General features: G+C 43.4%; 2 protein-coding genes and 4 non-coding genes across 6 annotated transcripts; 5 read left to right on the top strand and 1 right to left on the bottom strand.

Annotated features, from left to right (window-relative positions):
- The first annotated feature begins 19,362 nt into the window (after positions 1–19,362).
- On the top strand, positions 19,363–20,421 carry rps4 (ribosomal protein S4). The gene is given in 1 exon segment: positions 19,363–20,421. A coding segment is annotated over 1 exon segment (1,059 nt).
- A 648-nt stretch (positions 20,422–21,069) lies between these two features.
- On the top strand, positions 21,070–21,687 carry nad6 (NADH dehydrogenase subunit 6). Its single transcript has one exon. It carries the CDS (start codon positions 21,070–21,072, stop codon positions 21,685–21,687), a length of 618 nt encoding a protein of 205 aa, YP_009709941.1.
- A 29,328-nt stretch (positions 21,688–51,015) lies between these two features.
- Positions 51,016–51,102, top strand: trnS. The gene has a single exon. It is a non-coding gene; the product is annotated as a tRNA-Ser (tRNA).
- Positions 51,103–60,004: 8,902 nt separating this feature from the next.
- On the bottom strand, positions 60,005–60,078 carry trnD. The gene has a single exon. It is a non-coding gene; the product is annotated as a tRNA-Asp (tRNA).
- Positions 60,079–61,060: 982 nt separating this feature from the next.
- trnI lies at positions 61,061–61,141 on the top strand. The gene has a single exon. It is a non-coding gene; the product is annotated as a tRNA-Ile (tRNA).
- Positions 61,142–63,480: 2,339 nt separating this feature from the next.
- On the top strand, positions 63,481–63,553 carry trnM. Its single transcript has one exon. It is a non-coding gene; the product is annotated as a tRNA-Met (tRNA).
- The last annotated feature ends 6,447 nt before the right edge of the window (positions 63,554–70,000 follow it).

The following is a 70,000-nucleotide window of genomic DNA, read 5'->3' on the forward strand; positions in this document are numbered from 1 at the left end:
GGGCGAAGACGACGTAGGATTGAGTCTCAGGAAGCTTTAGGCCGGGAAAAAGCATTCTTCAAAGACAGGTACAGTAGCAACTTCAATCTCAGGGGAAAAAATGGATAAAAAAAACGGCTAAGGTGAGTTTACTCTCCCTCTTTGTCTGCTGCTAAGGGTGAATACCTTCTTCGTTGATACTGTGGAGACTCCTAAACCGCACCAATAACTTCTTTCTCTCTCTTCGTTACTTAGTTTTGAGGGGTGAGAATCCGAATAAAATAAGGTAAGCATTCGATTTCGTCTAGCCCGGTAGCTTTGCCTAAGTCCCTCCGGATTAAAGGCAGGATTGATTAGACTAAGTTGGGTAGTCGTCCTAGCTTTAGATTCCGTCCAGGCATTCTTCGATTTAGAATATGGGGTGAAAGGAAAAGTCTTTATTGGACTAGTTTTTATTGAAGGCATGGGTGTCCCAACCCTCTTTATTGTCGACACTTGATGCGGGGGTTTAACTTCGAGTACGATCCAGCTCCATCAGTTGAAAGCGGGACAGAGTCCTTATCGCTTGCTAGGCTAGGGAGACGGTTCTTCATCATGAATTAGGTCGGGTTTTCTCCTTACTTAAGTCCTTCCTTTCGTGAAAAAGATTCTTTCCCATCCGAATGGCTAGCGACTTTAGGCGCACGTGGTGGATTGATCATCAAAGAGGTGGGCGAGTAATTATAAGCTTTCTGTCTTTTTACACTCCCATCACGCCCTGCTAGGTTGGTTTCCAAAGAGAATGCTAACTGGCGGAGGTGGAAATGTCTTAGATCTGAAGAGTCCAGTTTCACCCTTTCGTTCATTAACTATGGCATTCAGGAGAGCCTTTCACTGGCTTTTCCTCCATTGTAAAGAAAGGGGGTTCACCACCACAACCAGCTTCAAGTCAAGTCCTATTATTTACGCAACCTCGATTCGAAGCTTTCAGTCCTCTTCGTCGCGGGGGAAGGAAGAAGGGAGCGGCACCACACACATATAATGATGCTTGCCATCGATTCGCTTGAGCGAGCCAATAAGCTTTCGGGTTAAATGCCTATGCTTGGGTAGTCTACCCCAAAAGCATGCTATGCTCAAAGGGAGGCTTTATTGAGCTATGTCGGGCAAAGATTTCTGGCTAAAGGCGTGGGCTGGGAAACTCTCTCTTCTTCGGCCAACATTCCGGCAGTTTGCTTGATTGACGCCTGGACCCATTGGAAAACTTCCTGTTCATGGCATCGATTATAGATTCCACGTCGGACAGAGAAACCTGCAAAATATCACACCACACTCTGTAAGCAAGCAAACCCCCACTTTAAAGGTTTTATCCCATGCAATAGGCAGAAAGTCCTCCATGGCCAATGGTTGTTAAAGGCGCTAAAGTGCCAAAGTCTGAGCATTGTCTGTTTTGGGCTGGAGACTCTCAGGTTGGCGGCATTGTCTAATCTCTTTCCCTGAGTCTGAGTTAAGTCCCTTTCAAGCCGAGCTAGTTCTAAAAGGCTCTTTCAGTAGTGTTGGTAAATATCCTTTCTGCCTTCCTTCCCTTGGTGATGGATGCAGACACCAACCAACCGCTTGAACTGCCAATAGTAATAATTCTTTCAAGTCTGGTCTTGGACGACCTCGAAACAGCTGAGCAAGGAAGCCTTTATCTAGCTCCTCCTCCAGAAGCCCATCAAAGGTGGGTCTGTAGGTAGTGATGTTCCTGCTCCTTCTATTCCCGCCTATTGAGGCACCGGGAAGAATGGACCACCAATGAATCCTGCTTCCTTATCTTCTTATTCCCCATTCCGTGGATTGGTTCCAACATCAAGACCGGTGGAGGAGAACTCAAGTCAATGCGCTTACCAACTCCTTATAGACCTTCAAATCTCTTATCTAGACAGGATAAGAGCAAATGAACCCACCCTTCCTATTGTCTATTCCTACTCCAGGCGGTGGGCATTAACTAGACCTGTTCTCATAGCTATCTATTGGTGCTCTCGGCATAGGAAGTCTCGCCGGTTGATCCAGCACCTTGCTAAGTATCCATTTAAGTTCCGGCCTCCAGCCTCCTTGTGTAGTTCCAGCTGATCCAGTCGATTTATAAGTTTCAAGCCCCTTACTAGATAGGGCGATATCCACCAAGCCAGCAGCATACCTTTCAGTGACCCCCGGCAAATCAACCAACGTCAGGGATGGTAACTAAAGATCGGAATAGAGATCCAGTGCGAGCTAACCGAATTTACCCTGCAGCTAAGGCAGTCGCAGGAGAAGCGTTGAAGAAGCAGTAGTTTAAGGCATTGATCCTGCAGCTTATCCAAATAAGCACCGATGGACAGAGGTAGATAGAGGGACAGAGGTAGATAGAGAGCCATAGGCAGACCTTCAGATAGCCTGATGAATACGACCCTAAAGAATTAGGATTAGCCCTAGAACCAGCTATCCTCTTGCTTTATGTCTATCCTGATTCCCTTTACCCTACTGATGTAAAGAAAATGTAAAGTCAACGCTTTCAAAAGAAAAGACTGGAGCTGGAAAGATTCCTGCTTTTGCCTGCTTTGATTAGGCTTCCTTCGCTTGCACCCTACGACCGAAGACAAGGAAGTGGTTCGCACTCTCCCTTGGCTCTTTCAAATTCCATACATAGGAAGAGAGCTTCCCGAAACCATTGCTCAGCAAGCATCCCTATGTCTCGCACTCAAGCTAAGGGCTGGAGGGTGGGCTTAGTACGGTTTACCGATCCATCAGTTCATAGAAAGAAGTTCCAGGACATGGTCCTGGTCGAGGATGCTTTTCAGCTGAGACTACTCATGATCCGGGGCCATAAGAAATGAGGCGAGGTCTCTCGCCACTATATCGACCGAAGCCTATTTCAGGGAATCCCTCTCTCGACTTATGAAATACCAGCTCATGGGCAGGCTGCCTCCGAGCGATGTGCATCGACTTCTTCGGTAATAAGAACCCGGGTTTGCCATAGATATGAATGAATTCCCCAGTGTTTATGTTGGCCGGGAATTCCTATTCAGAGAAGGAAGTTCCGTATTGAGATTGGAGGCTACCATAGCGTTCTGAGACTCAGCGTTGTACCCTGGAGTTCGGAACGTAAAACGCAATTCCGACTAATGCCGTACAGGAAGATGCTCCGATCCCCCCTTCATAGCTCTCGAGTTATTCCGAAGCTGGGGCCGGCTATTCATTGCCCGGTACTACAGATATAGATGATTTGGTTCAAGCATTTATACCATAAGGTTGCTCCGCCTGCCTTAAATAAAGAGGGGTTTTCGCTGCTCAATTTAGATGGCATATCGAAATTCTGATTAGACCATGGAAATATTCCACTACTGAAAGACCAGATTATGAAACCAGGCTTCCAGCCGTGGTTTACACAGACACAACTAAATGAAATAAGAAAGGGCTTCTTGTCTGTCCGTTTAGAGATTCCCTCGGCACAAAGAAAACGAGAGCTAGAGCTTAAATCACACAGTCCAATGGCAAAAATTCCTATTCTTGTCCACCGCGCTCCTTCTTTGAACCTGAACGTATCGAGAAAAAGCCCTTTCGTACTAGCCCATTTTTGACTAGGGCTTATATAAAGAAAGAAGGGAATTTCTCCGCTTCTCTCCGCCGCACTCTGTTTCTGGTCCATCTCTACCAACTCTTTTCATTTCAAGTGTGGAATGATGGGTCCAACCATTCTTGATGTAGCAGCCCTTACTGGGTTCAGACCATACGGAGAGGTAGTGAGCGCTGTCACTATGGGGCCTGCTAAGACTGAGGACGGCCAGACTCTTGATTGCAGTTTCAAAGGTTGGGCCAAATTCATGTCTCACTACCATAAGAAGAAAGGTCCAGTGACGGACTAGCCTTCCTTGTCTTTTGGTTGAGTAGAAAGATCTTCTGTACTCCTTCTGAGGCTCCAGTAAGAGAGTACTTTAGTATTGCTGAAGCACTTGTAGCTGGACGCCAACCCTATATAGGACCTTTCGTCTTGGCTTACATATACAGAGGTTGCTGCCAAATGATGCATAATCGCTTAAATACAATGGTCGTTGGGCCACTCTGGGTTGTGCAATTATGGCTTTCTTTTCCGGAATTAGCACCAAGACTTGAAGACCTGGCTGATGCTAACTGCACTTCATATGGCCATGCTCTCTTCACTCTCACCATCAAAAGTAAACCCCGATTGAAAAGGGGCGATTAGTACACCAAAGGTAGTAACTATAAGGTAGAAGTTTGGCACCACATGGTGCGGATCGTTGAGAACTACACATGGAACGGTTGAAGTCGTAAAAAGCCTGTCGAAGGAACTAATGTGGCGAAGTTCTTCCAAAGTCTTAAGTATATGAATCCGCAGAATAAAAGGGAGCTCTTGATACTAGATAAGTAAGCAGATATGCCTATGGCTGGAACGATAGCGAGCGCTATTCTCAGAGTCTCTCAGAAGCCAGCTCGTCGTAACCCTAAAACACGATGTTAGCGGGGTTGAGCTCCTCCTGCAGAAGTACAACAAACATAGGACAGCCGGGAACGATGACCCTTCTCAAGCCTGACGCCTAAGTTGGACTTTCTCTTTCTGCTGCTTGCCACTCTGAAGTTAAGTTTAGGATTTAGTTTCCTCCGATTGATTGAGTCGGTGGGGAAGTGAGCTGATCTCGCCTTTGTTGATCCGGTTGAAGAGAGTTATCACGATGTAGCAGGGTCTGTCTGCTCCAGTCTATGACCTACCGTTTGCTTTGCTAAGCAGTACGCCTAAGATAAAAAAGACAGGTGGCATAGCGATCCCTACCAATACGACTGGACACCGCATCTCGTCCTCAACTCATTCCGACACTGTGAGATCCTATGGTCACGCCTTAGTCCGGGGAAGGAAGCTTCTTTTGTTACTGAGCTGCTACAGACTTCGGTAAAGGAAAGGTTCAAGCAATCGGTTCGTCAGCAAGCTACTGAAAGAAACCGTATTGATGTTTCTGAGTTCTTCCTTTTCGCTTTGCTTGGAAGCTTTCCCAAAAGGGTATTTAGGCCATCCCGAGATCAAATGGCACATTTTTAGATAAATAGTAGATAAATATCCCCAATAATGGCAAAACGGAAAGCTACTCTTGCTTGTCAGGACCTTTCTTACCGAGAAAGAGTGTCTGCTGTTCTGTTTTCAATCTCATCCGCAGTTCTCTTTGCTCATAGGGTGGAATAATAGGCGAAGGAATCCGCAGCTATTGAATAAGAATCCCTTGATGCTAGAATGGAAGAATCCCCTGGGACGGAAGAATTACTCCGATGCTCTAGAGTCCGATCAATAGTAGAATAGACCAAGATGGCATCGAAGAGAGAATACGTGGCACAGAAGAAGCAGTTAGGTGAATAACTGCTCTTGTGCACATTCATTAATATTTTATAAATTGGACTTATTTTATATTTCCCCCAGGCCGATTCAACTAAGTGTAGAGTTTTGCTTTAATCTCAGCCTCTCTGAAACTCCCGAGAGGCCTATCTTTCTGATGCGCTAGTACTAAACTTACCTGCCGAGCGGAGTCCCTTTTCCCTATCTAAGCTATATCAATATAGCCAACTAGAAAACTCATCTGCTTGTCAATTCTTGGTGTAATACTCACTCGTAAATGATTGGTGTCAGAATTTTGAAAAACTTCGAAAAACCAAATCCAATAGTCTAGTCTAGTCGCAACTTATGTATATCCACTCCCCAGTGCTTCCATTGGAGGGTCCCTTATCCCCGTTGAAAATTCCTTCCTTCCGCGAAAGCTGGTGCTATTCATTGGCCTTATCCTTCGAATAATCGTTGGGTCTACCCCCTCCTTTTCCATGTTGGATTTTCCCTTCATGTTCTTTAATTTCATTGAAAGTGCAATTTGTCACCGGGGAAGGTTCGTTTTTAGCCTTAACCTCTTTTTCCAGTTGTTTGATTAATTCAAATTCTTCCCCCTTGCTTTGTATGTTTAAGTCGTGTTCCACTCTTTGACGTACTTCGGAGACTTCTTGTTCATCTCCGAGAGCGCCCTTTCTTTTCTGCAAATTATCTTGAATTAGCTCTTCCTTTCGTTCGTCCAAGGCGGAAGGCGCAGTGCGTCGCGGAAACCCAGTCTTCATGGTTTCGTCACGGGAGGAATTCCCACTCCCTTTTTTTCTTTCTTGAAACATTTATTGGTTAGGGGGCTGGGTTGTTATCACAACGATGGATTACAACAAGGTAACTAATGTCGCGGACTGGATGGGTATCCAGAAAGATTTTTGACTATGCTAGGTGGGTTTTTCCGCAGTCAACGAATTACAGTTACGAACGATAGGGAAGGGATACACTTTTTGAGGGTATGCACCGATGGTCTCTAGAATTGACGACTGTGTCTTGTCTTGCTTTAGATCTTTGTTTGCAGCGTTCACACCAACGGTAGATAGGAACCAAACAGTTTCTCCCGTGCCCACTTCTGATGATGCTCAAAGCCGCCCGCCGGTGAACTAAAACGACACTGGGGCTGATCCTTTCCTGCTAAGAGATGGGAGACCTAGCGAGCAATCCAGAAAGTCTATTTATTAGTATAGTTTCGGTTCGACAAGGACCGCTCAAGCAGAAACGGGAGGAGTTTCGACCCAATACACGATTAGCAAGTTGACGTTAAGTACTGGCGCCAGCCAAGGGGGGAGGAAGGCCCGGCGAGAGCTTGAAGCAGCTTTCGTTCTTTCTACTTGACTTGAGCCTTCCTTAAAGCCTTTTCCATCTCTTTTTTTCATAATAGACCGAGGCTAAGCCAAGAGCTATATCTGTATAGCCAAAATTCCCCTAGACATTCTCCCTTAATAAGGGCATCTCATACCACACATGCTCCAACAGAAAGAAAGGCCAATGCCGCTACGGCTGCTGTGGGACCCAATCATAGTGCTACTACTACTACTGTGATATAGGCGCTTCAACCTCCCACTCTTCCTCTCCTGGATCCAATGAGCTAGCATCAACCTGAGTTGCTTCTGCTGGTCTATCATCTGCTTCCCTGGCTGCATGCCCATTTATGTGCTATCTAGTCCCAGGGAATGGAAGGTGAGAAGCATTTCAACTACAACTTCTACTATATCTCACACTGCATAGCTTGCTCTCTAGCCTTTACTCGTATTTTATAACTCCTTCCTTTCGAGAGAGAAAGAAGAGGTATATTTTTACCTGCTTGCCTAAGCTTTTTTTTCTAGCCCTACGTAAGGCACGTGCCTAAAAAACTATCTTAATTTTGCTTTTTAACTGCCACTGTTTTTTCATTTTGAAACTCACCTGCTTACTATACTAACTTTTTTCAGATAATTAGATTAACTCATATAAAGGAACTTTCTTTCCTCCTTAAATAAGAAAAGGAAATGAAAGGAGATAACTAAAAGACTAGCCTGAATCAGACAATCAGATAAGTCCAGCCTCAGTCAAGGTAGCTTAGCCCTTTACGAAGATATAGCTTGCTTGAGCCTAAGAAAGGGAGCTGCTAGTTCTAGGGCCCTAGCGCGAAAGCCAGCCCTTGCGAGGTAGGCTAAGCTAGAGAAGTAGGGAAGTCCTTTCTTCACGCGCATGCCTTTGAGTGCTTACCTCGACCCCTAAAGAGAGAGACCCGAAAGTCAGCTTTTCACATTTAGAAAAGACATTCCGGACGAATCAATCATTAGCAGAAGGAAAGAGCGGAAAGGCCTTTTTCGATAGAAGAGAGGCTTACCTATCTTCTTCCCTTATCAGAGGGCTTTTACCCTTCCCTTTATAGTTCTTAGTTAGAGATAAAGCATCTTAGCCTGAATCAAAGAATGTCTTTGTAGACAGAATGGAAGGATTAGGACTCTTTTCCGTAAGAGCGGGCAGGAGCAAGCAGAGACCTATTCCATATGAGCTAGCTAACCATTGAGTGAAAGCCATGTCCCTATCCTATGTTCCCAGCCCCTACCTTTCTTTCAGTATTTCAGATGGGTCCTTCCTTGCCTACTATACAAGATTTTTCCAGTTTCAATAAAGGGAAGAGCCAAGGCACCTTATAGAAAGAAAGGCAAACAACTATCACTGGTGAAGAAGAGAAGAGCACAAGGCAGAAGCGAACTTGTCAAAGCTAAGAAACAAATAGAGTATAGTATATATAGAGAGAATGCATTTGATCCAGTAGGAAATTCGGCACAGATAGCACTCACTATTCGAAAATCGAACTCTTAGAGTCGGAGCGTGGTAATCGACAGATTTCCCGAGCGGCTTGAAACTCTTCTCGTAGGGGTTCGCCTATCGGCTCAGAATTTACATCACGTGTGATTTTAGCTTGTAACTGGCAAGTACCGATGCTCAGAACTTTGTTACGTCGCCTTCCAGACTTCGTCCCCCTTTTCTGGGTCCACTATGAATGAATTGTCTCACACGACGCTAGCGCCCGAGCTATCTTTTATCTCACATCGGGTTGCAAGGACTTATTAGCCGACTGTGTTAAGCACACGCACATTTGTTTTGTGAACAAGCAATATTTTTCTTTCTTTCTGTGATCAACTATTTCATTTCTAGGAAGGAGCGTGTAGCTGAGTGAAAGGATCGGGATGAAGGATCTTTTACTTTACGTTACGATTGTTCTTCTATCTAAGAGATTTCAAAACAGGAGTCTATCAACTAACTCCTTATCCTATCCGTCCATCGATAGATCAAAGCAGTATCCTTAGAACATAGCAAGCAAAAGCATATTGTAGGAGACGGGGTGGCATCTGGGGCTAGGGCTCCTTCCTTTCTTTGATTGATTCTTCTTACTTCTGGAACAAAAACTTCACGGAAAGGAAAAGTAAACCTTCCCTTAAGCCGAAAGCGGCTAGAGCAAGATCGACTGAGTACCAGTACTGCCTTGCCCAAAGCTACCAAAGAAACTGGAACCCTTGAAAGAGAGACGTAAGCCCGAAAGCAAAAGAGAGAAGGTTTCCTTTACCACTGGAACTGGAGTAGCGGAACTAGCACGACGAACAATGCTCGGCACTCTGTCAAGTGAGCCCCTCTTATTCTATATAAGCCCTATAGTTGCCCTGTATAAGCATTCGTAGCTCAATACCCTTTCACTGCCTGGATGTTCATTCAACACCTGGTTTCGTAGGAACGCGCTTTACCCTTTACCCTAATGAACGTCGATCGGAGAGTACAGGAAAACCCAACTTCTTTGAATCGCATCGATTCGTCGGATTGTCGATTTCAATACTTATTGTTCGTTCATCTCCCACATACCTTCTTTCTAACTGAAATTATGTACCCCTACCTTTTGTTCGGGAACCGGCTGCCATCTTTCCCCGTTGACTTGCCCATTTCACCCCCACTATCCGTTCCGTTGGTATACGCCAACGGTTATACAGAAGCCATGTTCCGGCTTCTTATCAGCAAAGAAAGAAAGACAAACCCAAGGACGTAAAGACCTAAGCTCCAGCTACAACAGCTACATTTCTTCTACAATACAACAACTGCTATCATCCATGTACCAGACTTCTCACACGGCTATATGACCAAAGATCAGGTCTCCGACCAAACTTCCCTTAGATACTTTGAAACAACACATTTCAGATTTAAAAGGGCTTAACGATGCCATAGTCTGTACACGCCTGACTTCTCCCTTATTCAGGATTGCTTATTTTCTCATACCGAAACGAACTTAGTTTATCTAATTCCAACCTGAGCGATGTTGGGAACTTGCACTCCTGATAACAAAAGCTGGATTCTATCTCTTCCTTCTGTGAAGCCTACCTATTTGTTGGTTGATTGGCTTGTGGTGCTGCTCTAACCACGCTGTGGAGTTGAACCACAGTTCTTCCTTACCTTTCGTGGTCCCTTTTTCATAGCTATAATGGAGGAACCGCTGCCCTCACTCAATTCTTTTCTCGAAATCTTTACCCGATCTAGAAATGCTTACCTTATATGGCACCATCTAACGTTTTGGTATTGGATCTTTTGGGGGCGGTACAAAGCAATCCAGGACGAGCGCACCGATTGATTTAGCACCTTCTAACATCTCCACTATCGAATTCTCCTCACGCTTCAAGGGCGGCCACTTCGCGATATTGTGCCAATTCCAGTTTTGAACTACCGCAGACTTGTTTCATAACTTTCAACTGAGCGGCCTAGTCTATGTCGGGTCTTTGGTGTTTTTCGAGAAGCTGCCAAGCCTTGGCATAGACTGAGGTTCTATCCGCTTTTTCGAAATCGGGCCACGGCAGTTTTCTCAATTTTTCACATATGGTTTCTGCTTCCTTCTTCGAAAGTAAGGAAGTTATGTTCAAAGAGGCGAGGATTTCATTATCCTGAATAGTGGCAATTTTTCCCCTTCGATCATGGAAATCTAACGCATCACGGAAAGCCCGAATAATTTCATTTTTCCAGAAGGTGTGCTCTCCTGGGGGTAGAAATTCCACGCTCTCTTTCTGGGGAGAATCCTCACTAGAGGAAGTAGAAGAAGCAGACGAGACTGATTCCTTAGGAGTCAGGAACCCCTCCTTTTCCGAATCAGTCTCGGAGGAGGCATGAGCGAGAAGAGAGTCGTTTTCCGAAGACGAAGTGGACAGGCGAGTTTGCGCCAGAAGTTTCTGACGGCAGCATCATGTTACACCAGCTCCCGCTATCCCCAAGCATCAAAAGAGCCGCCACTAGGAGACCAAAGCACCCGAAGCGACTAAAGAGGAAGTAGATAGACTTGCTGAAAAGGGTACATTTGACTTTAACCAAAAAATATTGAAATCGAGGTGGATTAGCCGAAACAAAGAATAGCACACACCGATTCTTAAAGAAAATGAGAAATTACTGGTATCAACTGCATATTTTTTGCCTAAATTTCTCTCAAACCTTTCATTAGTCAATGCAGAAAAAATTCTTTTTAGCTGCTATTTAGAGCATAAAAATTTGCACGCAAAAAAAATAAAGTATGAAACTATAGTGTCTACTCTTGAAAAAGACATTCAGCGTGCTCGTTATGAGCAATTTGTATTGAAACTAGCCTCTGCCTATGATGGATACAAGTTCTACCTTCCTGCATTTCTAGACTTCCGCGGTCGAATATACCGCAACGGGCTTCTTCAGTTTCATGAAAGAGATCTTACTAGAAGTCTGCTCCTCTTTGCTGATTCGGGTTCTAAGTCTGAAAAGACTGATGATGAGATCAATTATATTGTAAGTGTAGCTTGCGCATTTCATGTGAAATCCTTCAATAAGATTGAAGATGCATATAATTTTCTTAATTCTTTTCTCAAAGATTATTCATCTAATTGGGCTATATGTTCTCGAGTTTCTAAAAATCCTTATCAATTTATGTCAAAAATGCATGCAATAATAAATAAAGATTATAATCTTATGAGAAGAATGCCTATAACGCAAGACGCTTCCGCTAGTGCATATCAAATTATGAGTTATTTTTTAACTGATTTGGATTTTGCGAAGAAAACTAATCTTCTTTATGATACAAATGATACCATCCATGATGTATATGAAGGCTTCCTAGAAGAACTCTTATCTTACATAAATAGTGCTGAAATACCTGCTTCTATAAAGAAAATCATGTTACGCAATAATTTCCTCGATCGTAAGACTGTTAAATCCATATATATGCCTATTATATATGGTAAAACAGTACATAGTACATGTACGTCCTTATTAAAAGGTAAATTCAAATTAGATTTTGATAAACCGTATAAATGCTTCCCATTTGCCTCTGTCTTTTATAACTTCTTTAAGACCAGGTATTCAGGTATGGATTGCCTGATCAGCCTGATTCGGAGTATAGGTTGGCTTGTGTCCGCTAGTGATCGCTCCGTAAAATATGGTGTCCATTTCTTTAGCACAGTTCAGAATTATACTCAGACGAATGACGTTCCGATATGGGTTTATAACCGATTATCTAGAAAAAGACATCGGGTTTCAATGCGTATCACCAGCGATACGAGGGATCGACGGAAGAGTGAAATATCCACGTTTGTAAACTTCATTCATCAGAGAGATGCAAATATTGCAATGAGAGTTGTTCAAAAGTTTCAAGATAAAGAACCTAATGCTCCTATATATACCGTCCACGATAACTTTATAACAACAGCTGAATATAGCTCAATGCTCCCCCATATATATGGTAATGTCTTTCTGGAGTTGGGAGCGCCCCTACACATAATTCATGCATTTATATATGATAATATCATAAAACCTCTTATAAGTATAAGTATTGACCCTATTAAATATAGTAATATTAAGTTTGATATAAAGAAAATTATACCTGAGAAGGAACTCAGAGAGTACTTAGAGGCTCACAAGCCCGCAAAGTTAGACAAACGTAATGAGGCAATGTGGCGCAATAAAATCAAATTGATTCTTAAATCATATAAGGATTACTGGTATTATGTCGGTATTATGTCAGTGGGGATACTAATGAAAGGACAGCTTATGAAAATCATATAAAAAGAAAATGGGATAAATTCCAATACTATGTAGGTGATAGGAGTAAACCCGTCATGGAAGGTATGTCTAGACACTGTCCTCCCTACTATTGTTTACATTATTAAAATGCGGATTAATACCCCTGCGGTTAGTCCCCCCTTGAGTTTGTCTTACGGCAAAGAGAATAAGACAAAAAACGCATTGAATAAGCATCTATCCCGATATAATATATTCTATAGGAATGTAACATATACAAGAAGAAATCAACATAGATACACAAGAGCCAATTTTAATAAATTATATAATTTATTGTGTTCTAGTACTGATGAAATCTCACACCACTCTCCACATCCGCACAAAATACTTGCGTATAATAATTTTAGGGACCCTTACCCTCTATATGAGGATATAGACTTACTATCACTTGCATGCATGGATCTCTTAATACAGTTTGCCTACCCCAGAATATCTGGGTATGCTAAGTTCACAATTGTCTTTACCTTATTAAAGCCGCATGATGTAAGGATCGAATTTACGATAGGCTGTGCTATCCCATTGACTTATCAAGATGATAGTTTTATACCTAAGACAATTGTCTATTCTCATATAGAAGCCCTAATACGTAGAGTATCAGAAATCTACGATGGTGTTAATATTGATCGTATCACGATCCGGGTCTTTGTTGAAAGGAATATCCTTGATTGGAAGCCTATATCAGAAGAGGAAAGAGAAAAGACTCTTTTATCTATATTTTTAGATATGCATCCTAAAGAGAATAAGAATAATGAGAATGTTCTCATCGCGAGAAGGTTAAAAACAGGTAAGCTTAAGCGTAGTTATCCAACTCATATCACTAGCCTTAAGGAAGTTTCCACTCCGCCTAGACCCTTCATAGTTGCCGATATCGAGACCTTATTAATAGATAATATTCATATGCCATATGCTGCTGGTCTCATGGAGGTTTCTCCCGGTGAAAATATTAGTAATAAAATTATTACCACTTACTTCAGCGAGGAATACTCTCTCATCTTAGATTCTTTTGAAGATAGGAGTCAAAAAGTGCTTTTTGACTTTGTCAAGATGTGCGAAATTCTTTCTAGAAAGTCGAGATTCCCTCTAACAGTTTATTTTCATAACTTCTCAAGATTCGATGGTATTATCTTGCTTAAGCACCTTGTTTGTCATCACAACTATCAGCTAAAACCGTTAATGAGGAATAGTAGGCTTTATGAAGTCTCAGTCTATTCAAATAAGAGGAAATTATTCAGATTTAGAGATTCCTTGAATCTACTGCCGGGGAAGCTTGTATCACTAGCCCAAAATTTGTGCCCAAACCTTGGAACTAAAGGATCTATCGACCATAGTAATATTAAATTGTCGAATCTACTGGATCAACAAGAGCAATTGTTGGATTACATGAAGCAAGACATCCGTCTTCTTGGAGGTGTAATGGTAAAAGCTCAGGAGATATATATGAAGTTGTACAATATTGATATTGAGCGGGAGCTAACACATTCCTCCCTTGCTCTCAAACTATTTAGAACTAAATATTTAGATAGTAATATCTTTCATATCCACATACCAAATAGGAATGAAGATAGCTTTATCAGGCGTGGTTATTACGGAGGCCATGTTGACGCATACTTACCTTATGGTGAAAATCTTAAATATTATGATGTGAACTCCCTTTATCCCTTTGTGATGAAGGAGTTTCCAATGCCTGATGGTCCTCCAGTCTGGCATAGAAATTTGGAAGGACAGGACTTAAATAATCTCTTTGGCTTTATTGAGGCATACGTTGAATGCCCGAAGACTATAAAAAAGCCCTTTCTGCCCTACCGAGGGGATGACAGACTCATTTTTCCAACCGGTAGGTTTGTTGGAGTCTACTTTAGCGAAGAACTCAAATATGCAAGACAAATTGGCTATACTGTTATTCCCATCTCAGGATACCTTTTTAAGAAAAAGGAGAGCCCCTTCAAAGAGTTTGTGAGCTCACTCTATGAGAGTAGGTTAGAGGCAAAGAAAGATGGAAATGAAGCCCTGTCCTATGTTTACAAGATAATTATGAATTCTCTATATGGGAGATTCGGTATTAACCCTAAAAGTACAACAACCGAGCTCTGTGATGAAAATAGGTATAAAGAATTGATCAGACATAGCGATTTGATATTTTGTGATATGATATCTAATAAGAAATACATCGTGGCCTATCATAGTAATACCGATAAAGGATATGATTATTGGAACCCACCGAAGAATTCAGCTGTCCAAATAGCAGCCGCTATCACAGCCTATGCTAGGATCTATATGTATCCCTTTATATCAAGAGATGACTGCTTCTACACAGACACTGACTCAGTTGTACTAGGAGGTACACTACCTGCTGATTGGATTGATTCTTCCATAGGAAAGTTTAAGCTAGAAAACAGCTGCAGTGAAGGGGTTTTCTTGGGACCAAAGGTCTATTGTATCGTAGATGATGATGGAAACGAAATAATAAAGTACAAGGGGCAAGGTAAAGCAAAGGTATATAAAAAATGGTTTTTTGAACAGTACAATGACCCTACTCGTACAGAGAAGGTTGAAGTAGTTAATAACTTTAGGGTTAATTACCAACATCTAAATATATTTCAGTATAAAAACTATATAGAGCTCAAACTTCCGGACGATCCAAAGAGGAAGTCTGTATATCGCGAGGGAAAATGGATTGATTCTGAACCTATTGAGATAAATGACTTATCTTGCCTAGATCAAAGAGGACAAAAAATAGTTAAGTCCTTAAGTAATCAAATAAGGAAACTTAAGGATGAAAATAGCAGTCTTAATGAAAGATTATCTCAGAAGGAAAGAGAGAGAAAGGAAGATAAAGGAAAATTAAAAACAGAAGATAATCATAAAAGAATAGAAGGTACGATGGGGGACCAGAAGATAGAAGATAGTCCTAAGAAGGCTTCGACACCACTGAGTAAGAAAAAGAAGAGTAAGAAAAAGAAAGAAGAAAGTAGTCCTCAGAAAAAAGAAAGGATAAAAAAGAAACCTCCACCAGGCTAAGAAGAGGACCGTTAAGAAAGAGATACTATGGTAGTTTGGCCTTACTTGTCTGAAATCGTCCTTACCTGGGAAAAAAAGCCAGGAGTCTATCTCCGATCTTTCATTCAGTATGCCCGAGACTTACAGCAGTCAGTAAGCTCTATGACTTGAAGCGAGCAAGCAATGAATAAAGAGGGGAACTTGCTTTGCAAGACACATCAGGATTGAACTTCCTAGTTTTGAGAGAACTTGCTATCGAAGAAGCTTTTAGTTAACTTCCCGGGATAGTTGTCTCCTAGATCTGTAGATCCTAAAAACTAGATCTGTTTACCGGCTTGTCTAGCTGTAGGAAAGCACTAATGTTAGCGAAGCTAGCTTTAGGATAATGAGTCGATAGACTTGTTTAGCTGTAGGATAGAGTGTTCTGTCTATAAGCATTCCACTCTTCTATAAGCTGGATTGACATCGGAAAGCTCTAGATAATGATAAACGAGACAGGTGCTTGTTTATGAAAGATTAACCAGGCAGAAGTCCAATCAGCTTATCTTTTTAAATAATTACCTAACAGTTACATAATTGGAAGGTTATAAAGATAAAGTAAGATCTTCTCAGGAATTAGGAAGAGTCAAGTCAATAGGAAGGCTTTCCGGGTTCTATCAAACCAGCTTGTAAACCCCTTGTGATGAGCTTGAAACTAGCCTTGAAGCATAGGCTAGGCAAGGAAGCTCTCCAACAACTCTCAAATACTCGACGCCATAGAAGCCCTTTTCACGCTTAACATGGGAAAGAGATAGGGAAGGAAGCATAAGAAAGACTTTTGTCAAGCTGAGGAAGGGCTACTACTTAGGCCGCGGGCTAACGAAATAGATGCACAGAGCCTTCAAAAGAAAAGAAGGAACAATCCAACTTTCTTTTGGGCACTGGCTTCCCAAAAAAGAGAAATGAGGAGTGATTTTGACTTTTTGGCCTATTAAAAAATAAGTGAAAGGTCAGCCAATCCAATAGGGCAGACTGATCCTTCCTCGAATGGAGACTCTTAGGGCCAGCTATGCTCCCGAGAGTAATCACTAATTCGATCTCCTATAGAACTAACCATTTCCTTGACTCAATCTAACTTCGAAAGGACATAGAATTGAGTAGAGTCCTAGATTCCTATATTAAGTCTATTTAACGGAACATAGGCGAATTTCAATCCAATCTGCCTATGCCAGTTCAAATCTGGCGAGTCGCTCCTTTCTTCGTGTGGCCAGTCTCTCTCGATTTGCTTTTCTCAGGATTTCTTTATATCAGTTGATTCGATGCCATCTTCGTCTACTATTGATTCAATTCCTGAAAAGATGCCAACAGCGCCCCAAGGAGAGCCAGGGCAAGCGCAACCCTGACGTTACTAATGAGCTCCTTGTGGTGATCTATCTTACGTACGGCATTCACGTGTCATTTTTTAACTTCAGGTACACACGCTACGCCCCTGGTCTGTAACCATTTCTTCAAGAATTTCTTGACTCGAGTTCAGAGTCTCCCCTCAACGAAGAAAAAGCTTCTTATCACAACCTCCTTCCCCACCCGAACCTTTCCTCGAAGAACCCCTTCCTTAAAGCAACCGAACCACCTAACCGTCAGCCTGAGCTCTCTGGATCAATCAGCCTATTCTAGTTCGCTTTGTGTCATCCGATTTGAGGGAATTCATTCGATCGTGAACTCTTTCAGACCCTTACTTTTTTCGCTAGGAGCGAGGTTGTCCTTAGCAAGAATGGTTGAAACCGAGCCGACCTATGAGACTACTCGAATGGAGGCTTTTCATTAAGGGAAAGCGGTGTCGCTTTAGACACCTTTTATACTAACAATTTTGTGTACAAATTGACTCTGGTGATGGATTGGGGCAATTCATACGTAGGAAATTCTCCACCCAAAGGGTTGTTTTCAAGCTGAGGGAAGGTTTGATGGAGGAATGCCAGGAATGAGGAGAGGAAAAATGGTGGGGCAAGGTTCCTTTGCGAATCTACCTATCTACGTCAAAATGCTCGATTGTTGGAAAGATCTTCTAAGAATAGGGGCGTTCCCCTATCAGACGATGACTTTTCAGCCAGTTGTATAAAAAAAAAAGGGCCCGTTCGCACTCGGAAGAAAGTGTACCGACAGTCCTTAGTGACGGGAGTACTGGACCCATATTATTCCCCACTGGTGATCCACCTGTCACTATGCTATTCGGGTAAGGGTTGCCTGGTAGTGTGGCTGACTTAATAGCTTGCATTGCATACTGAGGCCACATTGCCTTGCAAGGTGTTTTTAACTCCAGCAGATGTACCGGAGTAGTGTCTCCGGGAGTGGATTAAGGCTTTCCGTAGAACTGCATAAAGAACGGGTCTCGCGGTGATCTGTGTGTTCTGTGCTCCGACCCAAGTAGGGATGGCTAATCGAACACTGAGCAAAGTTGGCATCCTGACCTGGAGTACAGGTGTGGGATGTACCCACCCTAGGCTTCGTTATGGCGGGTTCGATCACATATAGCCAATACTCATCAGTCATATTTTTTTTAACTATTACTTTATTTCTTACTTTGTCAGCGTTCAGCTATTAATATACTCTTCTGTCTTGTAAGCTACTAAGGGAAGTAGTAATCCACTCCTAACATACACTCACTTTCCTTACGAGTCTATGTTCTTCTAAGTGCTTTCTTTCTAGCTTGCACGCTATTGGATGGTTGGTTGAATTATCCTTTTTCCATCTATCTACTGCCATTTACTGATCGCCTTGAGCTGCGTTGTTCGCTCCTTTCTCCTTAATGAAAGACGAAAGCAGCAAACTCAACTGATGCAAGACAAGAACAGCAATTCCAGCTTCTGAAAAAAAGATTTTTTGACAGCTGACCCCCTAGCCAAACGAGCTATACCACAACCACAATCAAAAAGTCTCTTTATCCCTGGTTTGAGATAGAATTTCCTACTGAAAAAAAGGAAAGGGCTATGAGACTGCTATTTCAGTTAAGGAAATCCTATTTTCATTTGAATGAAAGACCTGCCTGAGATAGATTTCATCCTAGCCTAGATCTTTCTATATATATAAATATAAATAAAAAGAACAGGAATCGCCTTAACAGAATCTGCCCTTACCTTGCTAGGACCTGTGACTGTCTGCCTCAATGCCCGGGTACTTTTCTGACACACAATCAAGGGAGAGAATCATGCCAAGTCAACCGGGGCCTATCCTATACCATCTTCCTAGGAAGGAAAAGGAAGATTATTTTTAGCCCCATCGATTAAGGTAGGCAAGTAGTTCATTCTCTTGCTTTTTACCGCTCCAAAGTCATGTATATCCATTTCTTATGTTATGCGGGGTTTCCTCAAAAATGCAATACAAAATCGCCCAAGGAAATCTGATTTAGCGAGGTTGGGTGCGATTGTTGAATCGACTCTGAACTATGTTTTTTCCCTATTAGGATCCCTAGTCAAGCCAAGACCTTAGGCTATCTAAAAGCTAGAAAGGAATTCTTTTCTAGCTTCTCTGAGTTTTCCTCAAGCGCTAGTTCTGCTTTCACATCCGGGGATGTTCTTGGGAACAACTCCGCTCTTTCCTGTGTGTGCCTTATAATAAGGAATAGCAGGCAAAGTGCTTAACCAGGCGAAAGAGAGTTCGACTTCTTCACCCGTTGAATAAAATAACTGTGATTGCTTGAGTTGAATCAGTTGAGTTTGGTCCTAACCTAACGTATTTAAGAGAGAGGCTGCTTTTAGGTATGAAAGATGATCTTAATTATAAATTTCATAAGAGAAGCAAGAGAGGTAGATGAAAGGTGTGCGAGTTGCTTGATTGCTTTTGTAGTTCTCTTTATTTGTCGAGATGGGCTTAGTGTTCCGGAGAAATGAAAAGCTTATTTGATTGTTATATCATTCTTTATCGGGGGTTTTGACAGAATTGGGTTCGACTCCCATAGCCTCCATGTGGCGAAAAAGACTGATTCAACGAGATATGCCTTGCCTGCATTAAGATTTAAAACTTGTCGTCTACTTTCAGGAAATGTTCGGAAGAGAGAACTTACAATAATACAACGCCGCATTCTCCGAAGATTGAGGAAGAAGAAGATATCTATTAAGAGAAAGATTTATCCGAGAGAAAATCTTAACAGTTACATCCAATCACAAACTACACGAAAGTTGCCCCTTTTTCATGGGGATTTACCCATCACAGAGATGCACAGAGGAACAGAACGAACTTCATATATCCCTTTTCTACTTAATCCAGAAACAAGATCGGACGTTATTCCGGTTCGTCTCCATTTTTGTGAAACTATTCCTCAAGCAAGGCAGCCGATAAGTCATCGAAGGGTTTGTGTGAATAATGGAATGGTAAGCATTACTCATTTGAAAGTGTCCCACGGTGATATAATATCTTTTCAAGAAAATGACGCAAGAATCCGCGGTGAAGAAATAAGGAGATCTTTCTATATCGAAATATCAGTTGAAAAAATCATAGGCAAATTCCTGGATCACCCGGTAAGAATGTGGAGAAGAACCAAAACAGAATGGTTCCACCTACTCAAAACTAAGAGGGGATGCCGCCTACTACTAAAATCCCGGTTTTTGCAACAGTTGCGTTCTTCTATGCAAGAAGAAGACTTAGAAAGAACAAAGAAGTTTGGATCCGAAAAAGTATGCTTAGGCAGTTCCTTCGCTGAGCACAACAGAATGAAGAGAAATTTGTATCATTTCAAATCCCTATTCTTATCGAAGAAAAGGAACGAGAAAAACCGAAATCTTCCTACTCGAATAAGAAGTCCTATAGTTTACAACTCTTCTTTATATAGTAATTCGATCTATTGCTCCGCATCCCCCTATCAGTTTACTATGAAGAGAAGAATCAAAAGGATCGAACTACCTACTCATTATTCGGAGGTGAATCATAGAACACTAAAAGCTGTGGTATCTTATGGACCGAACATAGGTCATATCCCTCACGACATAAGATTGAAAGATTTAAACCTTCCTCTTCGGAGCGGAAACGGACGTGGCCAAAACATATAAAGATCGGCGTAGTCGCTCATAGGGACATATCTATCCGGATAGAGGATAGTCTAGATCGATTCATAGATAGATTTCTATCCATATAGATAGGTATCCCCGTGGATAGAGATAAAGATAGGGATCCATCTAGTCACTATTTCCATTTTTTTTCTTAATTCTGATTGATTGCCTTTTTTTTGACGAAAAGTTTTAAATCTTAATGCAGGCAAGGTGAAATGAATTTCAATTATTACTTGCTGGGTCGGAGCGTAGACGAGCGAGCAGAGCCCAGGAAACAGGGAAGCCCGTCATAGAGCAGTCGACTAGAAGTAGAAGACTGATGGCCTGAGAGAAAGCGGCCTCTCTCGGGAAAGATGGCCAAATTTCTCTTCTTTCTTTTTGATTTCGGGTTTCTTTCTTTTTTCAGGGGCCCAGAACGCTAAAGGGGAGAAGCAAACCGAACCTCTAATCGACCTGGACACATAAAAAATTCTCGGCGTCGAGAGAGATTTGAGATTCCGTAAGTAACTCAGTGAGTGCTTTCTAAGAAGGGCTTGGTTTGGAAAAAGAAAATGAAATACGAACAACCGCGCTGGTCGTAATAGATCGACTTTCATGCAAGTTCTTGCTCCAGTATGAAAGTTCCATTTCAGGGAAGGACGACGTACCATGATACTTTCTGTTTTGTCGAGCCCTGCTTTGGTCTCTGGTTTGATGGTTGCACGTGCTAAAAATCCGGTACATTCCGTTTTGTTTCCCATCCTAGTCTTTCGCGATACTTCAGGTTTACTTCTTTTGTTAGGTCTCGACTTCTCCGCTATGATCTTCCCAGTAGTTTATATAGGAGCTATAGCCGTTTTGTTCCTATTCGTTGTTATGATGTTCCATATTCAAATAGCGGAGATTCACGAAGAAGTCTTGCGCTATTTACCAGTGAGTGGTATTATTGGACTGATCCTTTGGTGGGAAATGTTCTTCATTTTAGATAATGAAACCATTCCATTACTACCAACCCAAAGAAATACGACCTCTCTGAGATATACAGTTTATGCCGGAAAGGTACGAAGTTGGACTAATTTGGAAACATTGGGCAATTTACTTTATACCTACTATTTCGTCTGGTTTTTGGTTCCTAGTCTTATTTTATTAGTAGCCATGATTGGGGCTATAGTACTTACTATGCATAGGACTACTAAGGTGAAAAGACAGGATATATTTCGACGAAATGCTATTGATTTTAGGAGGACTATAATGAGGAGGACGACAGACCCACTCACGATCTACTAAAGGGAAAGTAGCTTGATTGGTTCGAATCCAATTCGTGAGATGGCAGTGATCGGTCATGGTATCCATAGCGTTACTTCTTTTTCGGCCAATTCTAAGAAAGAGAAATCCCGAAAAATCCGTCAATAAATGACGAACCCCATTATACAGATGATAGGACAGGGATTAAATTACTTTGATAGGTGCCGAGAATAAAATAAGGAACCACTTTCTATCAGATTAAGAAAGAGCATCCAAGAAATCATTACTCATTGCAGCTACAGCCGTAGCCTATTCGTTAACTGGATCTCCTACCTACACTTTTAGGTTAAGGAAGGTTGTATTGAAGACACCACACTTAAGAAAAAAGCATATGACTTCCTTTGAGGAGAAGCCAATTGTTAAAGCTTGAAAGCATAGTCCATATAGTCTTCCGAAAAAGCCTTCTTTTCGTGCTCGCTTTCGAGGTACTCGCTCTTAGACTTCCACTTCCCCCACAGATCTGTTATCTAGCTCGAGTGTCTTCCTCCCTCTCCTGTCAAACCTTTTCTTGCAAACAGCCTATTCTTCTATCCCACGGAGTTATTCCCCGAAGGGAAAGCTTCCTTGAACCTGGTCCGGATTAGCCACTTAGCCACCTCCTATGCGCTTACTATGAGGACTTCCTACAACAAAGGCTACTCCCCACCTAACCTGGCTCTGCTACCACTTGTCACGGCCTTAGTTAGCACTCTGCTTGCTAAGGAAAGCGTGCGGCACCTGGTGCATTTCCCACGGGTGTCCTAAAGTTCCTCCACCGAATTGTAGTACGGAATCATCTCCAAAGATCTCGGTCAAAGCAGGCATATGCCAAACGTGAATACCCCCCGAAGCGACGGGCAGAACACCTGGCAGAGAGACCCAATCTTGAGTGAAATAAAGACCGCGGCTTCGATCTTTTTCAAGAAAATCATCACGTAGTAAATCAACAAAGCCTAAAGTGATCTCTCTTTCCCCTTCAAGTTTACCTACTACTGTACCAGAGTGAATAGGATCTCCACCAGACAAACGTAAGGCTTTAGCTAGTACACGAAAGTGCATACCATGATTCTTCTGTCTATCGATAACTGCATGCATTGCACGATGGATATGAAGAAGTAGACCATTATCTCGGCAATAATGAGCCAAGCTAGTCTTTGCAGTGAATCCCCCTGTAGTCATGCATTATGATAGGAAGGCCCAATTATTCTCGGGTAAATACAGCTCTTTTGATCATTTCTTCGCATGTACCTGCAGTAGCATTCAAGTAAAGTAATGCCCTTTGATTTCACCTGTTTCAGCCTGTGCTTTCTAAATTGCTTCGGCACAAAATAAGAAACGGTCTCTCCAACGCATAAATGGTTGGGAGTTCACATTCTCATCATCTTTGGTAAAATCAAGTCCACCACGTAGACATTCATAAACCGCTCTACCGTAGTTCTTAGCGGATAACCCCCATTTTGGTTTAATAGTACAGCCCAATAGGGGACGACCCTACTTGTTCAATTTCTCTCTTTCAACTTGGATGCCATGAGGCGGGCCTTGTAAAGTTTTAGTATAAGAAGGAGGGATTCGCAGATCCTCTAGGCGTAGAGCGCGCAGGGCTTTGAACCCATTTCATTTGTAGGTACCACAGAAAGCTAATGGGATTAGAATGAAAATGGAGGAATAGCACGATTATTTATTTAAGGGGCAGCTGAGGCATCCTAACAGATGATGAGACTAGGGAAAACTTGAAGTGTCGACCATCTTGTTCCAGAGGTCGATCATATCATTAAGCACTTTATCTCATTTATCAAGAAGTACAGCTAATAGTACGGTAAACAGGAGCAATATGGTATGCAATAGGGCTTACAACTCTTCCAATATCTGTCCACGTCCCTTGCTTCTTCATTCTTCCTCGCTCACTAGTAAGCGCTTTCAACTCTTCTTTTCATCTCTTCACTCCCCAAAGGATTTCACTACCATTCTCATTTTCTGCACTCCGGGCTGATAATAAATTATACATCCAGAGTCTGATAGAATGCGTTATATGGCACTTTAAGCCAATCAACGTAGGATCTATCATCAAAGGTCTGAAAACGCAGAAATTGAGCGAAAATAATGCCCTGTGGCAAGTCCCTGAGAAGGAAGTTCCAAGACCGAGGCTCTAACAAGACCTCCACCTCTCTCTCTTGCCCCTTAGGCTATGCGAATGTTGAGACCCTCACTAGAGCTAATGCTACTACTGTGAACTTTTGGAAGCTATTGTGTAAGCCGCCCTGACTTCTTCTCATCAAAAGCGGGAGTGGGATTGAGTAAGCGCTTTCAGGCAAATGCTTAGAAAAGAGAATCCCGGGGTTCAGTTGCGGGGGGCTTAGAACTCTTATCCAACCCAGGAAGCAGTGGAATAAGCGGAACAGGTACTATAACCATCATTCTCTCCGAACGGCTCTGAATTCGTCTTTTTGATTGCAAACCATCGGAAGATTGTGTTTAATCGGAAGTCAATTTAACTCAATTTCACATTGAGCATATGATGCTTTATCTAAGTCAACTCAAAACTTGAATAGCCCTTTCTTACGCAAATACCAGTTTTCCAATCTCTATTACCTATGCTATTTCAGCATGACTAGTTTAAAAGCTAAATCAGTTAAGGGCTAAACATGAAATGCTAAATAGCTTTCTCTTGGGCTTTGCCCTTTTCTCTTTTAAGGCTATTCCATCCCACTCTCACGTGGGCAGGAGCTACTTTCTTCTCTCTTTCTTTCCTTCGCCTTCGATTGGCTTTGTGTCATGTGTCAAGCCGACTTTCTTATAAAGATGGGTGAAGTAGAATTATCCCAAAGAAAAAAGTGTGATTTGCCTTTAGGAGGCCTCTAAAGAAGAACTGGCCTCGCGTCAGATATTGGTTGCGCGGATCGGCGGCTTGCAACATCACATCTGGAACGACCGATCTATGAATCTAAAGCTTTACGCGTAGAAAGACGTCCAGAAAGCTTGAATAAGATTGTTTCATTTTTCTACGAAAAAGAAAGATTTCTGAATTCTGAAATAGTCTTTCACTCATGCATTTCCTTTGCAGCAAGAAGAAGACATTGTTGATGCAGTTGCGCACATTTATTCGTCGAGATTGGGTTGGTCTTTCTTTTATGGAAAGGGTATCTTCCTCATTGGGGTCCCCGAAACTCTCATTTTGATAAGCCAAGGTATAGTCAAAAAGAACAACTTTGAATTGTCTGGAACCCCTTTCTATAGCTTCTAGCTAAGCTGTGACCTTCTTCCTTTGGGATATTAAGTATAATAATAACTCATTGTACAACCATCTTGGCTATATCATTTCCCGCCCCAACCACCCATATGAGTGAACAGATAAAGAGAGTGAGTTGGCGTACCAAAAATGGAATGGAATTACTTTAAAAACCTTACTCTGCCTCTCGAAATGCTCTTTCACAATGTGATTCAATTGTATCAAAATTATTACGCATAGCTATATCCTCTCCATTGGGTGAGAAGGGAAGACCAAGCTTCCAAGTCCGTAGTGGAAGAACAATCTTATACGCCATTCATCAAATCATTCCATTTAAGTTGAAATGAGTAATGCATCGGATGGTGAATACCGGAGTCACATTGAAATTTGAATTTCATAGTAGATTATCCGCCCCTTCTCGTTAAGCTAAGCAAAAGATTCAAGATCATAGATCCAGATTCTGCTCCTCGAATTGTATTTGCTCTTGCCTATTATATCAAGTCATGTCATTCTGGTCTTCCTACCTTTAGTTCTCTATCGAAATCACAAGCAGAGGGGATAAATTTTCGGACTATGACACTTTGGCAATTTTAGCATCTTTCTGTTGTCAAAACCAATGTTTTGACCTACCCTATGGGGAATTGCACCGACCAGTCACCTGCTCTGCTTAGTTTTATTAGTTTTAAGAATATCTGGAAGGAGGAAAGGGCTAATAACCCATATTACAGTCTTATTCCAAAGCATGCTCTAGAAGTGCTACATTAGAGTAGAGTAGCGCTCCATATCTCCTCCATTCAAAAGGAACTTCGAGGGACTGATGGAAACCGAACTGAATATATTGTCACATGTGAATCTTCAAGAAACTGCGACATAGCCAGATGGAGAAGAATTATATCTAGGAAGATATCCTCCCTCCAAAAGAGACTACAACTCCAATGGATCTCAAACCGCCTATGCACTATGTTCGCTTGGCTGGGAAGGGCTTAGCACTACACTAGAACTTCAACAATTTGAGAAGATTCTAATCTAGTTGCTTTGTTAAAAGCAGGGGATGAGCTTAGGATTGCTGTAAAGTAACTCACAGGATTAATTCATCTTTCTCACTGGCGGGCTTGCCTAAGTAAGAGAATAGACTGCTGTAAAGAGCCTGCTTGAAAACTCATTTGCTTAACTCATCTAATGTATTAAAATAGAATGTTTGAAAATGAGCTGGCTGGGCAGGAATCAATCCTATTATTTGAATATCTTCCCAACCTTTGCTTCCAAGCCCGGCCATTGGCGATGAGATAAAGGCTATTCCACGGAAAAGCTACTCTGGTGGTCCAGAACCAGAAAGTAGGCCTTACGAGGGCGCCCTAGCTAGATTCACTCACGGATTTGATTTGAACGAGGAAAGTAGGTCTTTTTGGCTTAAGATTATACTAATAGCCATCCATTTGAATCGTGCAACTTTATAAATAAGGTTTACTCCGCTTTTTTATAGTAAAAGTATAGAGTGCGAGAGGTTTACCCGGCTAATTCAATCTTTCTTCGATACCGACATTCTAAGATAGAGAGGCGACCAACGGGAGGCAGAGGATTCAACTGCTTCATCCCGTCATAAAGATTTAAGGGTCAAGAAGCTGAATAGAGAGCCAATCATGCGGTTTGTTCTCGTCAGACATAATGTTCTTTGAAACAGGAGATGTGCCCTCGTGAGCTCGTATCCATGTCAAGCCCTAGATCAATTACTTGGATTGGATGAATTCCTTTAGGAGGAAAAAAGAGAAAGGAAAAGGCAAAGTCACCTTATTCTAGGGGTATGGCGATAGACCTGCAACCACATTCACTTAGTCTTCTTCCCTTACTATCAGTCTCAAAGGAATAAAAAAGGAAGTTCAGGTCAGGGCATGAAGCTACAGGTTCTATTTGCGGTCGTGAGACAGAGGTCAGAGGCAACTTGTTATATGGGTAGCCGTGCGTGTTAATGGATCTTCTTCTATACTAGTAGTAGCAGGTTTTGAATATCAGTTTAATCAGTTATAGATTTCCGAGTAGAGCAGGGGAAGGCAATTCTCACAGAGGAGCGAGTAGATAGAGCCGGGTTATGCTATCCTTACAAGCCCTCAGGGAATTTAATAAGCTTTCACTGAATAATCTATCTCTCCGGAGTAAGTTGATTTAGCACTAGGCACAGAGGTTCATCGCAAATAATACTGGACATGCCGATGAGTGTGATTTCGTACATCATCAAAATAGCGATATAGAAGGTTGGCTGGAATAGGAGTCTTCCGGAATTGTTGAACCATTTGCACAGAAAGGCCAACTCTTAACTAGGCTAGCGAAGGAAATTAGGAAACCTCTTGCCCGCATCGATTTAAAATGCTGCAAAGGCTTTAGGAGCAGGGCCTGGAACTTAAACTGGGACTTATGCCTGTTTTTCTTTCTTTTTCTCTCGGGACTGTGTTAAGTCAATAAGCTTTCCACTCTCTTCATGAAAGATTCCCTAATAGCCAAGTTACTTGCTCTCCATGGCTAAGATAACTAAGTTAGCTCTTTCTTTCTTATCTAGTAGCATACCGGGATGGAACTACCAGTGTAATCCAGGAGACTGAAAAGGGGTGGATTCATCAACAGCAACTACCTATTGTCTTTCATAAAAGAATGGACTCCCGGACCATCCAATCTTCACTCGCTTAGTCTGAGTAGGTGCCCCTTTGGCTGCTCTAATTCCTGGCATCTGAAAACAAACCCTTCCTTGCCAAGACATTACTACTACACTAACCATAGAAAGAGGGTGACACAAAAGCAGCTACACTATAAAGGTTTTACTCAAGACAGCCTCTAAGTTAAGAGGTTAACTCTAGGCCTACGGTTCATTGTTAAGGCTTTAATCTTTTTCTTTATTTGCTCGCCTTCCCGCCTTGAACTCTATTGTTTTTAGCATGCCACCCAAAGACTTACCAATGCAATAGCTTACCGTAAACCCTAATCCCTGAATGAAGACTTCACTGTAAGCCAATCCTTCACAGAGGAAGCAAACTTTAGAATAAATTGTTCATAACGAGAGCGTTGTATGGTATGTAACAAAGTATGTAACAATTCATTAAAGCTATATAATTTCTGAATAACCTTATTCATCATGTGAAACTCACTAAGTATGTTATAGAGATCTTTTATATTCATAGAGGCTAGAAATCTTGGCACGAGTAAACCTTCATTTACTAATATATCCTCATGCGTTAGAATATATTTCAACAAATCACTGTTGATTTGAAAGGCCTGTCCCTGCAGCTTGTTCATTACATCGCATAGATCATCTATGTGATTATCCCCTCTGGGAATAGAAATAGAAATATCATCAATCTCATCCTCATCGGTACTTAAGAGACGGTAAGTATCATAGATATCCCTTCTTTGATCACTTATTAAGTAACCCCCTGATAGATCAGACAGCTTTATTGGGCTTTGACCCGGCTGGCAGGAAATCGTCCAATCTAGAGGTTGGCATACCATTGGAAGGTTGACCTTGAGAGGGAGTAATGAGATATTCAAATTTCAGAATACGTAGAAATGGGTTGGAATATAGTAAACTTTTTTCTTATTATTCGATCGATGAGGCAAATCACTGATTAAGGTGATCAAACCTCTCTCCTCCATGAATTGAACTAAGCCGATACCGAAGGGATAGATAATCGAAGATTTCGAGTTCAACCTCTCCTTACCAGACAGATGCACTTTTTTAAGTTCAGGAGTGGACATAGAAATAGATTGATTTTTCCTCCGGAATTGAAATAATGATACTTCTTTACGGACACACCTTTCTAATACTGAAACCAAAGAAGAAAGACGAATTAATAATTAATTTATTTTCTCTAAGTGGGTTAAAAACCACACCCAGTACATGAACTATTAATGCCTCAATCGTATATTCACCGAACTCTGAAAGCAATTCAATATCATCCTTTGAGAGTTCCATATTCATCAGGTAATCCCTAGCACTTTCATTCTTTTCCCTAAATAAATTAATTAGCTCGGGTGCTATTTTGAATATTGATTCTTCATCGAAGAAGAGAGTCAGGTCCTCAATTTCCATTTCAATCTTACGTAATTCTTCATTCCTTAATGGGAAGCTAGCCTTCGAATTATTCAATATATCGAAGACAACCGGTTCCACTAATTTACTATCACTCTCTTGTTCACACATCTTAGAACTTTTAAAACAATGTTGATAATCTTACCCGCTAAAATAAGAGTAAGCTGTTTGGCGGATGCAGCAAACCAGACTTCTATCAATGTGAGCGAACCGCTTCGCAAGGGGCGCGAACGAATAGACTGAAATTGTCTGGTTCCATATCTATCCAATCTGAAGAAGATTCGCCGCATATAGGAAGAGGAGATCTTAACCCCTTGGCCAATGAAGAGATCAGCCTTCTGGGGGGGAGAAGCCACGCTTTGCTGTTGATGGTCATATCGAAAAAGGGTTTAATAACTGATGTTGGAAGGGTTTGTCTCCGGTCTTGTTTTCCTAACTAAGATTCCATTCTTCAAAACAGAAGGCCGGCCAGCCCATAGGTTATTTATAAACCACAATAGACGAGGTCTTCTGAGCTCCCTTTGAGACTAATTCGAAGAAGAAGATTCCGTATCATGAGGATAGTCCCACCGGGTGAATCAATTCTTATCCTTCCCCTCCCACCGCCAAACGAAAGGAAATCGGTCAGGCCTAGCGCTTAAGGCTTCTAGCTCCTCTCCTGTTGATTTAATTTGTCACCTCGCATCTTTCGTTTGACTTTCAACTATGCAAATAATAAATAGGCGGGGCTTATCATAAGTTAAAGAAAGAGGCTTCTTCCTACCGTACTCGATCTTTGGATCAATGTCCCATTCACCGCCCCTGTTCTCGGTTGCTCCCCTGGAGGGCACTCTAGAGCAAGGTTTGAAGGCGTTCGGCCTTGTCCACCCTTTCCGCTAAGTATCCCGCTCTTACCTTGAGTAGACAACACAAAGAAGGTAGCCATTTCACCATGAGGGAATGTCCCATACCATCCCAAGTAGTAAGTGACAACATGCCCAATCGGTCACTCGTTTGCTTCTACCAAGCCCACAAGCTTGAGTCTTCAACCAAGACTCGTTGTTCACTTGCCAATTGCATCACCAACTGGTCAAGTGCTCAGCCCATCAAGGCCTCTGCCAGAAGCGAAAGTTTCAACCGAAAATGGCTTATCAAACTCAGGTAACTTCAGCATCGGCTCAATCACCATCGCCATCTTCAACCCGTCAAAAGCCTTTTGACAAGCTTCAGACTAGTTCTAAGACCGAGCCTTCTTCGGCGGATCTGTCAAAGCCTTGCCTCTTTCCTTCTGCCGAATCATCAGAGACATGGAAAAACATTACTGTAATGAATGAAAAGCTTGGCTTGTCGAGTGATAGGGGTGATGAGTAGAGCTCCCAGACAGCGAGCAAAAGAGCTCGCCTTAGATACATCTATTAGCACTTCACGAGTGCATTAGTTGTGGAAGGAGCCCGCTTACCCACTCTCCCTCCTCCCCCATTCCTAGGGGCCTCATCTGCTCCGGTGAAGAGAGAGATTACTGAAAAAGCAATTTGCTTTTTGACCTCTCCTTGTTTATTGTTTAGTTTAGTTCAGCAGCTACATGGGGCCTATACCTATGTCAGAAAAAGAAGTTCGCTAGCTTATTTATTCTTCTTCCTTCCCTTTTTTCTTTATCACTGACCTATATTTAAAAACACTCCATGTTGGGATAGAGATTCCGCTAAAGCTAAACTTCAAAGAATTGCGCCAAGAAAGACCGAAATTGCTGGAATTCTGCTTGTCTGTTCCAGTGGGTCAAATGGGGGTTGGGGAAGTAATTCTTTTGCGATGTTGTTGAGAGGCTCCCCACAATCACATGGATTCAAGACTTGTGAATGTGTGGTACATATCTTAGACACAAAGGTGTCTTTTCTTTTGCAACCTGACACAATAGATCTGGATTCGGTGAGAACAAATAGCCACTGGATTGTAAAGCAGAGACTCTGGGGCTAAAGCCCACTAGATTGAAAATCCGAGCATTGCACATAAAACTAAAACGAAGCGAAGAACACTCACTCCACATAAAATCAAAAGAGCACTTCTCTTATTGGTAGACGAGGTTTTTTTTAATCCAAAGGATTAGGCGGACATCGAAAGCATAACGCTTGGCTACAAACCATTTGAAGAAAAGGCCACATCGAATTAGGAGAATTGAAGCTAGGAATGAAGATAGAACACTCTTTCCATTTCCAAGCCAAGGAGTGAACCTCTGGCCGAGACATGATGTACTTGAAAGGGTCTGCCCTAGAGATCCACTTTTTTTTGTGCTCCAACAGAGAATGCCTGAGCTTTTGTAAAGCGAACATGAGAGCTAGACATGATGTTTTCTCTATTGGAGTGTACTTGAATTCTACTCCAACAGGGTTCCGGCTCAAGTAGTCTAGTGCGTTCTCCTTACCTTGCTCATTGCGCTGGGCGAGGAGAGTACCCAAGAAAGCGTCTAACGCCGTGATATATAACAGCAATGGCTTGCCTTTTGTTCGGGCTCATGAGGACTGGGGCTTTCATAAGATATGCTTTGATGCTTCCGAAAACATTCTGGCAAGCTTGATAAAATTCCTATTATAGAATGGCGGACACCCCCCTGCGAGGATCTCCTCAGGAAAGAACAAGTCAACGCTTCTAGCTGCGTCCGGGTTAAGCTCCGAGGAACCAGATAAGAGTAGTGCCCAATTCTTAGGAACCAGTATACCGCACCCAATTGGACAGCCGGGGGATGAACCGGCCTAAACAGCCCCGGGTGGTGGTGGTCTTCAGGGGCAGTCGGTGATGAGGAGCCTAGCAGCCGAGTTAGATCCCAAGAACAACTGGGCGTCCCCTTAGCTAGCAGGTATGGTACCGGTTAAAGTAAGTAGGAGGATGAACCACCCCATACTTCTGTAGATAGCTTCGACGACCCTAGGTTTTTTTCCTCAGTCTCATTCGAAAGCGATTCAGTCAGCTTGATGAGCTCTAACTTATGAGCTTGCTGCTTATGGATCAATGCTGAGACCATGCACAGGATCTTTTCGTCGGCAGTGCTCTGGAGGGGTTTTGTCCTTGACCCGACCGACTAAGACTGAGACGGCCGATGGATATAGGTGCGAAGGAGTGGGCACCTGTACTTTATTTTGAAACGCCTAGCGTAGGTGAGATTCCTTTAGTTGAGTCCCTTAGCCCAATCCTTAACGCTTCCAAACATCATGTTCTTTCGGATGGAGTCGAGGAATCCCAGTCATGTTAGCAAGGTCATGTTACCAAGGGAGCTCCTTCTAAGGCGGGAACTTGGGCAGATTCCTGGTGAAGGCTTGCATTCATTTCTGTCTCATTTTCAGGTAGAGTGTACCTGGCCCCTATAGGAACCCCCTGATCTGATGGGGGGAATTCCTATGAAAGAGGCTCACTTGGAAGGAGCGATATCTAGCAAGTCTTCCGTGAGTGAATGGTCTCATCCAGTCCGCGAGTCAATCCTATCAGCCGATCAGCCTAATACTTAAGGACTGAGTTTCCTTTCTTCCTTCCTCAGGTCATGTGTAATAGCCGGAGGGCAGAATTCGTATCTGTCTGTCTGCAGTTCGTATGTAGGTATGTCCAGTGGTCCAGCCAGCGTAGGCTACTCTTTTTCTGTTAGTCCATCCAGTCGGTCAGTTGATAGTTTGATCGAGGGCATGAAGGCTAAGGTACCTTCCTAAACTGAGATTTCAATCTAAAAAGTGTTTTCAAAGCCCTTTTTTTTTGGCTTCAAGGATGTCCCGTCTAGTGGGAGAAGTGGTTCAAAGCGAGAGTCTTTCGGGTCTATACCCATAGCCCTTGCCCTTCTTTTGGTACAGTGTAAGAGTCCCGGGCGGAATTCCTTTCTATCTATCATCCCGTACTCTCATTCCAACTTCTCTTAGTCAGTCTTTCTTTTGATTCTGTCCTATCTTTCGTAGATCGACTTTCTTTTTCTTTCTCACCTACTCTTTTGTAAATGATAGAAATTCATCCAAGAAGGAGATTTTTTAGAAGTTGGGAGTGGGGATTGCGTTTGCCCTGTATAAGAAGATTATTTCCTAAAAAGGTACGAGTTGATTGACTTACAGCTGATTAAGATGAACCACCGGTAGCTCTATAGCCTACCAAAACCTTACTTCGAAGACTTGAGGAATTCCTCCTTGAAAGGGGAAATATGCCGGGGATTTTTGGCTTAATCCTTCTACTTATCCCAGTTCGGCTAACACGAGGAAAGTCTCTTTTTCTATTGAGCCGGGGCCAGGTCCTCAAACTACTGACTTTCCGGCAAAAACCGGTTGCGGATTCAACCTCGGCTTCACTTTTCACTATTAATGAATTCCAGAAAATCCTGCATCCGTAAATCGCCTAGTAGTGATTTGCACCTTTTCGAGAAATGGATCGCGAATCAGAAGGTTGAGATGAGGAAACTCCTTTTGCTCATGCTAATGCGTCTGCTACTTTTAAAGATTCGATACGTGCAACTCTTTATTAATTAATTAAAAATTGGCATTCTCCGATCGGCCTAATCTCGTAAGATATGGCTATGTCCCTGAGACTAATGCAGAGGAACGAATCCTTCAAGGATAGGATGCCGCAGCTTTATACGTACGAGGAGATCCATACGTGTAGCGAGAGGAAGAAAGGGTGGATATAAGATTCATTTAGAAAAGAAAGATTTTCCTCTTTCTTGAGACGCTTTTAGCTAGGGATAGGAATAGGAGCGTAATTCTTTTTCTGAGATAGAAAGCTTTTTTAATCCGCAATAGGGGACCAAGCCATAGCTTTCTAGGCGTTCATACACTCAAGCAAGCCCTTTCTACTAACCATTGGGCTCGGGAATGGGGTGCCGCATTTTTCTTTTTAGAGGGGGCTTTGGTAGTCAACTGTTAAGGCTCTTTGTCTTTCATCTGCTAGGTTGAGGAACGTAGTGGATATAAGACTTGAGTAGCTAAATTGAATGAGGGGCCTAGCTTGCTTTCTTATAACCTTCGAGGCTTTGAGATGTAGTTGACTTGAAGCCTAAACTTGCTTTCCTTCGATTCTCCTGTTTTAGGCGACAGGTTGCGGTGAGACAAGAGAGAGGGAATAAGGAAATTGAACGGCACGGATTTCATAAGATAGGTGTAGAGGAGTCTAGCAAAGCGATAGGAAAAAAAGGGCCTTTCGGCTATGTTTACTTTGTCATCAAGGGGCGGAGCGAAGTAACTAGGCGGAGATGCAGGATCGCTGTAAGTAATTTATCATAGAAGAGAATCTTATCATTTTTAGAGAGTCTGATTCCCCTTTGTTCAAGTCCGAGGTCGTGTCTCCTTAGCTAGGGCGCCGAAGTTAGTAAATCACGAATACGAGTTAGACTGGACCTTTACGAAGGTCATGCTTTCTTTCGGGGCTCAAGCTTTCTAGTAGCTTTGACTGATAAGTGTAGGTTTCATAGACTCGACTGCCTTCTTACGGCTTTCAGTCACTCGAGTAAGTTCTTACGGGGCTATGTTGTAATTGAGTCAGACGGTAGACCGAGTTGGAGAGGAACGAAGACACTCGAGCAAAGCGAATAGGGGGGGGAGTTAGGACTTCTTCTTTATAAGCACAAAGACCCCTTTTACAAAGAAAAAGCCTCTAGAAAACAAAACAGATTCCCTTCGTCTATTAGAATCACAGGTAACGAGATCAAAGTTTTAAAGCTAACTAAGAGTACTCTTTCGAAGAGAATCCTCTTTAAGAGCAGGGGACAAAAGGGAAGACTGATCACAGAGATTCGTGGTCTGCTCCTGGGATTGGAAATCACGCTACTGGATCCCAGTTCTCAAGCTGAGACAAGCTATCTTAGGAAGAAGGGAAAGGCATAGCATAGCAGGGGTTGGAGTAAACATAAACATTTTTCTATTTTTTTCTCGGAATTCTCCTTTTCAAGAAAAAGCTAAATACTCAGGATCATCCGCGGAAAAGAAAAGTCTTGCCTAGCCTTCATACCCTCGATAAAAATCTTTAACCATTTCGCTCGACAACTGGGGCTTCGGCAGCTTATATCAGTTCCAGTGTATCGTAGCAGTCTGAATCTGAATGGTACGGCGTCGAAGCTCTCTCTATTAGAGGGAGAACGAAAGCTACTCGATGGAAGGAAGAAGACAGCAGGTGTGTGGTATAGCTCTTATCTGTAAGGCAATAAGAAGAGATAGGTATTAAGATTCAGTGTCGCTTTTCTGCTGTAGTCCGTCTGCTTTGCTGCTTTCTTACGCTAAGGCCAGCTGAGAAGCTTATCGCTAGACCTGGTGATTAGTCTAAAGTAAAGCGCGATTAGACTGTGAGGTGCAATGTCTGCCAATAGTTGTGCATTTTTAACTATTTATAGGATTCGACTAGCTTTTAGCTTCAAGTGGTTCAGTCTCTCCTTCAGGTCAGGAATTGGGTAAAACATTGGGGACAGGAGCACTATAAGAGGTCTTCTTTTGAGAAGAGCTAGAAACCCCCTGAGCCTATGTATGGAATGTAAAATAACCAACATGGGTCGGAAAAGAGGGCACCTAGAACGTCTTTTTACCGTCTTAGCCTGCCTTTTCAGCTACTTAATGACCGAGGGGGATCTCCTTGTTCTGCCTTGTTTTTTGAGCAAATAAGAGCTCGCATAGCTTCTATAATCTCCATCATCTTATCTAGCCTTCCTTCGGTACTTTTGTTAAGTTATGGCTTCTTTAGGGGAGATTTCGTCTTCGTTGGTTACAAAGACGTGTTCTGTTCTTGAGACTTCTGATGAGACGGTACGTGCCAAGTCTTCGGACTCATCGGAAGACGGGTCATCACCGGGTTCTGTTTGGCCTCCGGGATTGTCATATATGACAACCGATGTTGCTCGTGACACTGAAAATCCTTGGCTTTTTTTCCAACCTCGCCCTTGCTCGCGTTCGCCGAGATTCCGTTTCAAACTGAGCAAGAGGGGTGTCGGAATCGATTTCGGGGACCATTTTGCCCTTCTTTTTCCGCCTTACCCACCTTGTTAACTGTTACAGCGGAAACCTTCAAATCAGAAGAAATTTCCTCTTTGGCTTTGAAGCTACAGCTACCTTTAAAAAAAAGCTGCTACAACGCGCGGTTGCTATTAGCTTATTTATTTACTTGACTTGAGGAATAGGCATAGGCGGGATAGGGATGGGTCTTTGCTTTAGCATAGGGCTAAAAAGAAGCTCTATAAGCTTAATTTAAGTACCCGTAACCCCACCCCTTAGTTCCTCTTCTTTACCATAGGTAGGGGGCGGCTTTGATTTGAAGCTATAGAAACAAAAAGGCTACTTACTAGCTTTGCGATAGGAGCTTGCGCGTGGGCCCAAGCTCTATAGGAAATAAAATAGCAAGCATAGGCATCGCTGCGGCTACTCTTTTGCGTTAGGAGTTATGTTATTGTCGTTTAGTTTACTTTTATTTAGGAGTGAAAAGGAAGATCTTTATGAGATGAACGTAATCTATATCTCTCCTTTCTTTGGTTAGGAACAATTCAATAGCTTGCTTTAGGGGTCTTAACATCGAATCACACATAGCGAGCGGCTACTACTTTCTTTGCTGCTTCGCTTTAGGAACAAGAAGGTTGCTGTAGAACCACATAGCTTGCCCCGAAGCTATGGCATTAATAGGCAGGGCTTAGCGGTACAGTAGGCAAGCTGTTGAATCCTTCGCAAATGTTGCAACTACTTAAGGCCATTCGAGCGAGTCTCCTCAACATCAGAATGGAACTAGCCCAGCTTTTCTATCTCCATCCCTTCCAGTACTGAGTGATTTATTGCAGCAATAAGTTGCTGCATTCATTAAAAAAGTCTTTTTTCACGAGAAAGAAGAGGGTTGGTTTGACTTTTACGGACTGCTTGCTACGGCAGTTGGTCTCTCTCCTCGGCTGTTACCGACTTATACCTAGACTGTCCCTCTCTACCCTTTCACTAGAGGGGGTCTATCCCGATCCCGAGCTATATGAAGTATAGCTACCTTCGTACTTTCGTTCGAGTTATTTCATCTCTGTTCTCCTATACCCGTATCGTCTAAGGAGAAGGGAGAAGTACCGCCAGTTTAGGAAGAGTAGGATTCGATTCCTTTTTAGGGTGTTATCGAAAAGGGGAAATGAAAGTAGGGTATAAGGGTAGTATACTATCCATCAATGAAAGGCTACCTCTGTCTCTGGATATGCGTCAAACGAGCTCTACGGGGTGAACCATTTTCAAGCTTTTCAAGCAAAAAAAAGAGAAATCTAGCATGTCCTTTTTCCAATAAGGATTATAGCCAAAACCTTATCTATCAAAATGTCTTTAACAATAAAAAAAAGAGAAGGGGTCGCGGGAGGAGAAAGCTTGAAAAAGAAGGAGTGCCAGGCAAGTGAAAGTGAAAGTCAAATTTTAGCTGATTTCCAATTCTACTATATCGATTGTCTTTAGGGCCTGCCTATCAAAGATGAATCTTGATAATAGGCAACAGGAAGAAATGGTGTTGTTGATCCGTCCACCACCCCCTTACTAGATTAAAGGAATAAGGTTCCAGTCGTAATGGAAGGAATGGATCTATCTCTTACTGCCTCTTCAAGTGGGAGTGATGGCGGGTAGATCCAAGAAGCCATAAGCCGTTTTGCTCTCTTGCTTGCTTTCATGTACACGTCTTACCTCTCCTCCTTGCTGTAGGGATCGCCAGTAGAAAAGGCGGGTTGTTGAATTCATACACATCCCTCTTCATAGTTTAGGTCTTTTTCGAATTATAAATGATTCAAACCTATCGGCGCCCACCGCCAGTCCTTATTTTATTAGTAAGGGAATGAAGCCTGATCCTTTATTTCGATTGATCCCCGACCGGGTCTGAAGCCGCATAGATAATTAGCTATTGGAACGAGAATGAGGACGATGAACCTGGTCAGTAGGCACCATGGATCTCCATCTCTTACTCTCCCGATCTCCCTATGTTTGGTGGAGAGGAAAGTCGGGCAAAGATGATCCTGGTTGTAGCCTTCTTTTCTGATAGAGGGGAGTGAGAAAGAGTTCCATCCTTCATGAATGCATCAATTATCGTCCAGCCTAGTCGTCGGGGTTCATCTGGCAGTTCATTCGCCTCTTTTTCGGTATGAGAAAAACAAGCCCTCATTAATAGTGGGATATTTCTTATCCTAAGGAATAAGAAAAATAGGTCAATCAAAGCACTCATCTCCATCTTCCAGCCTTTCCTCTCCTACCAAAGGTGCTTACTCCGGGCATATGAGTTCTAGGTAAATCAATCGGGGGGCAACTCTTTTATGGCTTCTTCTGGCGGATGTTTCAAGGGAAACAGATCCAGATGCGGGACTCCTTTCAATCGGAGGAGAGAAAGCAGCAGAGAATCTTGCACCTCATCGGCACCAGACTCTTTCCAAACCTAAATACCAATCTTCCACTTCTCCTCCCTTTGAGAAAGATGCTGGGCGAAAAAGTAAATTCGTGGTAACCCGCTAAGGCGGTTGTTCATTCGCGGGTTTCGATTGGATAGCATATTGACCCCTATCTTATACCTCTGGGCTGGGTGCGTGGAACTATTCCTTCCAATGAAAACTCCACGGAGAATATCGGTGACCTCTAGCTTGCACTTTTGCTGCCTTCTCAAGCCAGTGCTTGCCTTTCCCCCGTCCAGGCACCCCATCAAGCACCTATATATCATGAGTAACCCCTTATATCGCACCTCTTCTTCGATCGGAACCCATACCCAACCTCTTCCCCAGTAAGATAGGGCAATTCATCCGCCCATTCCACTAGTTCTGATGCGTACTGCGCAAAAAGAGTCCTCTGGTCACCTTCTTATGGCCTGCGCTCCGGTTCACCTGTCTCAAGAAGTCTCGAGTCGAGGATTGGAACGGGTTACGCGGCTGCTCATCAATGTCTCTATTCGACTCCTCCATTCGCCTCGAGCACTGATACCCCGTTGGATACGGGTGAAATGCTTGAGCCGGGGGATATTCAATACGTTCTTCGCCCCCAACTCAAAATCCGATACCCCCAGCCCCGGACGTGCCCCCTTCATCAAAACCCCCCATCACCAGAAATCATTGAATACAGACGTGCGTAGTGGCCCGATTCTAGAGAAGCATAACTCCTTCCTTCGAATACAGCCTGCCATCAATCCTAATCTAATAGTCGGAACCCCTCCTCATCTATAAAGAGAAAGGTTTTTATTCCTTGATCCTTTAAATAAAGCCTTCTTATGCTCCATATGCCTATTATTCTTGGGTCACTTCTGGTTTCTCCGCTTTACTAATATAATATCAAGTAAAGGGGTTGCCTACCTCTCATTCGCCATCCATCCCTGACAACTATTCCTCTATGCCTTGAGGGTTCCAAACCTCCCTCGAGTCATCCCTCTACTAAAAAGCCGTAGGAAGATAGGTGGGTAATAATGTCTCTTATGCGGGGGTAAAGCCACTCTCCTTAAAGCATTAAACTCCTTCCTTGTTTGTGGTGCCCCCTCTATCCGAGTGGGAATGACTAGTGGATTAAAGCATTGAAACAGGTGGAGAAAGGGATTGAAAGTCACTACCAGGTTCATAAGACGAAGTGAAATCTGGTGCTGATGCTGATCCGGCATATTCATTCTTATCTGGAAAAATTTTGTTGGCTTGCGTCTGATTAGCTAGTTGGTGAGGATGACTCGTTCTCTCCACTCGCAGTTCGCAGGGCTCGCATTCGCTGATGGGCGGAGAGCAGCTGATAATCAAACCGATTGCCTGCCCAGCTCTAGAAGGTATTCCAAGGGGGATTTTCCAGTGTCAAGAGTGTCATGAGTGGGATAAGGAGTTGATAGAGCTTTCCCTCTAGTTGACAATACTTCTTATCTACAAACTGTTCCTAGTGTGGCATGCCTTCCTCGAATATGAATAAGTATTCGTGTAACGGCAAATAAAGCCGCGAAGGCGTGCCCTTGTTCTTTTTTGGAAGGGGTTGCACTGTAAACAAAGTGATTGGTTAGACCAAAAGGAGTGAACCTACAGATTCGATAGAGTCCGAGTCGATTGTAGCTGATGTGGTTCAGTGTGTGTTTACGGGGACAGTTCGCCCATACGAAGAGAGATATCTGGCCCTTAGATAGTTTCATTTAGAGAGTTTAATGATGGGTGAGGGGTAAGCCTAGACAGCCGAAGTTCTCCTCTGTCTGCTCTGCCAGGTACCCAAAAAGAAAGAATAGGAATGCAAAACAAACACAAAAAGAGGAACAGATAGCCCAGACCTCTTATCCCTTTGACCAGAATCCCATACTGAAGTTACTGTTTGAACTGCCATTCCAAATGCGTAACTCAGTCAGTATGTAATTCTATCCACTACCCAATAGCAAATAGCAATAGAAGCATAATTGAAATTGCACTCACCGGAACCAGTATTGAAGGAATCAAATCCGCAAAATGCCTCAAAAAACGGTCTTTCGTCAATTGTTACTACTGGAACAGATATTCCGTAAAAAAGAGTTACGTCTGCTTTGTGAGAGTGCAGCAACGGAGCGCTAGTCCTTAGCATGAATCTTTCTATTAACTATGCCTCGAAGAGTAAGGCGTGGGATGGGACTACTTGTTCGTTCGACAGCTTTTTCGTTCTCAGATCCAGTCTTTTCTGCTGTTCAAAGAAATGCTTATCCTGAGCTTTTTCTGGCTGTGGGATCGATCCCTTATAGTAGCCTAGCCCCTCCGACAACAGACGAGAGAGTTGCGGTTACTGACTCGATCTCTATCGCCACTGCTGGATTAAAGGAGAATTTCCTAAGAGTAGTCTTCCCCTGGAATCTTGATATCCTTATTAATATTAATAAAATTAAGGTTTCGTCTCGGCCTCGCCCTAACGAGTGAACTTCCTCACCCGAATGAACTACTTTACCTTGCTTTTGAATCTTTTACTGGGAGTTTCAGGGTATTGAATGATTCTTCTCCGCGAGTGACTTTTCCTCAATTTCTGCCTATCCCAAGTCTTGCCAAAGCCCAGGTTCGTAGACCTGCCATGCAAATCCCACCTCCTACCCCCTCTGTCTTCTCTTCAAAGCTAGCCGAGTCGTTCTCCAGATCGGATTCGGTGTAGAGACAAAAGACTTGTGACTTAGAAGGACTAGTTGCCCTTCTTCCTCTCCAACAGGTTCCATTCCTCCGCCAAGAGAAACCCTAGGGCATTCCTCTCTATCAATGACTGAAGAAAGAGGGCTCTAACTTCCTTATTTTAGAGGGAGGTTTCTTTCACGGAATCAACTATTTGAATACGTTACCACCAGTTGCCACATTTACTGATTCAACAGCGGCTTTCTAAGAGGCTTTCGTCCTTCGCTTCGGTCGGATAGCTCTCCTCCCTACAGTCGCTTCTGTTCGGCGGAACATGGCACCATTGCTTCCTTAAAGGAGAGCAATGCTGTCGGCAGGGCATTCGAAAACACCCGTAACAGCACCTAGTGTCCGCCCGTATGATCTCGAAAGAGAGTAGAGAGTCCTTTTTACCCCTACTTCCCTGTGCTGCTATCCACTAAACTAAGATAGCGTGGTCCATCTATCCCTTTCACAAAAATTAGACTCCAGTCTATGGCCTTAGGAGCAGGTTGCACAAACCCCCGAACATAAAAACAACAGCTTACGCGCCGTAGCTATTGGTTCGAGTAAGGTCGATACTCAGGACGAAACCGCACAGAGATGATTTCGAACACTTGCCTAAGATATTTAAAAGGGCTGTATATAATATGGAGGAGTTTCGCCTCTTGCATTAGAAAAAACTTGATTGCAACGCTAAGAAAAAAGTAAGGAATAGAGTACGGTCTTGACCTACCCTATTTTGGTTGCAAGGTTTCGAGCTAACTACAGGATTTGCTTCCTAGCTACTAAATACTAATTAGTAGTAGGGAACTTCGAACTAAAGATTTGCTTTAGCTCTAGTTTCAATCCGTCCTGTCCACTCACCACTTATCTCAAAAGCCACTATTTGAGATCTCTGAAGTGAATTCCAAATCAGTCTTTGTGGTTCCATTTCACTTACGCTCGCTTTTGCTAATGCTACTCGGAAAGAACAGCTAGGAGACGATTAGCTCTAAGTGCTGAAGTCCATAGCTCCTATGATCGCGAGCTGCGGGTCAATAGGACACATCGCTTACCAGTTGTTAGGTCAGCTATGGTCGCTCCGACGAGCGCTGCGGGATTAGGTCTTTTTGTTTTTAATTAGGGCAAGGGATAGTTGTTCTGTCCTAACCAGGGAGAGTAATGCAAGTGAGTCAAAGGGTTAATCAGTCATGGCTAACGTTCGGCCAAAGGCTGGTAGAAAAGACTCGGCTTGGAAACTGCCTTTCCGCTTTCAATGCTTTTTGCTTGCTGCTTGTTAACTTCCCGTCGGTTGAGCCACCCTTCAGTTGATGTCTTCGATCGTGTAACCTTACTTCTCTTTCCCTCTATCCCGCCAGCCTCTTCCGCCCATTACTACCGTACTATCCCGTCTTCCGTAAAAGCGAAGGCTTCAGGTCTATCCCCATTGCAAACTTTCTTAGTTGTGTCAGGGGCTATTGCCTTTTTTTTTTACTTTTTTTTCGAATCTCTTAGTCCGGCTATTACGTAGTCCCTATGTCTGATGCTGGCCCTTTCGTCCTAGCTTTCCATTCCGTAAGCATTCCAAACCCTACCATTGTTGGAAGGAAGGCTTACTGCTTTTTGGTTGTTGCAAGGGTCGATGTAATTGAGGGTTGTCTGCTACTAGCCTGTGTAATAGCCCCCCGGGGCTTATCTTCTTTTCTTCTAGCATCTCCCGTAGCGGAGAAGCATTTCCTTTGCTTTGAATCAATCCTATCATCAATCAGTAGGGGCCTAATGAACTTGACAGGCCTACAAGCAAAACCCCTTGCCCTTTGCTAGTGGGCTGGTGCAGAACTGGTCTTGGGAATCTCTTTTTGTTCCTGCGATAATGACTGCCAAAAGCATCGTGGGACTTGTCAAGGTACAGCTTTCAGAAGAGAGTCTCCAACTCTGTTCCTAGAACTTTGGGGGGATGAAGCCCTTTCAACTCTAGCTTCCACTTTCCTTTTCTTTTCATGTGAGTTGAGTCTATCAGAAGAAGGTATTTTGATCGTTGTGCCGAACAACTTAATGTTGTGCTTTCGTCTACCTAATCTAATATGAATTGTAGAGTACTTGCTAGATTTTCTTCGCCTTCAGTGAACCGATCCAGACTTTCTTTGAGCCGGTGGGTTGTGATTGAGCTTAGCTTGGCCGATCTCGCACCGTAATGCGAGTGCTTATTTACGAAAGATAGATTGTTGGTATGGCTGCTGTTACAAAAAACATACTAAGTAAATAGAAAGCTATGAGCTCTACTAGCTTGACTTTTACTTTACGACTCTATAAACTTTACTTGGCTTTCCCGCCCTTCGCCCCTTTACCCCATCTTTCTTGCTTGCTATGAGCGTTACTGCTGCTCAGAACGATCTTGGTTGCCGAAGGCTTAAAGCCGACAGAATGACCCGGTAACGTTGCACTCCATTGGCTTAGGCTTATTTAGCAGCAGTAGCATCAGTGGCTTTTCGGACTGAAGGTTTCATTTTTTCCCTAGGGTGGAACCAGAAATCAACGGGTAGTAGAACCGATTCAAGAGAAAATCCAAGTCCAAAGGATGAGGCTGAAAGCTATAGAAGAGAGGCAATCTAATGGGACAGTTAGAGTAATATATTTATATATACATCATATATATATATCGAAATATATATATAAAGATATCGAAAGCTAGCTAGAAAGCTAAGCAAAGCAATCGCGCGAACAGCAGAGCAGAAAGCAAGAGCGCACCGCAGCCTCTCTCTTTTGGTGGTTCTTCTTCATAGCCATCGTTCTCGTATTCGAGCTCCATGAGGTCAAAATCGTTGATCAATGATCCTCAAACTCCAATTCGGTGCTTTTCTCTTGCTCATACATAGTCAGGGTTGGTTTTTGTTCTTTATCGATGTTGGAGCAAGCGAAGAAAATGCCTACGTCAGGCGCACTAGCGCACCAAGCAATAAAACGGGAACTCCTTCTCCAACTCAGAGAGACCCGAACTCATGAGTGGAACCACTTCATGAACCGCTTTACCTTTAGAGCTGCTCGAGCACTCCTGAACTCGGATACTCCTCAATTCAGAAACCAGAGAGCTAGCCAACCACTGAACCGATAGACAGATAAAAAGACCGATATCGGTCTTTTTTCATTCTTTCTCATTACTCGTAAGACCACCTCCAATGTGTGTATTCCCTTGTTCTGTTTCGGTATTTCCTTTCTTTATTAAAGGATTTAGGAACTGAAGATCTTAACAAGTAGAAAGAGAGAGAACGAATAGGTGATTGTCCTAAGAAGGCAGTTACCGAGGTAAGTAGTTAAGTAGCTAAGTATTGGAAGGAGCTATGCTCTAGTATCTCCTGCTTCTGCTTGTTATTCTGCCTCTTCAAGTGTCCTAAGACTAGTTCCTTTGTAAAAATATCCACTCATAAGAGAAGGAAGAGGGGGATACTCCGAATATCTATTGTCGGAGAATAAGCCGATAGAATATCCTGAGGAGAAGAATCGGATAGGGAGTGAGGTAGCGGTGATCCAAGCAAGATAGTCTGGAGCAAGTGCAAAGAGAATACCTCTGCTGTTAGCTAAGGCTAGTCACCTCAAGTCTTTGTATGGACAATGTCTCTTGTTGTATAGCTATTTTCTCTGGGTTCTTCCCGAAGGGGCTAACCGTATTAATAGCTGATTTAAGGTAGTTGCTACTTCGTTGTTGAAAAAATTGTTTTCTAGCTGTTGATGGGTGAACCCATTAGGGTTGTTATCGGTTTCGAGTTCTCGCTGTTCTCTAAGGAAGTTGAGTGAGAAGAAGTAAGAAGTCAAAATCATTGGAGCTAGGCCCTTCAAGCTTAAAGACTAGCAGTTCCTTGACTTTGTCCTAAGAAAGAAAGGAGCGTAGCGGCTAGGGTTTATGATCAAACTCTAAAAAGGGTTCTTGCTAAGACTGCTTTCTCTCTTCCGTATGTGAAATTTTCCTTTCAAGCAACCACATTCAGCAGTGACATCGAAATGTGAGATTTAAGCCTTTTCCTTCGCATTTGCTTGTTAACAACGAGCCAACCTTCTGAGGGTTAGGTGAAGGTCTCGTTCCTGGACTGTCCATACATAATAAGAGTCTTCTTAACCGTAGTAGCAACTATTATTTATACTTCTTATATAAGAATCAATCTGGAAAGACAGCATTAGATACCTCAGAACTAAGAAGAAAGCCAGCCGATGAGACTGACCTTATTTAGGACAGGAAGGAAGAGAGCATTACGAATTGCCCTATTTGATCTAGTCTCTTAAATTACCGAGACCCATACATACAAAGATCTAGGTAGCTCATCTCCTTCTAAGGAAGATCTCCTTTCCATTCTTTTCATCCAACTCGAAATATCTTAAGATAAGAGAAGCACTTTTACGCCCAAACCATCCCATTTATTTGCTGACGTAAAGCGTCGCCCACTTCCAACTAGAATGCTTTTAGGCGTTCTGGTTTTGCTTATGCACACCGGGCTGCTTAGTCGGAATAGGCAAGCGGTGTGCTAGAGTGATGGATATATAAATTTGAAATGAAACGTAAGCTGGACATTTACCAATATGGGTCGCAGTTTGATCCAACCGGTCCCACTCGTTATTCACCCAGCGATTGGATTGAGATTTCCTTTTCGGAATCTTCTCCATCTGAAAGAAGTGCTTCTATAGGGGCCCCACAGGTCTACAATAGTTCCGCTTCTGATTTAGATGCATTCACGTCTAGTTCCGCTTCTGATTCAGACGCATTCTGGGAGCGGCCTTCTGAAGAACTTTTGACTAAGATAAGTCAGTAGCTCCAACGTAGAATGCAGGAAATTGGGATTGACCTACCATCAGAATATGACCATGGAATACTTCACTTGCCACGTGCTTCTTGGCGAGGAAGAGGCAGGGGCGCTAGACCCCCATTTTCTGATCGGTGTGCTTGCTGATCTACAACAACCTGGCCATGTAGTCAGCTGGTATTGGGAGGGGGCCTTCGCCTGTATAGCCTTGCTGTTTTTACGTAGGGGAATAGAGCTTTTAAGCCAGTTACCGATATAAGTTTATTAAACAGCATTCTAGCAAGTTTACCTATTTTGAATAACGTAGGTCTCTACCGGCTATTACCGCATTGGGGGCATCCCCTTCTATTACCAAAACCTACTTGTGAAACAATTCAATTACCAGTTAAACTTATACACTCTATTGCACTTCTGCCAAAGCAGAATCACGTGTGTACTTTGCTTTGGTGCTCAGCAATATCTTCCAGCAGACATCCATCTTCTTACTGAGAAAACAACGTTTAACTAATCATATGTCCTACGTCCTAATGATGACTAAAAAGGAATTCTTTCTCTATAAAAGATATGGAATCACGCAAAACAAGAGGCAGTCTTCTGCTAGAGTTTTCGAGGGCAAGGCGAATCCTTTCTTTAGGAATGGTCAAAAAATAAATAATTAATGAATTTTACCTTTCCAATTCCATGAGTATACCATGAAGTTACAAAGATTGTAAACCAAGGCGAAATAGTCTCGATTTCCTATCTATAAATAGAAAGTACTTTACAGTCGTCAGAGTTAAGGGTTAAGAGAGAGGGGAAAGAGTTGCTTTTAGGGTGAGAAAGGGTCATGAAGTCATTCAACAGGAGCAAAAGGTCAAGTCACATCGGCTTCAGACCTTAACCTTAGACGTACTTCCTCAAGATGAACCAGCTGTCTCTCGATTCTCCAATCCCGCTTCTATTCTAGCACTGACATCTAATTGAGTAGCGAGTTGAGCCCCTACTATGACTAAGAGAAGCTCATCGTCCAGGAGAAAGAAAGCACTCCACTATAAGTAGATGATCGTTCACCACTCTACTTCCCGTTTAGAGCATGAAAGGGTCCGGAATCATAGGATCGGAACGAGCTTTCTCTCCAATCCACTTGGCGAAAGACATCCCATCCCAGGGAAAAAGAAAGCAAGTCAGACTGAGTTCAATTAGTCCCGTCCTTCCTTCCGGGAATGGAGGGAGGTCTTAAATTCGATTCTTTCTCTCCTGTGGTCTAAATCCCAATAATTTTTGATCGCCTTTTGATGGCATGAGCTTGGCTTCTTCGGATGCTAATGTCGGAAATCCTCTTCCCGGATCATCGAAGGAAGTTCCCCATTTTCGATACGTGCCTGCTGTCGATAGGTAGCTCATCCCTTGCCTTGCGACCTAGGTATTCCGTTTATGGTTTCCCAGACTTTTTGTATCTGACACTCTGATAATCCCAGGAGAGGAGAGTGAAGGAACAAGCAAGAGTCACTTCAATCGCCAAAATCGAGTTCACGAACTGGCAGTTCTTTGAGCCCCCCCCATTTGATAGAAGACAGGTGTTCGCGAGGTTCAAAGTCCAAAGCCCATAAGCCAGGAAAAGCCTTCCCCCGAGAGAGTAGCTCACGAACAGAGTTGCGAGATAGTCGAGAGAAGAGACCACTACCAATGGAAGACATCACGACTGAAAATCAGCCAAGTCTCAGAAGGTCTTTGCGGATCAAGAAGTCTAATCCGAAGTATATGCAGGCCGACTTTGCAGACGCTGTCTCACTTTCACAGTGTTGTGTGTCCGAGATCGGGAAAGGAAGCATTCAGTGATGCTTGGGCTTGGCTTGGAATGTGGAATTTTGGTGCAGGGGCAGGGAAGACTGAAGGCAGGGGAACGGTGTAGAGAGACGCCATAGATAAATTTTTTACGTCCATCTGCCCAGGACTGACTTGTTGTTAGAGAGATGAGCACTCGCCCAACAGTTATCTTTGCCACGGGACTAAACGTCTCGTCGTAGTCAATCCCGTACTGCTGTGAGAAAGCACGAGCAACCAATCGCGCCCGTTCGACTGATTCCATCACTTCGTTCGCTTCACCTTGTATACCCACTTGCAAGAAATTGGCTTGACTCCAGCAGGCAATGGAACAAGTCCCATGTCTCATTCTTTTTTAGGGTCCCCTCGCACCTTAGCGCTGCCTCTGGTTTTTCGTCTTGTGCAGCCTTTTTTTGTTTTTCTTTTTTTTTTCCTTTACTTTCCCCTTCCTCCCCTTTGCCATTGTCACTACTGGTACCTGACCCCGTCGGCTCGACATTTTTGCAAACACCGACCCTTACTCAATAGGGCAATGAAAAGAGGAGAACGAGGACAGCTGACTACCACTAAAAGTCAGACTACGAGTACACATTGTATGATTGAAAACTGCCGCTGCGTACTACCTGGTGCTTGCAGGTCTGACTGGTGCCTTCTCTCCAACAGCTGCTTCAATCAATGTTAAGTCTGACTACGAGGCTTCTTAGCCCGCAGCTGACTACAACTTGAAAGACCGAACAGGAAATGAAAAGTCGTACTACAACAACTGTAAACATTCCCTCCCCGCTCTGACTTTGATCGACTTGCCCACACAGCGTCTTTTTTGAGAGAAGAGGTCAAGGGGCTAAGTGACTCTCGAAAGTCGTCTTTTGTATCGCATCAAGAGAAATGACATAGATAAGATCATTGCTTGAAGAGTTTCATTGTCGAATTGATCTCGGAATTGGATCCCAATAGTAGCTGCTGCCCAAAGGTGCTTTATGAAAGCCGGTCCACAACAGTGAAAGTACGATTGATTTTGTCGATCGAACGAAAACCGCTTCTTGCTTTTTTTGCCTCTCTGGCTTGACTACTCTGCTTGCTTAACACAAGTGTGATTTAACCTTCACGGACTACTTGACTACCCTCCGGCTCGAAAGCAACAAGCAACTCCTTGAGCTGCGCGAAAGCCGTTGCTCGTTAGCGCTTTAGTTTGATTGCAGGTTACTAATAACATAACATAGAAAGGGCCTTTTCTCGCTTGTTTGATGAGACCCTAGTTGGCTTTCTTCAATCGGCAAAAACAAGGGATGGATCGGAAGTCTGAGTTGGCTTTAAGAGATGGGGACTCCAGCGGTAAGAAAGAGTCACTAAGTAAATCAATCGGTGGATCACACACACTTGTTAGAGACAGAGACAGGGGCACGCCTGACTATTTAGAAAGTATACAAGTGTTGAAAGAGTGAAGTCTGGGGACAACGGTAAACGTGAGGAATGGGATCTCCAAAGCTACCCGCCCTCAACAATAAGTTCGCAAGCAAGGGACATGCCGAACACCTACCTTTCCAACGTTGTCCAACGCGAGGACTTTTAATTGACGATGCGTTCCATCGTCAGCAAGCGGTGGCCGACAAGGCCCTTTTCCCTAAATATCTTGGGAAGCGAAGAGGACAGGTTTTAAACTCGTTCGGTAAGATTCTCCCGAAGGTAGGCATTTACCCAAGGCACTGATATTCTGAGTCTCTCAATTATACGTGGGAGTTGAACGTCTTATTCTTATGAGTGGCCTATGTGAATATAAGCCAGGAGCAAGGATTCCGGAAAGTGGAGTGAAAGCCGGCTCTAAACAGGATCCAAAAACGTTCAAATCCAGTTCCAATCTGGATAAAGTGCAGTTCAATCGTCGAAAGTGATATCTCTTTTAGTCCGGTCTTCTTTTCTCTTTTGAGTCAGGTTCTTAAGACAGGACAGGAAATCGGGTTTTCTGAAGAATCTCTCTTCCGGCCGTTAGTTTCGAGATCGAAACTGGACCTGAAAGAGACTAGACTTCTAGTAACAGTAGGTGCGCCTTCAGTTGAGGAGAGCTGTTCACAAGCAGTGGTTATGAGCTCTTTCTTGTTTCGGTTCAGAAGAGGCTACGCACCTTCAGTTGCACTAGTGGATTGAATAACCTTTTTTTTAGTGCCAACAAAGTGCATGTGTTGTTGGTTAATAAAAACACGAATTTCGATAGGCTGGAGGACTGATACTATAAGTAGGACAAACGCCTTAAAAGAGAAATGAAAGGCATTTTTCCACTTATCCAAGGAATCTCTTTCTTGGCATTTGTATTTGAGAGAGAGAGCTATGCTTAGGTCAGTTTCTTTAGTAAACTTCTTTGGTAAGTCAGAAGTGAACTTTAGGGGCGTAAGCGGTAGTCCCGTATGAAATTCATAAAACATTCATATCTAGCACTTGAGGAGGTCAATCTTAAGTGTTGGAAGCTACTGCTAAGGTACTCCCCCTCATCTATAAAGGATAGGCAATTGAGAGAGAATAGGGCGCCGGTTTTGATTGAATAATCCTTTCCTGTGCTTGTATTGAGGTATACCGAAGATATGAGTAAAAGAAAAGTAGGTAACAGAAGGGGAGGGATTGCTGTTTTTTATTAGTGAGGGCAAGCAGCTTTCATTTTTTTGAAATAGTTTGGTAGGGCTTTAAAGAGTAGGCGGTTCGTATGTTTTTATGACCCTCAGAATAATAAGTAGGAGGATACGCAGAGAAAGAGCTCTTGAAGTCTACCGGGGCGCGCTTCTTCATTCATCCATTTAGGCCCTACTAGGAACACGTAGATCCAGGGAACCTGGCTCGGGAACAGCTTCTTACTAGTAGGGGCTAATCACAGTAAGAGAGTCCAATCTCTGAAATAGAGCTTAGTCTCTCCATAGTAGTATACTAGTAGAAGGCGTAGGTTATGACTTAATCCAATAGAGTCAGAACACCTTTATATCTAAAAGAAATGGTGCTCGATGAAACGATCCAGATTCCACACTATGCTGTGGGCTGGGGAGAGAGCTGCTCTGCGAAGCTGGGCGTTCAGTGTTCTTATGGAGGAACCATACTAGAAAGAAAATAGAAAAAGGCCTTCAAAAAAGAGCGAGAGAGTGATGGGCAGCCTTAGTCTATATGTTGCTCGTAAGCCGCCAAGTACCAGTTTCGCAACAGTACTGGCGCAAAAGGATCGGTCCTTCACTTGCTGATCGTTCGCGAGTTGAACTCGCTCTCTTGCCACGCCTTTCACTCACTCGCTTGAGTCGGACTCAATCACTCGTTTGGCGGATCATTCGTTCTTCACTCTCTTGCCCCCGCAGGGAGCGCAGCAACCAAGGTGCATATTATCATATAGAAACAAGCAAGCGTAGCGAATCACATAGAGTTGCCCCTACCTGCCAGCGCGCGGATAGATAGGGCGGGCGAAGCGCGAAGGGGATGGATGTCTGAGCGGTTGAAAGAGTCGGTCTTGAAAACCGAAGTATTGATAGGAATACCGGGGGTTCGAATCCCTCTCCATCCGCGAAGTCATAAGTTCTCTCTTGCGTTATCTATAGATAAGAACGAATCGGATCGACTCGACTGATATGATAGATGGAATGGGTAGCTTGTGTTATGATTTAGTTAGGACTTTGTCTCCCTTTCGTTATCTTCTGCTCCCCTTGTATAGGTTGGGGAAGGGCCGGGTGGATTATTACCTTTGGGAGCTAAGTCGAAGATCTCGGTGGTCTTGTGAGTGGTTGATAAACTACGATTGCAGTTTTCTTTAGGAAGTCCCATAGCTGTGAGGCTTAACAGACAAAGAAAACGGTGGATACTTCCGGGTAGAAGGTGACGACCCTAATGAATCGACTATGAAGAGAAGGGGATTTGGTGTTGAAAAAGATTCTCCCTATTCAGAACGACCGTCGTGGAAAGTGGACCCCGAATTTTGAAGGTCCGTACGTCGTTAAGAGAGCCTTTTCAGGGGGTGCCCTTATTTTTATTTTGACCAACATGGATGGAGATGAACTACCAAACCCCGTGAACTCAGATGCTGTGAAAAAGTATTACGCTTGAAATCCGTGTATCTCAATCAGTTGAATTAATGAAAACGGTTTGATCCTTTTTCGCAACCCATTTTATTTTCAGAAAGACTGGGAGAGTCTCCTTCCGGAGGCATTCTCAGCAGGCTATTAGTTTAGCTCTGTAACATAGAATACAAGAAATCTTATTTTGGTGAAGCTGGAAAGGGCGTTTAATTGTCCCATAGGAAAGAAGGAAGAAAGGGAAATAGCAAGAGCTCATTCGGATAAAAACCCGAAGAGGCGGTCTAGGTGAGAGCTAAAGCGTTGGGAAAAGGATACCTTGCCGAGTCGAAAACCCGAAAAAAAGCGCTTCGACCAAACTTGAGAGGTCGTGTGAAGCATCTCCTGGAGAACGAGTTCGATCTCCCATTGGTCTTTGGGAGCTAGCATATGGGGGCAAAGTTCGACACCACATGGGAAAAATCGACAGTAATCCTGGCACAAGTCTGCGCTATACATTGTTAGTATCATCGCTGGAAGAAAAAGGAAGTTATTTTTGATTATGTTACTGTTCGACTTTACATCCTTTGTATCTTTTGACATTCCTAACCATAACATCAAATAAACTCCATGAAAGTTTTGTTTGCATAATCAAATCGTTGTCCTTTTTTTTGCTCTGTCGCAACATCTAAAACATCGTGAAGTCCCTTGCAAAACTCGTTTGTTCAATCACACGTGCACCTTAATCCTCATGTTTGTTATGTCAAATGAATATTGAAACAATGAAACAGGTGCAAGCCTTAGAAGCAGTTTTGAGAATCAATCACAGCAAAGAAAAACAAGAAAGCACAGATGATAAATATTGAAACCCTACGGTCGGGTAGGCGTGTCAGCAAAAGCTGTCGCACCCTCAAAAAAAAATCTGGACTCCAGTCCAGCGCGTTGGGATAAACTCATCAATAAAAGGGCACCGAGCCTCTCAGTATGTTCGTCAAGCTCCCCAGCAGAATAACATGGGCTTTTCAGTCCCATACAGTTGGGATGAACTCATTAACAGGATGTTCTTAAACCTTCCAGTGAGATCCGCATGAGGGGATGGTTCATTCGAGCTCTATCAGAGGAGTTATCGTCCGCTCATCGAGAGGATTTGTCTGAACCTGGAACGTTGTTCAAAAAACTTAATGGCCACCCTTCGAGATGTGGGGGAAAGGCAGAAAGGTTGGTTCTTCGATGACCCTTGGCATGGCATAGTTAAGATTGAACGAAGGGGGGAGTAGCGGACCTACGGAGACTTTCTTCTAATCCCAACTCACCCAATGAAGAAAGAAAGAACTCATACTGAGAACATTAATCCATGCATTGACCGAGTTAGACTAATCCGACGGATGAATGCCCTGATCAGCTCCTTACCTCGACTGGCACAGGACAGGCCAATAGAAATGGCAGCTCAACCTGAAAGCCTTACGGTGAGGCAGAGACAGACATCTATCTCGATTCCTCTGTTTGACCATTACCATCTTGCTTTTGAGACCGATCACTAGACCTCTCAAGCATTGTAGTTGCATCACATACGAAATAAGTGCCGACCCGCGCAAGTGAACGAGGAAGCTTACCATTCCGCCGTCGGTCAGTTATTCAGCTAGGCAGGGTATCAACGGTCTAACTACGAAATCTTGATATCAATGCCCGGACTTTCATCCCACACTATTTCTTCTTTCGTTTTAAGACCTAATAAGGAATTTGAAAATTCTTCTTCGAAAGCTTTTCAAATCACATAAGGCAGACCCGGTAACATTAGAGTTGATAAAGTGCGTGCCACACTATGACATCCAATAGCAGAGACAGAAATCAAGCTTGCATCTCCGTCTTGGCTAGAATCCTTCTTATCTTTCTCCTCTCCTACAAGCCAATCATGCAGTCTAGCTCTACTTTACTACGATATATCTTGCAATACCACAATGAGAGACATTTGACCCCAGAATTAGCTCTATCCCACCTAAAATTGAATGTGTTAAGCATAATGCCATCAGATCCAGACAATGAAGAAGACAATGGCCGGGAATCTTTTTCTCGAAAAAGATTAGAAGATCTGAACCAGGCTCGTTGAGACCTGCTCTCGCTTGCCGTGGTCCTGCTTTCAATCCCTCCCCGAGGATTTCTTCTTTTCCCTTAAGGGAAAGAAGACTAACTCTCGTTCTAAGCACCTCTAGAGGCCAATAGAAGGAAATTAGTGCTACTTCCCCGCTCTGGACAGTCTTTGATAAGAGATATTGTTCCTCAGAAGGGTGAAGAGTGAAAGGGAGTTTTAACTGTTAACATTATTCTTTTTTTTTGGGGAAGGTAAGAGCAGACTAATTTTTCTAGGCGCGTAGCGCTTTTCCTCCGGCTAGAATTGGAAGAGTTTCAGAGGGAAAGGAAAGCCATGCCATGTACTTTAATAGAAGATCGAAAAGTATTAGCTCTGGTTCATAGCAGATGTGCCATTGAGAATGTGATTTGGAGGCTAGCTAAACTAACTCTATTCTATGTGTTTCGTAGATAAGGAATGGGCTACTCTCGATTTCTATTCCAACCGGGGCGGTATCATAGTAAAGTATGCCAGAAGCATTAGCATTCTTAGTCTTCCTCCAGATCGAAAGGAAGCGAGAAACTCTCGGGTGAACAAATTGCTTGAAAGAGAAGATTTTCTTAGCTTTAGATGGTATGCCCGGGATGGTAGGCTTTCTCTCCTTCGGGTAATAGTAGACGAGGATGGCATCGAATTCTGTTGGAGGACGAGAAAATGCCCTCTTAGCAGGAAGAATTGGAAAAATCAAATTAATACTGTTTGCGAAGAATCAACTGTTTTCGCACCTTAATCAATAGGTAAGATAGCCACTAGCCGGCAAAAGAAAGCCCTCCGAGATGCAAGAAGGGGAAGGGAGTCAAAGACTGATTGCCCTAAGGCTAAGGGATTTTTTGGTATTAGCATCTTAGCATATGGCATTACCGGTCTTAGTCTTAGGCCTCTAGAGCTCAAACTCAAGCCCTTTAGCATCAAAATGACTAACTATCGATTTTTAGAGCTAAATTGGTAGGGGCCTCCTTCTACGGCAATAATCTAGCCCAAGAGCGGTTACTGGGATCACGAATTCCAAAAATCTCGAAAGGGAAATGAGCAGAGAAGTCAATGCACGAGATCCCGGTGCTTTAGCCACCTAAGAAAATGGAGTTGAAGGAATCATACCGGACAGCGAAAGCCATTCAATTCAGTTTGGTTTGACAGCTGCTTAACCAAAAGGGGCGGTCTTACGCTTTTTGGTCTTCTATAGGATCTTGTGGGAGACTTTATAATGGCTCTGATAGTTGAATGAATTTCTCTGTAGAGGTTATGAGGTCTTCCTCCTTCGCGAAGAGTCAAACTCCAACAAGGAAAGAGAAAGTAGGGCTGCTAGCCCATTAGTCGGAAGAGTAAAGCGAATTTCTGTTCCACTAAAGTAGCTCGACCAAAGAAGATTCGGAAAGTGTTACGACAGTTGGAAGAAAAGGGGATAAATCGACTAAAAGTCAAGGGCTTTGAAGAGTGGGTTAGGATTTGAAGTTACCTTGAATCGGGTGTAAGCAGTTCAAGTAGTCCGCTAATCTAAAGGAAGCAAACCAGACTCATACTATATGTTCCTATTCATCGAATTACTCCTAATCAATGCAACTGGCTGGCCTAGACCTATAGCAAAGAGTTCTACAACTCCATCTTGTCCCCCCTCCCTATGGAACCTATTCAATTGACTCGCCTGGACCTCCCTCTGTAAGAGTCGAGCTTTCCCATCCATACACTACTTTTTAAGCATATGGAGACCCCATATCTACTACCTACTCAATATCTCATCTCCCCCTCTTTGGCTTATGATATAGAGCTGGTTTATTTGATACTACTCCTTTAAATGAAATGCTTTCAATACTCCTATTCTCATAAGAGTGCTTGACAGAGACAGGGCAGCCTGTAACCTTTCTCCCAAGGGCTGAAGTGCAAGATAACTCCAAAGATAAGGCCTATATGGGCTCGACGGAGGAGTCGAAGGATAATTTTCGTAGGTAGAATGGAACTATGAACTCCTCGGACAATCCTAAGTAAGGAGCAAATGAACTTAACCTTAGTTTCAAACTTTGCTTTCTCGCTGGCTTGAGAGAAAGAAAGATAATAGCTTTCAAATAGCACAGTCCCGGCTGGAGATCGTTAGAACGTTACAGCGTTAGCACTTACGGGGCGAAGCACTAAAAAGACATATCTTAACAGGCTTCCTTCTTCACAGAATGGATTCCCTAAGGGAAGAGGGACTGCTGGAAAAGAAAACGAACTAGCCAGGCTTGCCTAAAGCACTGTGCTTTGCTGTAAACACTTTAAAAGAAAAGGAATTCCTCGGAGCTAGTACTTAAACTATAAAATACTAATACAATGCCAATACAAAAGACATATGGGGTGGACACTTCTTAAAGGCCTTAGCAAGAGTTTTCCACTGCTTATGGATGGTAAACTACTGGTTATGCATGTTACGCATGGGCAATTACTGTACTGACCTTCCCTTCCACTTACTAGAATCTGTCTCGAATAACTCAAAAAAAACCTAAGATTCCCAGGAGGAATTATATATATATATATATATAATATACAATGGCTTCCTTCGATTTCGATACTGTTATCGGGACAGGCAAAGAAAAGCAATCTCGAAGGGAAGAAATCTATCATCTTTATGTCTTGCTGACTTGCTAGCTAGCCCTAGCTTCCTAGAAAAAACTACAGCTTGTCCTGTGCTTGATAATGGTACAGCCGGAGAGAACAGCATATTGAAAAATTTCTCTTCCAATAGAAAAGGCATTACAAAACTCCCTAAAGCACTTAGCTTATTGAGAAAGAGCTTACACTCTTGAAAACAGGCTAGCTCACAGGATGCGCTCAGCTTATGATTTCAACTGGATAGATTTATCTAAGCACTCCAACCCTTAGAACTGCCAGGGAGTAGGATATATAAGTGGGAAAGATGTGATAGGCTGGCTTGGGAAAGAAAGCACTCATTTGAATTAAAGACTTGCCTTGCTGTCCCTCCTGCGTGCCTATTTGACTTCCTAGCTTGCACTTGCCTAAAGGACTGTTTAAAGGCTTGAAAGGAGAGGTGGAACTCGATGGAAACCAACTTCCACTATTGGGACTGATTCCGTTCCTCTTTCTGTGGAAGAACCGGTGCTACTGCTTGAGTACTCGTATCCGCTCTTGCTTTTTGGGGAATAAGAAGGTATTTCATCCCTGGCTATTGAATACCCAGTGTTGGTAATAACCCTTGCCGCTCTTACTGTTCCCACTGCATCGAGAATAACCGTTTTTTGCCTACCCGCTGTGAATGTTAATGGCATTTCCGCTGCAGATCTGATCGTAGATGGTCAACTATCCGTAAGCGCAGCTATTGAATCAGTTCTTGGTAGAAGGTTTAATGGAAATGACTCCGGTACTCTTTCATCTGCTGGTATAGAATCGATTGTTAGTGGGATTTGCGAGTGTTTTCGTCGTCTAATAAGAGAAAGGCCCTACGATTAGTAGGGCACGAATGGCATAAGACTAGCTAAAGAGGGCCCGTGAGACTTATCAAATGTGTGATCGTATCAGCTCTTACTGCTCTCGTAGAGCTTAATACCAAAAATGAAGGCGTAGATTCTGGGTGTTAGATCCTATAGCCGGGCTAGGGAGATACTCTAAGAATGATGCGGTACATGAGCAAGAAAAGCTTTGGGCGCTGAAGCCCTTAGTACGCTCTTCAAGAAGGGGGGAGAATCTCTTTTAACATCTTCATCCCAGAATTCATCATCTGCAAGCAATCCACTTCCGTAAGGGCTATTGCTTCAGCTTCTTTTTTTTGGCTACCTTTTATTTTATATGACTCTTTCTATTGCTGCTAATAGATACCTGCTTGCTTACTGGAAATCTATCCTAGAATGTGTCTGTTAAACAAAGCCCTAACCTCATCCCTTCCCTGAGCCCCTTCCTACCCCGAAAACCGCCCTCCTCAGTGAGGTTTGAGGGAGGAAGGCATTCTTCACATCCAATTAGTGCAAGGGCCAGTTCCGGTTGGCTGCAAGAGATAAGAGAACTCGAACCGAGGTGAGTTTAGCTACCGGAGAGAAAGTCTCAGCATAATCGTTACCTGGGATTTGAGTGTAGCCTTTGGGCCACTAGACAAGCTTTCAGCCTCTCAATTGTCCCATCAGGAAAGTACTTAATGGTCAACACCCAGCGACAACCAACAGCTTTCTTGCCTGCAGGTAAATCAGTCCATGTGTGGTTGACACGCATAGCTGCCATCTCGTCCTCCCTAGCAGCTCACCAACCAGAATGACTCAAGGCCTCATGATAGGAACGGGGAAGACTGACACTCGAAAGAGCAAATGAAAACTTGCGAAGAGAGGGTGGACAAGGTTTGGCAAGTAAGCGCGGAAATTTCTTATAGTAAGATAGAAAGCGGGCATAAGACCATCTTAAGAGGTAGCCAACCAACTCAAGAGTAGCATTTCTTCCTAGCTCCAAATCGCACATTGGCAAGCTAACTGTGAGGAAAAGAGTGTAATTGTATTAGTTGATCTTCTTCTGCTAGTTCTTTCGTTTGTTATTTATTTGTAAATAATAATACCAATGAAGCAATCTTTCTTTTTTCCTCCTCTTTCCTTCTCATCGATCTTGTACTAAGGGAAACTTAACACTAATCAAATCGAGTTGTTAACAATCGCCAATCTCGAATAGTTTGAATTTCCCCTTTTCTGATTTCCCTCTGTTCATTTTGTCTGAGATTAGTATGTTATCGATCGCAGAATAAGCTGTTAATTCAGTTGACTTCCTTAAAGAATGTTTGAACTTTCTTTCCGGAAAGTAAGCACTATTCCCACTAACCGCCCTTAACCTTACAGTTAAAGAATTAATTGCCAATCTCTCATACGCAATATATTGCCTTTGCTTGAACCGAAGAGAGCGATGCCAACATCAGTAGCTAGGAGCCTCTGATCCCGCTCGGGTTTTATTCCCTTCGCTCGCAGCCCACTTGAACAATCAGCAGGCAGATTTCTCGTAGAATGAAGATCCAGCTTGACTCTAAGGACGAGGCAACTAAAAATGGGTGTTAGCGACTCCGATTTTGATGATCGTATACGATTGACCAGGCCTTCGCCGCAGGCGGGTGTTTGAAAACTTTCGGGTATCATGTACGGCTGCTGCCCGCTAGAGCCTTGACAAAATCAAAGTATGTTTGATAAGGCGTTGGTTCGGTCGGTCGAGGTCGCTCTTCGCGAAAAAGAAAGTAGGGTACGGACATTTAGCGTAGATAAGGAGCGCGGCGATCGGCAGTGAGGTGAGGCGAACGACGAAGAGCTAGTGAGTGGGTAAGACAAAGTGTAGCGCAGTCTGGTCAGCACATCTGTCATTGACTAAATGGCTCAGTAAAGTAGGTACTGGATTGGTAGCTTCGTTTTTGCTGATTCGTGGGGGGTCGTGGTTTTGGAAGATGAAGATTTGTGTTCGAGTCCCAAGCCCCCCTTGTGATAGATGCCACGAAGAAAGAAGGTTGAAGTTTCCTTCTTACCACTTACTTTTTGAAGCAGATAGTTTACAGTGCTCATTCTATAGATACTGGAAAAGCCAAAGAGAATGCAATTTAAGATTTTTAAGAAAAGAGTGAAATGGAAATTGAAGAACCACATCCCGACCCAGCCACAAATCCCGAACTTTTTGGCTGAAGTCGACCTGCCACAGGCGCATCCGATGGATTCCGCGGATACTTTGCGCTTAAAGGCATCTCTCGTTCTGGAGTCGTATTTCAAGGATTCCCTTACTCGTGAGCGATACACCTGGTTGGACGTAACACAAAGCCTTGCTCAAAGGGTCAGCTCCGGGGATATCGTAACTCGAGATGATCTCAGTATGCTGCTAGACCAGTTGCATAATCTGGGCAGTGAATTATATCTGAAAGCCTTGGAGCTTTTAATGTCATAAGTGGCAGGATAGGGGGGGGGGTGGCCAATCCAAGAGCAGGTTCCGCGGCTCGACCGGCTGCCTTCGATAGAGCACCATCATCCGGAATTGGCAGCTGGTAAGATTGGTTCAATCGGCATTGACATGACAAAACTGTTATAGAGAGATCTCGTCTATTTGAGAGGCCAGGTACCTTAGAGGGGAGTCATCATAGGAAATATATTGAACGGGATCCGTTCGGGAACGTGGAATGTTGGATGAGTTATGGTATGGGGGGGGGACTGCAACCTCTCGCTATTTCCGCGATCATCCGAGGAGAAGGATATCATTTCGGGACCGGCCCGCGATGAAGAACTCAAGGGAACCCCCACTGATTGTAGAACTTCGTCCTTTTCCAACTCTGACTTCTTCCACTTTTGGTTGGCATGATCGGGCGGGGAAAACAGGGTTCGAACCCGCTACTTCTGGCGTGACAGACCAGCACTCTAACCGACTGAGCTATTTCCCCCTTTCGTCGCTACTTTGATTCAAAAGTAACCGGTAGGTTACCAAGGCCTATTAGTTTACAAAGTCAACATCGGAGAGTATTCTTAACAGCTGTACTAATGCCGTTCGCCTTTGGTACTGTCGTAGTACGACAGTAGAAACAAACGGCTCTGCTCGCGACGACTCGACTCAAACGAGGCCCCGCGCCGCGCTCTATCTATCTGCTCTATCAGCTATCAGTTGGCGCTACGATACTTCAGTTGACAAAGGCTAACACTATCAAGTGATCAGCTGGCTTGTGTAGCCAACGAGTTCAGTCGTTAAGCTACACGTTGGGCAGAGCAAGCCTACACTAGGTGAACAGCCGGTTACTACTAAATGAAATAATAACTAGTGGTGAAAAAGTATCAAAACAACTGAAGCCTACATCCCACTACGGAAAGGTTCCCTCTTCCTATGAACATGAGTCTATTTTTGGTCTAACCTTGAGTCAATAGGGTCAACTACACCAAAGTGAAAACAAAACTAAAAAAAGCTATTAGTGGGCTTGTTTGTTCAACTACTATTGAAATACTGAAGGTCGCCCTACCACTCTCAAACTCACTACTAAAGAGTTGGGTTACGAAAGTCACTGAGCGCGCCTTTGGTACTTCAGTAGGGCTTGCATACGAAGGGCTTGCGGGGCGAACGGCATTCTGTTGTACTACTAACAAACACTAGCTGTACTACATTAGTAGCGCCTTTTGAATCAAATAGGCGAAACCTTTCCGAAAGGCGAACAGCCGGCATTGCAAGCAAATAGAGAGCCTCCGCCCGTTTGAGTCGCGTTATTATATTAAAAATAGATATATAATATTCTATATCTATCTATAAAGAATAAGATAATCATTTTTTTTCTAATTCTTCATTCCATTCCTGGGAAGAGGAAGAAGCAGATAGAGCAAAGGCCCCCTCTTTCCGTCCGCTCTTCCCGAAGTGAGCGAATTGCATGTAGAGATCCGTAGGGGCTTATAGTTTAATTGGTTGAAACGTACCGCTCATAACGGTGATATTGTAGGTTCGAGCCCTACTAAGCCTACCACCCCTTCTCTTCACCCGATACAAGGCAGTCGAAGTCCCCGCCACCCCGCAGATCTCAATGACGCGACGGCACCTGGAACCACACTGCTGCCGCTCCCCTTCGGGCGCGCCTCCTACGCTTACCACTCACCCACGCTCTTGCAGCATGCCCTTCGGGCAATACGGCTTTCGTAAGACGCGAAGCAGCTGAGCGTCTTCGATCGCTATATTCTCGCGATAGCGAAGGTTTAACAACGAAGTTACGGCTTTAGGCGAAGAGCGATAGCGAAACCCTTAAGTCTTATTGTTTTGTTCTCGAACAACGATCATTCATTACGGCCGGCCCGACCAAAGACTTCAAGCCCGGCCCAGCCCGGGCAAGCTAGATTATGGAACTGATCTGACCGAACTGGGTCTAATGGAACAAGATCTCGATCTCAATAAGGAATTGGAATCTGGAAGGGCCGGCAAGAGATAGCGAGGTTGAGCAGTAGCGAGGGGCGATAACGAAGGCGTGGTTCATCCTCTAAGATAAAATAGATGCGAAGGTTCGGATCGAAGTTCTAGGCCCATGAATCTCGAGAATCGAGCGTGGGGCTTGAAGACCCTACCGCATTCCGGCCCCGGGGCCTTCAATTGGTCCTTTCTCTCTCCTCTTTCACCAATGAGTGGTGAGTTTCCTTTCTCTCCTCTGGGTAGGTACCTCTTGGATGTAGGACTTTGTTCCAACAGCTGCCACACGTGAGATCCTGATCGTCTTCTTCCCAGTGTTGTTGCCTGCTGCTGGGGGAAGGAAGGAAAGATTCAAACCAGGACCGGATAAGGTCAAACTCTGGGCGGGCTGCCAGGTTTCGCCTACGCTACGGTTTCACAAGATTGAACCTTTTTTGTGAAACCGAGTTCCAGAGCACGAGGGAATGGGCTTTCATTCCCGGGACCGCCTCGTCTATGTACTCGGCGCCTCCCCCGATTGCTTGAAGATGCACGCGCGATATGATAAAGGGCCCTGGGGAGGAACCAATGAAAAGCCAGGGTAGAGCCTCGGAGCCGGCCCAAGCGAAGATCGGCATGGGGCCTGTTTGCTTCAGGCTCATCAACATGTCGGACCACAACCGGGCAGGAACCCTCCATTCTGCCTGAAGCTCGTCTTCAAATTGAAAATGGATCTAATTGCACTTCACGCTCCGCCTTCTTTACGTCTTTTGGTCCGCCACCCAGAACTTGGCTGAACCATCAAGATACATGGCAGCCGTATTCACCGACGTCTCCTCGGACGTAGTCCGACAAGCCGCTCCATATCAAAAAAGTCTTCGATCCTTAGCATCTCGGGTGCCAACGAATGCCTTTGATTTCGCTTGATTCGAACCATCTCCGTCGAGCCTCTTCGACGGCACTAGCCTACGGTTTCTTCCCACTAGCGATGGCTTGGCCTAACCTTTGGCTCTGATACCACTTGTCACGGCGCTAAGTCCTTCAAGCCCACAAACCGCGGCACCCTGTTAACGGTCCGCTGTAGCAGAGTAAGCTGAAAAAGCCCTTTCTATCTTATTAGTAAAGCCTAAACGTCCTTATTGAAAACGGATGCGCTAACGAGCAACGGCTTTCGCGCAGCTCAAGGAGTTGCTTCTTCTATAGTAAGGGGCCTTTTCTTGCAGGATGCCGGGTGCGCAGGAACGCCCAACCTATACAAGGGGTTTCCGCCTTTATTTGGTCGTGCTGCTATGATGTAACGTGCAGTCGTCCCGAGGCAGCAGGATGTATGGTGTAGGGCCCCCTATTTTCTCTCCCTTAAAGTCCTTTATAGATTTCGAGTCGGGAATAGAGCAGTGGCTTATTCGGCGCTATATCACAATTCATTCATTCTCGGGCATAGCTGTTCACGAAACGTGGCATGGGACATCTGTCGGCGGCGGGAGTCAACCATCTGAGCGAGAGGTCAGACCAATCCCATTCATCCTGGTCCGATCCGAACGGATCTTGTTGAATGAATTGATCCATTGTTGTATGCCCTAGTTCTTAGTGAATTTTTTCTTACTCGGACCCGCCCTTTGACTACTCCTGAGAGATATAGTGGAAACATTTTGTTATGGTTGAGAGTGGGGAGTGAAAAGACCAATGCAGTAGAGAACGACCGCATGAATCGGAATCCACAACTATTAAGACAGACGACCGAGAAAGAAAGGCTCCACGTTCTCCAAGTGGTTGATCTTAGCGTGCTAGCTGCTGCTTCATTTCGTATAGTGATAACGCTTTCTCTTTCTTAGCGCTCCGCCCCCAACCTATACAAGGTTGGGGAACTCTGGTTGCGCGGCTTTCTCTTATCTTATAGGGGTCTATTTTCTTTTCTCTGACTTGACTCAGCTTGACCTACTTAACTCAGCGGTTAGAGTATCGCTTTCATACGGCGAGAGTCATTGGTTCAAATCCAATAGTAGGTAAAACCGGCCGAAACACCTGCTTTTGCCAGCATGACAGCAAGCACGGACTGGCAGCAAGGCTCTGTAAGAGAATGACCAAAGCATCGGTTGCTTCCACTTGTGGCCTTCTTCGACCGCCTTGACACCTTAATATCAAGGAACCCCCCCTCTCTTCTTCTCTTCATGTATGTGGGCTGCCTGCCCCGTCCCGAATAGACGAACAGGAACAAGCTGAATAAAGGCGCGAGAGAGAGAGTTGATACTCAACTCACCTCCCCTCTTCCAAAATTAGGTGAAGACCAAGGGGGCCGGAAACCCCAACGGGAAACCTTTCACCACGCCACACGATTCTTTCGCGAAGCGCTCTCTCAGACGTTTCCACTCCTGCCCCCGCAAGCAAAGAGGTTTCAAGATACCAGGCGACCAAGTGAAAGTGAACAGCCCCGAGCAAATCTTCTAGAGAGCGTACCCTTTGTTTCTACTCTTTCTCTCTTCTAAGAAAAATAATAGAAATATAAAAAGAAAAAGAAGAAGATTTTTTTCTATGGACCCCTTGGACCTCCGACCAATGAGGTGATGACACATGCATGCGTGCATATGAACTTCTAAAAAGTGGGTTCCAAATCTGGGCGGCACTATGTAACTCAATCTATTATAGGGCTATTGGTGGATTCTTTTTTTATTTTAGAATAGACTCTGAGATAGAGGAGACTTTAAGGAGATTTTGTCGAGATAAGGTTGACTTTTGCAAGTCTCGAGTAGTCGCAGAAGTAAGGTCTCCGACTCGCGGAAGACAAGTGAAAAGTATCTCGAGGTTTCGCCGCTTTGAAACAAGAAGTTTCAAAATATCGCAAAAATTCAGCGTGATTTTTCTCTAAAAAAAACTCGGAAGGTTCCGCCAGAAATAGTTTGGGATTAAATCGTTTGGTCTTTGGAAGTTCCCTGATTGGGTTGAGAACCTGATTGAAGAAGACCAGAATTTTTGAATACACGTAGATCTGCAGATCCAGTGTTTGAAGTTATTCTAGTGTGTTTCGATTTAGGGATTTCACAGTTCAGACAGAGACGTTGTTGAGTATGTGGCTTGACTTACTCCAAGATGACTCAAGTTTCGATTGAGCAGTCATTTTTCATAGTCACGGATCCTGCTTTAGCACCCTTTCACATTTGCAACTGTAGAGGGCGGTTTGTGACCTTCCAATTTTCCAGTGAAACCGGAGACCAAAAGGTCATGAGAGATAGCAATAAGATGCATCCATTTCTAGGCTAATTCAGTGTCTTGTGGATGCTATCTATGAGGTAGTTAGACACGCCCCTTGGGGGATCCGTAACAAACTTGGCTGCATGTTTGTTTTGTACTTGTACAGTGGTCTTTCTCAATAGAATCCACTCAAATTAAGAAAAGACACACAAAACCCACACAAGCACACACATTAGCGACCGAGCTATAGCTCAAGCTGAGAGGATGATACCAACCACGCCTTCAAGGTAATTTTTGAAACCCGTGCAAAAAGAGAACACGAGGTCAATACTGGATGTGAGAAAACCACTTTCTTTGTTATATATTTGGCACCCCTAAAAATCTTTCTAATTATAATAGTTATTTTATGTATATTAGGTTTTCAGGAATTGAATCCGAAGCAAAGAATGCAAGCTTTGAGGGGTCCGAGTTCGTCACTCCTTGATAACTTTCTTTTTTGACTTCTTAGCTGCTCGAAGTCGCCATGTAGGCAGCGTAGGGACTGATTTTGCGGCACTCTCGTTTGCATTCTATAGTATAGCTCCTTTATGTCCCGATAACCCACGGAATCGACTTGATTGGGCTATTTGAATCTATATGTGTGCGGCCAAGCAAGCTAGCCAATGCGAAGCGTTCTGTGATTAAATATTATTAGATAGAAATGCTCTTTTCTTCAATAGCGCACCAAATGCGCGCAAAGGCGGAGGGTAGGGTGAAAGAGAAGTCAAGGTCTCAGCATCAGCTAGAATAATGGTGACGGATATCAAATGGATATTTACCATCAGATGACTTGCAGCAAGGGACATATCCCTCCCGATTATAACAGTGGGCCTCGCCCGTCTACTACTCGACCTTCAGTAACTACAGTTAGCAGGGACTGGGGATCCATCCAATCAAAATCCAATAGCTTACTGACTTGCTTGGGTCATCTAAGAGGTAAGGCTCCCCCGATCGACCCTAACTCTCATTCTAAAGAATTCTGGAGCTAAAGGAGTTCCCTAGCCCTTCAAGTTTACATGCTGATCCCTCTATGATGGCATTCTTCTTCCTTTCTTCCTCTCCGACTTGACGATATTATTCTTTCAGAAGCTAGTGATTAGCTGAGGCTGACAGTATCGTATCTCGGCAAAGGGCTGACTCCACTACTTAAGATTGTCGAATCGAATCTACCTTCTATGACCTAGCTTCTGGTATTTGAACCAGTTATGTCGATTGCTGAACCTGACTTGACTTTGACGCGTTGGCTTTGGCTCTGGCTTGTCCCTATATCTTAATTAATCGGAAGAGTCAGTGGCTATCCTGCGCTCAAGAGGAAGAACTCAACTCTTTGCAAAGCAAGGGGCATCGCTCTAATCACTTATGTAATAACCTTCCTTTTGAATGCCGCCGGTTGTAACCTTTATAGCGATAGCGAGTCAAAAAAATATCTTTCGATCAGAAAAGAAAGAGCTTTCCCCTTTTCTCTACTACTCCCGTCAAACAATAGACCTAAGACCCCTTTGCTGCAGGGAAAAGGTAAGGAAGAACCAAAGTAGTTAACCGAGTCGTGGGCGGCAATGCTTGGGCAAGAGAGTCAATCCGTGTTTAGTAGAGTGCCTTCTGATCCTGCGATTGAGGATAAAGAAAAGAGTCCGAGTTCTACTAATACTAATAAGAATAACCACCTTGCTTTCTGGGGCTTCCATTACTTGCTTCAATTGCATTGATTTATCCTTTCTGGCCTCAGACTTGTGCCTAATCTTCTAAAGATCAACCGCGAGTCAAAGAACTCCTCTTTCGTAGTACACTTCTTTTATTGAATTGACTGTAAAAGGTGTGATGGTCTGGCCAATGAATTTCCTCGTTAACAGCAGGATCTTTTCCACTTCTTGCTGAATACCTTTTCTTGCTTCCTCCAATACTGGTTCCGGTGAGTGCAATTTCAATTATGCTTCTATTGCTATTTGCTATTGGGCAGACAAAGAGGCTAGTGACCATGAGATGGTAGAGGAAAGCGAAGCGCCTTAGTCAGCGGAAGAAGTCACCCTCAATTCGATCTAGCAAGAAATGCTTTACCAATAGAGTCAAGCGAGAGACAGTAGATTCCTTCTTAGGGTTCCAAGAAATTCGACTAGTGCAAAGAAAGATGCAGTATCCAGTTGTAGAGCGACGCAGCAGAGGGAAGTTGGCACAATATGTAATCCCTAGGGTATCGATGTCGGAGAAGGGGATCACTCAATGCTGCTACGAGAGGATCTGTCTTACCTTATTCTATTGTTAGCTCTTATTCAATTTGTCTCACTTTTTGTTGGGCTTTTTACTCACTTTCTTCTTAGGAAAGAGAAGGCTATTTATCTTATAATACGTCAACGGTGACGTATATAACAATGTCTTCTTCCTTACTCCACCACGAACAGCGGAGTAAGCTCTCAGGCTTTCCTTTCTTCGGCAGACCTACCTTCCTCATCCGAAAGAGGGTAAGCAGATAAAGATGCAGGAAAGCTAGGTGCTAGCTAGGTGTGGTCTCCTGCCATTGGCTTAGCCTTAGCTCAACCCTTGCAATTGGTCAGCTACACACGTCGCTTTCATTTCCTCTTTTATATCCCCACGCAAATATCTTCCTTGCCTTGACTTGCCCTAAGCAATAGGGATTCAATCCAGCCATAGGCCATAGGTTTTCAAAAAGGCTCTGACCCGACGGAGACTGCTACTTATCATCCTAGCCTAGCTACGAGCTTGAGGAACGAAAAACCCAGTTTCATACATACTTCGAATTGAAAGGAATTCATTTCCTTAGGGCGCCAAAAAGGTATCCCAGCTCCTTACTCAGCTACACCTACTATAAGTCTAAGTCTTGACTTGGTCCAAAAAAAAGTGGTTATTGACCAATTTCTCAATCAGAGGGCAGAGATTGGAGATAGCATGATCAGATCCCTCTCCACTGCTGGTCTGGTAGACAATCAGGCTCCGCCTTCGGTGATGCTTTGATAGTTACTCATTCTAGGACTTCCCGGGACAAAGGGTGAACCTTGCCGGTTCTTTCACAACACAAAAAAAAGCACAATCGAGGAATCAAAGGCGATCTACGCCCCTATTTCTTTATTTTATCTAAAAACCGCTCTTGCTCGAACTGGAAATTGCGTGAATAGTGGAAGAACACGCCATTCGGATTAGAGCTGTGGCACGAGAAGGCAGAAGGCCGGTGCCTTGATCGAGACCTTTTTTGGCGTGAGTTGCTTAGTGTTAAGTGTATAGCCATAAAGAAATTACATAAGGCATTTCACACTCGCTTTTCGGAAGGAATAAAAAAACCAGGCTGTTCGCAGAACGAATAGAAAGTCTTTCATAAATGCTTTATAGAAAGAGTCATGTTTACAAGCTCGAGGAATCTAAGGGGCGTAAGCGTTAAGAAGGCTATAAGGGAATCTTTCTTTCAATTCAAACCGTTAGACGAGACGAGAACTTGTATGGAAAAGGGTTCTCCGCGTCGCATCGGTTTATCCTAGACCTCAAAGACTGGCACCTCCTTTTCATTTGCCTTCGGCTTCTTAGCTTTCGGCTTCTTTTCAAGCTGAGTAGAAATATCTTATAAAGAAGAAAGTAACCTTTACGAAAAAAACCAAGTTAAGTAAAGAAGGACTACCTAGAAAGATTCCTCACTGCACATTCTATATCTGGCTTTCTCTATCACAAGTTTTCTGTCGTCTAATCCACCTCTCTTGATCATTTCCCTTCGCGTTATTGCTTTCGATCTTACTATAAGTATCCCTTTGTTTTCTTCTTCTCACTCGTTATCTTCTCTTAGATAGATAAGTTTGTTATTTAAGAAGAAATTAGGACAAACTGAAAGCTGCTCATCTAATAGCTTATAGGCTTCTTTCCTTGCTGCACTCATTCACTCCGGAAGTTACTACTTTTCTTATACTAGCTATTTAAAGATCTACCTTATCTTGCTTACCGCGAATACTGAAAGAACTGGCGATTTACTGCTGCTCTTTGTGCTTATTTACCGTACTATGAGTGAGCTTGCTCGTACTTATGGATTGCATACATTCTTGCTCCTCGCATACCACCGTACTAAATACTAAAAGTGTACCGATTTCCGCCTATTTGCCTCTCTCGATTGCCTATTTGCGCTTTGAAGTCCTTATTCTCGATTGCAAGAGGAAGACCAATCGCTCTTACCCAACAGCTTCTATTTGCGGAACAGCCATCGTCTAACTACCGCGATTTGCTTACATGCTTTTTCTAAGAAATTTTGACTATCTTTGAAACTCTCTATGGGTTCTTTATTTTGGGCTAGGTAACCAAGTTAGTATACTAGCGGAGCTCTTGAAGGGGGGAACTCTAAACGAATAGTACAAAGGCTTATCTCTATACCATTAGTCCCCCCGAACCCCCGCGACCGTTACGACAGTTGGACCATTAACGAAAGTTTCGACCGGTTGGAACGATTACGAAAGTTTCCGACAGTTAGACCGTTTGAGAGCCTTGCAAGAGTTTCGAGAGTTAACGACAGGAGAAAACGATTGAGAGACTTGATTACGACCGTTAGAGATTCGCGTTAGCATACTCGATATCGCACAGATTAATTGCAAGGGGGATCTAGATTGAATAAAGAAGCTCGATTCATGTGGCTCTCTTACTCCCTTTACTTGATACGATAGAGATCAATCGTTTACTTCAACTTCAATGGATGAACTTCTTACTTGCCTGCCGCTCCTCTGAACTTCGCTACCTTACTATAGTTTTTATAAAGTTGAATGAAAGTCGATATTTCACTTGCACTTTAAAGACAGCTACTTTCAAAATAAAGGCTTTTTTCTATCGTTTTCCCAGGCCGTAATCACCTATGATATGGCTTTCACAGGGCTTCTTGCTACAGAGAAATTGCCGTAGACAGCCTATTAAGGGAATGCTGCTATCTTTAGCTCCTAGTAAGGCGCATCCCTTTGATTGCTTCCTTACTCATAAGAAAATTTGAAATAAAACAGGACTATCAAGTCAGGAATAGCGATCTGGCTTAGCTCATGAACTCCTAAACTCATGAAATCAAGAAGACCCGAACTCGGAAAGACCTTAACTCACTTCAACAACTGGCTTAGAGCGATTAGACAGCTTTCACTTTCAGTGTCACTTCTGAAGTCATGAACTCAGGAACTGGTTTAGCTAGCTTATTCACCCCAGAAAGAAAGAAAGAGATCGAAGAGATGAGCGCTCACTCTATTAATGATAGCTTTCACAGGGCT

The sequence above is a fragment of the mitochondrial genome of Manihot esculenta (assembly GCF_001659605.2).
Source record: "Manihot esculenta mitochondrion, complete genome".
NCBI classification, from domain to species: domain Eukaryota; kingdom Viridiplantae; phylum Streptophyta; class Magnoliopsida; order Malpighiales; family Euphorbiaceae; genus Manihot; species Manihot esculenta.